At 46.6% G+C, this 72089-nt stretch overlaps 1 protein-coding gene and 1 long non-coding RNA gene across 3 annotated transcripts; one reads left to right on the forward strand and one right to left on the reverse strand.

Moving 5' to 3' along the window:
* Positions 1 to 5916: 5916 nt before the first annotated feature.
* LOC122539681 (uncharacterized) lies at positions 5917 to 52791 on the reverse strand. Of its 2 annotated transcripts, none has more exons than XR_015752452.1 (3): positions 52734 to 52791; positions 10202 to 10280; positions 5917 to 7086 (listed from the first exon to the last, which is right to left on the reverse strand). It is a non-coding gene; the product is annotated as an uncharacterized LOC122539681 (long non-coding RNA). The 2 variants fall into 2 exon arrangements; XR_006309151.2 differs by lacking the exon at positions 52734 to 52791 and adding an exon at positions 17562 to 18062.
* Positions 11729 to 17541, forward strand: LOC148141815 (endogenous retrovirus group 3 member 1 Env polyprotein-like). Its single transcript, XM_087977598.1, has 3 exons — positions 11729 to 12032; positions 14899 to 16841; positions 17537 to 17541. The coding sequence occupies exons 2-3, from the start codon at positions 15140 to 15142 to the stop codon at positions 17539 to 17541; spliced, it is 1707 nt and encodes a 568-aa protein (XP_087833724.1). The 5' UTR covers positions 11729 to 12032; positions 14899 to 15139.
* Positions 52792 to 72089: the final 19298 nt, after the last annotated feature.

Genomic DNA, 72089 nt, shown 5'->3' on the forward strand with positions numbered 1-72089 from the left:
GGGCCTCTTGCTGAGATACTTATATCATCAATAGTCACAGGTGAGGTGCTGGAAGACTGGAGGTTGACTAATGCGCTGCCACTGTGTAAGAAGGGTGGTAAGGACAAGCCAGGGAACTATAGACCAGTGAGCCTGACATTGGTGGTGGGCAAGTTTAGATTAGATTACATTACAGTGTGGAAACAGGCCCTTCGGCCCAACAAGTCCACACCGACCCGCCGAAGCGCAACCCACCCATACCCCTACGTTTACCCCTTACCTAACACTACGGGTAATTTTAGCATGGCCAATTCACCTGACCTGCACATCTTTGGACTGTGGGAGGAAACCGGAGCACCCGGAGGAAACCCACGCAGACACGGGGAGAATGTGCAAACTCCACACAGTCAGTCGCCTGAGGCGGGAATTGAACCCGGGCCTCTGGTGCTGTGAGGCAACAGTGCTAACCACTGTGCCACCGTGCCGCCCAACAAGTTGTTGGAGGGAATCCTGAGGGACAGGATGTACATGTATTTGGAAAGGCAAGGACTGATTAGAGATAGGCAACATGGTTTTGTGCGTGGGAAATCATGTCTCACAAACTTGATTGAGTTTTTTGAGGAAGTAACAAAGAAGATTGATCAGTGCAGAGCGGTAGATGTGATCAGTAAAGCGTTCAACAAGGTTCCCCTTGGGAGACTGATTAGCAAGGTTAGATCTCACGGAATACATGGATAGCCATTTGGATACAGAACTGACTCAAAAGATAGAAGACAGAGGGTGGTGGTGGAGGGTTGTTTTTCACACTGGAGGTCTGTGACCAGTGGAGTGCCACAAGGATCGGTGCTGGGTCCTCTACCGTTTGTCATTTACATAAATGGTTTGGATGTGAGCATAAGAGGTACAATTGGTAAGTTTGCAGATGACACCAAAATTGGAGGTGTAGTGGACAGCGAAGAAAGTTACCTCAGATTACAACAGGATCTTGACCAGATGGGCCAATGGGCTGAGAAGTGGCTGATGGAGTTTAATTCAGATAAATGCGAGGTGCTGCATTTTGGGAAAGCAAATCTTAGCAGGACTTATACACTTAATGGTAAGGTATTCTTTGGAGTGTTGCTGAACAAAGACCTTGGAGTGCAGGTTCATAGCTCCTTGGAAGTGGGGTCGCAGGTAGATAGTATAGTGAAGAAGGCATTTGGTATGCTTTCCTTTATTGGTCAGAGTATTGAGTACAGGAGTTGGGAGGTCATGTTGCAGCTATACAGGACATTGGTTGGAATATTGCGTGCAATTCTGGTCTCCTTCCTATCGGAAGGGTGTTGTGAAACTTGAAAGGGTTCAGAAAAGATTCCAAGGATGTTGCCAGGGTTGGAGACTGATCTATAGGGAGAGGCTGAACAGGCTGGGGCTGTTTTCTCTGGAGACTCGGGGTGACCTTGCAGAGATTTACAAAATTATGAGGGACATGGATAGGGTAAATAGGCAAAGTCTTTTCCCTGGGGTCGGGGAGCCCAGAACTAGAGGGCATAGCTTTAGGGTGAGAGGGGAAGGATATAAAAGAGACCTACGGGGCAACGTTTTCACACAGAGTGGTACGTATATGGAATGAGCTGCCAGAGGAAGTGGTGGAGGCTGGTACAGTTGCAACATTTAAGAGGCATTTGGATGGTTATATGAATAGGAAGGGTTTGGAGGGATATGGGCCGGGTGCTGGCAGGTAGGACTATTTTGGGTTGGAATATCTGGTCGGCATGGACGGGTTGGACCGAAGGGTCTGTTTCCACACTGTACATCTCTATGACTCTATAATGTCCAGACTGCCTTGCTTCAATTGTTAAGATATACATAGTTTCCTGTTAACAGTGAGTCAATCTGCTAAGGTGTAGCACAATCAAACACCAGGCTCACAAAACCTGCAAGTCTAAATTCTCTTCAGAACCTGGATTCTGGAAGAGAATTTTTATATACTATGAAAAAATGAACCAAGTCGGTGTACCAACATCATCTTCCTGCACCTTCATCAATTCCACAAGGAATTCCGGAAGTTCAGCCAACTGTGTCTATATTAATGTGAACTCTTATGAAAAGGAACCATCGCTGAACACCAACCTGGACTCAGACAAAAATCCATGAATACCTATATCATCATAATTGTAGGTTCTTTCCTTCTTCCTCCTTTGTATGCTGTGTGTGTACATATGTTGTGTGGATCATCCCTCATACATTCCTGGCTACTAAATGCATGAATAAGCCACACTTCTGTTTTAACCCAAAGGAGTTTGGTACAGGTCATTACATTTTTTTTGAAAATTGGAGTTTACAAACTGAATGGGGAAAATGCAACAGCCTATTTCAAAAGGAAGGAAAGTTTTGTTTTTAAAATCATCTCAGCTAAAAAGATGAGAGACTTAACAAACAATCCAGCTCATTTTCAATATATAATTTCAGTTACATCATATTTAAACTTTTGCTATGAATTCTGTGTCTTATGATCTTATACTCCAGAATGATGAAGGAGCAGCACTCTGAAAGCTCGTGCTTCCAAATAAGCCTGTTGGACTATAACCTGGCAGTGATTTTTAACTCTGCTAATGGACAGAGGCATAGGGCAATTCAAATCACCTCTCCCTCTTATTCACAATGAAAGTAACTGAAGAACAGTGGAGGAAGGACAGTCATTCCAGCAGAAACCAACAGAATAGAGAAAGTTTGACTTACTTCACAGAATAACAGCAGGCTGCCATTCATGAGTGAGGCCCTGTATCTGCAGAATAGGTAGGAATATATATTGCACAAAAGGAAGCTAAGAGCTGGAGATTACTAATATCATTATACTTTGTTTACAACTGGAAACTCGTCTTAAAATCCAACAAATGCTGAAATGTTAACCCTAAAAAAGCAGAATTTAAAAATCCTATAAATATATATTTTCTTTAATTCTATAGTCTGCAGGCAATCTGTGTATGATTTACACCTACATAAAAGGAGGAAATGATTTATTGCATCTGTATATTTAGGCTGATAACCACAGCTATATCACTGCATTGTGTGAAATGCAAAAGTATTCCACTTCTTCAGAGATTCAAGGGTGTATGACTGATTTCCATTTTGAAGTTAAAGTACGACGATGTGTAACCTCAATGATATCATATCCACCATGGTACATGCAGGGTTCTCTCATATAATCACCCACTTTTTGCTCATTTTGAATGGAAACAGGTTCTAGGGCAACATAAATGGTGAATCATGTGCGAACAGCAGCATTTACTAAATGTTGTGCTACTAACATTTCACAGGAGGCTCCCAAGCACTGAGGATGAAACCTAGACAGGGGATGAAATGTCTGCAACACAAATTCCCAGCTCGGCGAACAGAACCACAACGTTGTGGTACCATATTTGAAGGCCACCCAGGCATCCCTACATTCAGTGCAAGTGTGAAGCATCACCAGATCTGTGGTCAGAGTCACAAAGATGTATAGCATGGAAACAGATTCATCCATGCCCACCAGATATCCTATCCTAACATACTCCCATTTGCCAGCACTTGGCCCATATCCCTCTAAGCCCTTTCTATTCATATACCCATCCAGAAGCCTTGTAAATGTTGTACTAGCCTCCACCACTTCATTGGCAGCTCATTCCATACATGCACCACCCTCTGTGAAAATGTTGCCCTTTAGGTCCCCTCACCTGTCCCTGGCAATGTCTACCAAACATCAGAAGAGGTCATCCTTTACCTTAAAGATGCCCAACTGGAGCATTTGCTCCAGGGCATTCAAGGCCAGAAAGAAGGCACTGTTCTCCTTAGGCGTAGAGAAGCCCTCTTATCAGGATCAGATCACCCACAAGGCATCTGAAAAGGAACAAGATAATTATCTCCTGTGCCTCACAAAGGTGTGGGGCCACCATCTTCTGACTGCTACCTCACACCCAAGGGGTCATTTCTCAGTCCAACTCTGCCACAGCTCAGCAATGTCAAATAGGTCTGGCAACCTCACCCTCACAAGCATGATGTGTGCTTGAGGATCTAAAATTTGAATTTAGGCAACAAACTATGTAGATTTTTATTACAAACAAAATGGTTTCTCGTAATGGCCTGTGAACCATACTGCTGATTTGCAGAATGAAGTTGCAGTTCAAAGATAGAGGACAATAGAGTTTTCAAAAGCTGAATACTGACACGTTAATTGACCATTTGAACGAATCTTGAGCCAGTACATGGCATGACAATTTACGTAAATAAGATATCTTTTAGCATAGAATACCATTGGGTTAGCCTGTCTTCAATCATGTCATCTTATTACGGTTGATTGGACCTATCTTGTAATTAAGAACCCTTTCCCAGGAAATATCATTGGAATAACTTGCTGTAAATCATGTCAACTTATTATATGTGATAAGTTACAAGACCAGTCAACAATAAGTTACAAGACCAGTCAACTTATTATATGTGATTGGTCTTGTAATTACGGCTGTACTATTTCTTAAAAAACATATAAATAATGTGTAATTTTCAAATGTAATTGCGCAACTTCATCACAGAACACAGAAACTTCAATCTCTGTGTTGCTGGATAGAATTGCGTCAAGGTACCTTAATTCAATAAACTAATGAACCTTGCTTTTTGAATAGACCGTATCTGTCGATTCCTTCGACCGATCTTGAACCAAGAGGCCCCTCTTGAGGGGACGTAGATCTTCATTTTTGTGCCGTGACACACTTCGGCTCTGACAGATTGTGAACAGCGGTGTAGGAGTTAAATGTCCTTCACTATTGAGTGTTGAGGAATTCGGCCAGCCAGACGTGAGTATTTTAAGAACGTTTGGTTTTCCTCTCATTCAGGTGGTGTCTGACGTGACCCCTCGCTGTTTGTTTTTCAGTCCAGCCCGAAAGGATCAGTCTTAGCAAGGGTTGAGTCTGGGGGACTTGTTAAATGTTTAAAAAGGGGGGAAGAGATTAATTGAAGTTGAGGGTGCTTTGGTACTTACAGACAGTGGTTTTCGAAAATTGCTGAACTTTGAGAGGAGAGTTGAAATCTGAATTCCCAAGCTTTGCTAATTTTTGGTTTTTAAAAAATTCTTTCTCCCGAGCTTCGTTGATTTCAGAAATAAAAAACAATCGATCTCCCGAGATTTGTTATTTTCCCGTGTTTTCTTTTTAAAAAAATCTTCGATCGCTTAAACTTCATTTATTTTCGGGTTCGGGTTGTGTTAACTTTGTTACTTTTCGGTTTAAACAAAAACTCCGATTGCCTTAACTTTGTTTATTTTCGGGTTCGTGTCATTTAAACTTTGTGACTTTTCGGGTTTAAAAAAACTCCGATTACCTTAACTTCATTTATTTTCGGGTTCATTCAGCTTTTGAAAACTCTATTGTCCTCCATCTTTGAACTGCAACTTAATTCTGCAAATCAGCAGTATGGTTCACAGGCTATTTTATAGTATTATTTTAAATCAAGAAACCATTTTGTTATAATAAAAATCTACATAGCTTGTTGCCTAAATCAAATTTTAGTTCCTCATGCTGAAAGGCACTATGTTGACAATTTTCTAAAACTTCCCAGACACTTCATTTCCTACCCACTGGGGCTCACCACTGCATTCATCCCTGCTTTGTCTCTTATTGCAGGACAGGAACCCAAAGTTAACTGTTTTTCTCTATCTCTGCAGACCCTGTCAAACCTGCTCCAGCACTGTCTATTTTTATTTCATATCACCAGTATCCACAGTATTTTGTTTTTATATTAATGGAGTGAATAACTAACATTTCAAATGTCCCTCCTGACACATCCAAAAAAAAACTACAAATATCACTAGAGTCTTATTTCCAAGGTCTTTTAGAAATAATATCAAAAAACTGTTATGTTACAAAACTAAACCATTTAAAAATATAGCTGTGTTTTTAAGGAAAAGCTGCACCCACTTCATAAAACCATAAAAACTTTATTATTTGTCCTGGCTACATGACCTTCTTCCTGACAGAAAAGGCATGATTATGGGTGGCACAGTGGTTGGCACTGCTACCTCACAGCGCCAGAGACCGGGGTTCAATTCCCACCTCAGGCGACTCTGTGTGGAGTTTGCACATTCTCCCCGTGTCTACGTGGGTTTCCTCCGGGTGCTCCAGTTTCCTCCCACAATCCAAAAATGTGCAGGTTAGGTGAATTGGCCATGCTAAATTGCCTGTAGTGTTAGGTGAAGGGGTAAATGTAGGAGGATGGGTCTGGGTGGGTTACGCTTCGGCGGGTCAGTGTGGACTTGTTGGGCCGAAGGGCCTGTTTCCACACTGTAAGTAATCTAATCTAATAAAATTAAACAAAATATAATTTAACCCCTCACTTGCTTAATCAAAGTGAAAATGATTAATTATTGGAAGATCTTATAATCTTGGAGATCCAGGCCCAGCAGAGTTCCCAGTAGCTGCTCAATGTGGATGTGGATTCCATTACCCAGCCATGGGGGCTCAGTATTAATGGCACGGCAAGAGAAGGATAGTATCTCTACAATGCAGAAAAAGGCCATTTGGATCATTGAGTCTGCAACAATCCTCCGAAGAGCATCCCACCCAGACTCAGCCCCTTACCCTATTCCTGTCACCTTGCATTTACCATGATTAATCCACCTAATCTGCACATCTTTGGACTGTGGGAGGAAACCAAAGCACCCGGAAAAACTCCGCACAGAAACAGAGAGAACATGCAAACTCTACAGTCACCCAAGGCTGGAATCAAACCTGGATCCCTGGCACTGCGACGCAGCAATGCTAACCACTGAGCCATTGTGCTGCCCTCGTTGTGAAGAAAGCATTGGATGGGGCATCTCAACTCCACCTCAATTTCTTCTTCTTCTCAAGATGACTGAGTGATACCAGTGGCAGGCAGGCTGACACCACGGAGCTTCACCTCAGGGGCTCGAGAGGTTCCCTTCCTATCTCTCTCTCTTCTGGCAGCGACTTCAATACCTGCAGCACATCAGGGGAAAGCGACACCCCCTCTTCTCAAGGCCACACAGAACACTGTTCAAAGTCTTCAATTCTCCTGGACTTAGCAATCAGCAGACTTCCTCCTTGGTAGCTGCAGCTGTCAGGCCTACACTGGACATAGCTGTAGACAAAAGGAAGAAGAAATGTCTTTTGAGTGCAACTTGGTGGCACCAGCATTTTAACTGATTTAAATAAATATAACACATCTAAATATTAGGCTTAGAAGGATTAACTTTAAGTGTTCTCATACAGTCATACAGCATGGAAACAGACCCTTCAGTCCAATTAGTTCACGCTGACCATGTTCCCAAACTAAACTAGTCTCATCTGCTTGCATTTGGCCCACATCCCTTCAAACCTTTCCTACTCATGTACTTATCCAAATGTTTTTTAAACATTGCAACTATACCTATATCCACCACTTCCTCTGGCAATTCATTCCACACAAACTACTCTGTGAAAAGTTTGCCTCTCATGTCCTTTCTGAATTTTTCTCTTCCTTAAAAATGTCATCTAGTTTTCAACTCCCCCACCCGAGGAAAAATATCTTTGTCATTCACCTTTTTTATGACTCTCATGATTTTATAAACCTCAATCTCCTGTGCTCCAGTGAAAAATGCCTCAGTCTTTCCATTCTACTTTTACAACACAGTGTAATGTGTTTTTCTGTACTCCCTCTTGTGACCTAGCCAACCATGGACCTTGCCTTTGTGCAGTGCAGTAAAAACTCCACTGTTCAGCGACACACACCTTGTGCCACCAGATCAATGGCAGGATATCAGACCTGGGACAGTCACATAACTGGCCCGGCACTGGCAATTCACGGAAGTCAAGCCTACAGTGTACAAGAGCCAAAGATCTTCCCTGTTCTTGGGATCTTCATATTCAAGCTAAGGATTCTCAGTATGTGAGGCAAGCAAAGCCTTCCTAAGGGGTGACTCTCACTATTTCTTGCAGGACTAATAAGGTGTTAGCATTTGTCCATTTCATTACCTTGGAAGCTCACTCACAAAGTCAGCCATTGCAATGATACAGTGTCAAACTATAGAGAGAGGAGGCAGGTGGGACTAATACCATCAGGCAGGATGTGACAGACCTAAAGGGCCTTCTTTAGTTGAGAGCTGTCTAATCTTCTTTCATGGAGGGCTAGAATATTGCAGCCCTCCGACTTTGTGGGAGTACCTACTGTCTTACAGCTACAAGTGCTCACAGTTATCGTTGGATGTTGATCCAGCACTGAAGATTTCAACTTGTATTAGTCTGAGTAATTTGCACGCTCTGTTCTGACCTATGGATTACCTTTAATCCTTCATGCTGCCTTTTCTATTACAAACACATAAGAATACAAAATAGGATCAATTCATTGGAGGGAATGTAGACAAGAATGTAGACACTGCTGGTATGAGCCTTGTCTCAGTGGTAGCACTTTGGTTCCAAGGACAAGGGCTCAAATTACACTTCAGTTGCTTAAACACAAAAGCTAGGCTGACAGTCTAATGCAGTATTGAGTGAGGGCTGTGGAGGAAGTATGGGATGGGAAGATTTGTCTGTTTTGTGTCTGGGATGGAGCTTTTGCATTTGATTGGAATTGGGCATTGTGGAATTCAGGCATGATGAGAAGGTGTTGTGGGATGTGTAGGTGCGTTCATGGTAGGGAGAAAATTCTGTCCAATATTTACAGGCTGCAGCCTACTGAGATGAGAGTCAGATGCTTCTAGCCATCCGGCAGAGAAATGCGGTACAACTCAGACAGAGAACATTGCTGTTTGCTGCACCATTCACAATCTTACTGAAAAAAGGGCATTGTCTTGGGAGAGAAAAAGATGGAGAAATAGAGGCCTCCTGTGATGAGGAAGAAGATGCTAAAGATACTGGGATAGTCCAGGAGGGGTCTCGGAGAAGCTAAGAACCTATGGTCTCATTGGCCAGACAGGCCTGGAAGAACCTCATTGGCCCCATGGTTTCCAGGGGAACTGAGATACATATTTGTTTTGCTGGTCAGTTTGCTATGTTGGGAAGCCACTGCATCCAGGATTCAATAAACATCATTGACTGATAAGAGTTTCATTTTGCATTATTGATTGAAAAAAACAAAGTTCTTTATCCTGCCTGCTTATTATGTGATAACTTTGAGGCAGGACACTGAGGTGCTGTAGGCTCAGAAATAACTGTGAGCACTTGAAGCTGGGTGTGCTGGGGTCAGTTACTGTTTGTTCTTCAGACCTGGAAGTAAAAACCATCTTGGAACTGAAGGGATTAGTTCTGCACCCTCTTTTGTTTGTCATTTATATAAATGATTTGGATGAGAATATAGAGGCATGGTTAGTAAGTTTGCAGATGATATCAAAATTGTTGGCACAATAGGCAATGGAGAAAATTTTCTGAGATTACAGAGCGATCTTGATCAAGTGGGTCAATGGATTGAAAAATGGCAAATGGAGCTCAATCTGGATAAATGAAAGGTATTGCAATTTGGTGCCACAGACAGGGCACGGTGTATACAATTAATGGTAGGGCCTTAGGTAGTATTGTAGAACAGAGGGAACTAGGGGTTCAGGTACATAATTCTTTGAAGTTTGTATAACATACAGACAGGGTGATTAAAAAGACATTTAGCATGCTGGCCTTTATTGCTCAGTCCTTTGAGTATTGAAGTTGGGAAGTCATGTTGAGGTCATACAGGACATTGGTGAAGCCTCTTCTGTGTCCAGTCCTGGTCACCCAGTTATAGGAAGATATTATTAAGCTGGATGGAGAGGGTTCAGAAGAGATTTACCAGATGTTGCTGGGTTTGGAAGTCTTGATAGCCTACAACTTTTATCACAGGAGCATAGGAGATTGCATGGTGACCTTAATAGAAGTTTTAAAATCATGAGTGGTATAGACAGGGTTAGTGGTAGGATCCCCTAAGATGGGAGATTCCAAGACAATGAGACATATTTTTAAGGAGAGAGATTTAAAAAAGACATGAGGAACAATTTTTTTTTACACAGAGGGTAAGTCACGTGTGGAATGAACTTCCTGAGGAAATGGTGGATGTGGCACAATTAAAATGTTTAAAAGACATTTGGATAAACACATGAATAGGAAAGTTTTGGAGGAATATGCACCAGGAGGGAAGCAAGCAGGACTAGTTTATCTTAGGATTATGTTCAGTATAACTGGTTGGACCAAAGAGTTTGCTTCTGTGGTGTGTGACTCTATGAATGCTTAACCCTAGGCTAAGGCAAACAAACCTGATTCACTAATACACCTTCTCTTCCCAGCACATGCAGACCAGGGTTGCCAGCAGTTTTTAATTCTTTTTATACATTCCTGTATGGACAAAAACAAAGAAAAAGTCAGCACAGGATGGCTTTTTGCTAATAATGGGCAGATAGTGAACCTCCTCACTGTGTCCTACTGTTATCTCCCCACTCCTGATACTCTACAGGTACAAAATTCTGTGGGCCCACACAGGACTTTGCCAGAAGTCACTGAACTTACATGATAGTGTTTGTCTGATGATAGCAGTCCTGTTTTAAAAACACAATTTGGAATTTAGTTAAAAAATCCAAGTCCATTGCACTTGGTGCTTTGATCTGTCATTGTGACAGGCTATTTTATTAGCACCATCCACAAAGTGTTATCTCTGGGAATGCAGCACTCTCCCACTACTGCAGCAGGAGTATTGTGCTCCAGTGTCTGTGTGGGGCATGATCCCCAGCAATAAGTGATTCATTGATAATTCCTCCGGTACCAATCAACCTCATCTCCAAAAAAAACAAATCAAGAACACAGCACCTCAGGTCCTCCAAGTGATTTTTTTCCCTGTTTTGTATATAAAGTCAGGTTGGATGGACTTGTACTCAGCACTTGTTAATTTTATCCAAATCACTTCATGTCACAGTCCAAAACAAAGTGTGCCTCAACTTAATGTAAAATTTGGCAAGAGTAAGTACATCTGTCAGGATTGAGATGAAAAATGTTCAGTCAAGTATAGGTGATATTTGCTGAAAAGTTCAGGGTGAAGTTATAAAATATTGTACAAAGACAGGATTTATCCTAATATGCAAAATGGACAATTACAATTAGGCAGTCTATCTTACAGCATGCCTGGCCTTTATTGATCACTGACTCCAAACTAAATGAAATAGGAGAGATGGTAATGGGGCGGCTAATTAGTTACTACTACCTGGCGTTGTGTGATTTTTAACTTTGTACACCCTAGTCCAGCACCGGCATGTTCAAATCTCAAAAATCACCATCAACCTCAAAGTGTCAATCAGAGTGGTGCAGGTGACCTCTATCGTGTTTTTAAGGTTCATCCAAGTGTGGTTCAAATGTTGGGAAAGCTGCTTTCACAGTTCAAACAAGCATGGTGGAAAATATTTCAGACAATGCGTTAATCTGCTGAATAAGTTTAGTTAACTGTGAGAGACGATTTTGGTACAAATAGTTAAGATGTGCATGACCTCAGAGTCTAAGGGGAATAGAGCCGTGGGGGTAGGATAAAACATGCTTCTCTATAATAAAGGACGAGACATCTGCTGCTACAGAGTAGAAAAACAAGTCCTTGATTGATAAGACCACTAACTCTGACAGAGAAGAATAAGTCCTTGACTGATAAGACTACAGGGTAGAAAAACAACTCGGGAAACTGTTGCAGACTTTGTGAGAATGTGAACCTTGTGACTCTTTAGAGCTATAGAGGGAGGGACTTGTACTGTATTTAATCAGAAACATTGTTAGCCTGGCGCGCCTTTTTTTTTTCAAGGGTGCCCAACTCTGCAGACTTGTTAATAAAACTTTGTTTTCCTGAATTTGTCTAGAGCGATTATTGAGAAGCGATTTTCGTTTCTAACAAACTTGGGGGCTCGTCCGATCAACACTCCGGCCGCGAGGGGGGCTGAGGAAGGACATCGGAGAAGGTGCACCCTGCCGAGTTCGGCAGTCCCTGATTCCTTGCTTGTCGCCCCGCGCGGCTTGAGCGAGTGATATCCGGAAGGCTCAGGAGAACAAAGGAGGGGTGTGGCCGAGGCAGTGGGGACGGTTAACGATCGAGTAATTTCGGTGCACCGAACCCAGGTAAGAACAGACTTGCGGGGACCGTCTTTCCGGAGGACTGGGGACCTGCGGAGTGCCTGTAGATTTTTCTACAGAGACGTGGGACTCAGGAATCTAGAGACCGGGGCTCGTCTGTGCGAGACTTTGCAGAGACCGTGTTTGCGGAGGAACGTGGACCTACGGGGTGCCTGTAGATTTTTCTACAGAGACGTGGGACACAGGAATCCAAAGACCGGGGGTGCCTGCAAAGGGACCTGGGCGATCACGGGACTGAAGGTCCGGGAATTGGCTAAATAGTGATAGATTATCACGGGATAATACAGGAATCTCCGATTTTACAAAGTCCTCGGCAATGGGAAATAAGGGATCCAAGGCGAATAAGGGAAAGGTAGGCTTGAGCGTAGACAATGGAAAATACCCCGGGGTACCTGACGATAGTCCGTTAGGAATAATGTTAAATAATTGGGATCAGGGTAGGAGAAAAGGAAAATCTAGAAAGAAGATGGTGAGATACTGTCAAACGTGGTCCCAAACACCTATTCAGGGAGACTCAGTGTGGTGGCCTAAATTCGGCACTGATGAAGACTGGGTCCGGCAAGCTCTAATTTTATATGTCAATTCGAAACCTAATGTTACTCGGGGGGAAGTGATTACGCCCTTTGTTGGCTGCCAGTCACACTATCTTGCAAAATGAAGGTAACCAATGAAGACTCGAAAGGGCAGAAAGAATGGGAACCTTTAGATCACTTACCGCCGCCCTACGTGACCCCGTCGGCTCCGCACAATGGTCCTTCGGGTGGCGACGATTCAGGGGAAGGGGAAGAAAGCGGGGAGGAACCACCAGGTGCCTCAGGAGTACAGACTAGATCTCAAGCTGAAAAGAGTCACAGACGGAACTCTGTCCCGATTGCAAGAATGAATCCACTCCGGGAAGTGCCCATGGGAGGCGCGGAAGGAGGGACGGGATATGTGAACGTCCCCTTAACGAGTACTGAAGTACGGAATTACAAGAAGGAGATGAAGGGCCTACTGGAGGACCCCATGGGCCTGGCTGAACAATTAGATCAGTTCCTGGGGCCAAATACTTATACGTGGGTTGAGATGTATTCCATCATGGGAACATTGTTCTCTAGCCAGGAGCGACAGATGATACGTCAAGCTGCGCTGTTGGTCTGGGAGAGAGAGGGAGGAGCAGGAGGGGAGCAGAAATTTCCCCTCACCGACCCCGAGTGGGATAAGCAAACGGAAGAAGGAAGACGCAACATGAGGGATATGCGGGAATATTGGATAAAAGGAATAAGGCAGGCAGCCCCGAAGGGGCACAATTTTACCAAGGCCTTTGGGAATCATCAAAACCCGGAAGAAACCCCTACAGACTTCCTAGACAGGATTAGGAAGAACTTGCAGCAGTTCGCTGGGGTGGACCCTGAGACGGAAGTGGGACAGCAACTCATACGGGTAGAGTTTGTATCAAAAGCCTGGCCAGACATACAAAAGAAGTTAGAGAAAATGGATGATTGGGATAGTAAACCTCTGAGTGAACTACTACGGGAGGCGCAAAAGGTGTTTGTGAGAAGGGACGATGAGAAGCAAAAGAAGGCGACAAAGATAATGATGCAGACGGTGCAACAAGTGACAGCTGGAAGGAGGGAAAAGGGGGAGCCGTGGCAGGAATAGGAAAGGGGAGAGTCGTGGCAAGAGCAGAGGAAAGTGGGGACCATATATACTGACTCAAAGTATGCATACGGAATCGTTCATACTTTCGGGAAAATCTGGAAAGAGCGAGGATTGATAACTTCCCGGGGAAAAGAATTAGCTCACGAACAAATGATCAGCCTAACGTTGGAAGCCCTGGCGTTGCCTACAGAACTCGCAGTAGTCCATGTACCCGGTCACCAGAAGGGGTCGACACCGGAAGCGGTGGGAAACCGGCTGGCAGATGAGGAAGCCAAGCGGGCAGCGGTCGAAAAATCCGCCCAATTATTAACATTAATACCGTTGAGGGAAGGGCTCGCTAAACAACCCGTCTTCACCCAGGGGGAGATTGATAAAATGGATCAATTGGGTGCCCGGCTAGAAACTAACGGGAAGTGGACGGTTCCTGATGGGAGACAAGTACTAAACAAACAGATCACCCGGAGTATTCTGCACCGATTACACCATCAGACCCACTGGGGGGTGCAAGCCATGTGTGACACGATCCTGAGAGACTATGTATGTAGGGGGATATACCCGTTAGCCCAACAAGAAATAGTCGGATGCCCCACTTGCCAGCGAATTAACAAGAAAACCATGTGTTCTATGCCAGCTGGTGGTCAGCCCCTCGCAATTAGGCCATTCCAGAGGATCCAAATTGACTTTACAGACTTACCCCCAGTACAGAGATGGAAGTATCTGCTTGTAATAGTAGACCGTTTCACTCACTGGGTAGAGGCTTTCCCAACCGCCAAAGCCGATGCACCAACCGTGGCCCGTCTATTGTTAGAGAACATAATCCCGAGATATGGCATGATGGAATCTATAGACTCAGACTGCGGGACACATTTTGTTTCTAGGCTACACCATTTGATCTGTACTGCCCTGGGTATCCAATGGAAATTCCATGCACCCTGGCATCCCCAGAGCTCGGGTCGAGTGGAGAGAATGAATGGCACACTCAAGACCCAATTGACTAAGCTGATGTTAGAAACTAAGTTACCATGGCCAAAGTGCCTTCCCATTGCCCTATTGAGAATACGTACAGCACCTCGCCGGGATATCGGGGTCTCCCCCTATGAGATGCTGTTCGGATTACCATATTGGAGTAAGGTTGATGGGTGTCCCACTCTACAAGGGGGAGATGTATTTGTCAGAGACTATTTACTGGCCTTATCCCGTTCTTTTGCAGAACTCCGGAGGAAGGGTATCCTGGCTCAGACTCCGCCGCTCGACTTCCTCTTGCATAAGGTGGAGCCCGGAGATTGGGTACTTGTAAAGACCTGGAGGGCCGAAAAGCTCCAGCCGCAGTGGGAAGGACCGTTCCTGGTCCTGTTAACAACTGAAGCCGCTGTTCGGACGAAAGAAAAAGGGTGGGCCCATGCATCGAGGATAAAGGGGCCTGTTCCGCCAGAAGGAGAGAGCACTTGGACATGCGGGCCAGGGGACAAGCCATTGGTGGTAAAGCTGAAAAGACAGCGACAATGAACTCTACCTGGACTGTATTGGTGGGGATATTGATCGGTTTACTCCTGTATGTGGGGGAGGGCGAGGGGAGATGTGACAAATGTCGGACTACGGTGAGACTTGGGAGTCAGATCTACTCGGGATCATTTGTGTCTCACTCCCATGTGAACGATCGGTGTTACGATGTGAATGCACGGCAAGAATGTTGGGAGGATGGAAAACCCTATTATCAAGTGTATAATAAAGGGTACAGTGGCAAAGTCCGTGGGTGCCCTAAAAATGACCGCTGGGTGTGTGTTAACAAAGATGGGTGGTGGGGCCTACCCTCCGTGTTGCTCAGAGAGCAGGTTGACAGAGTCAAGGAGACCAGAGTTCAGAACACTGAACGGGAGTTAGAGAAAGAGAACGACCGTCAGAGAACGGTTGTTGTCTCTAAAGTGCCATCTATATACAAAGAGGTAGAAGAGCAGATTGAGCTCCCTGATGTAACACAAAACCTGTTTATTGATCTCACCTCTAGGATTGCCACTGTTTTAAATGTTAGCAATTGCTGGGTTTGTGGGGGGCCACATATGTCAGAACAATGGCCGTGGACTGGGCAAAGCTTAGACATATGGGAATTGCTTCAATACAATTGGACACATGTCAACGAAAGGAAAAGCCAGGGGTGGAGACTGACAAATAGCCCTGAGGGCCAGTTATGTGTTGAAGGCAAGGGGACCGTGGAGGTAGGAATTAGTCCCTGTCAGAGTGTATTGAATGCCACCACACAAGTATGGTGGCCTGAGAATATTGCTTGGTACATTGCAAACCGAGATCATCAAAATTGCATTCGGTTACGTTCTGATTCCTCCTCTTACGAGCTAAGTGCTGACCCTTCCGATGGCATGAAAAGAGTGTGGAGCGGTGGTTGTCAGGGGAATCAATGCTGGAATAATCCTGTCCAGACTCTGCCACGGGGCCAACAATCCAAATACTGGAATTGCAGTGGTCCTGGTCCTTATGAGGGCGTCCCTGGGGTAAAGGAGTTGTGGGATGACGTTGTGAGGCAGGGAGGGCCTGCTCCAGATGGCCTATTTTGGATATGCGGTAATCAGGCATATTCCAAACTGCCCACGGGATGGGCTGGAGTATGCTTCCTGGGTCTAATAAGACCTGAATTCTTCCTATTACCCCGGGAGGAAGGCGATGATTTGGGAGTTAAACTCTTTGACTCCCTGCGTAGGTCGCCAAGGGATATCCAAGTCGGTGATTGGGGGGATGAGTGGCCACCGGCCCGTATTATTGAATACTACGGGCCTGCTACGTGGGCACAGGATGGATCATGGGGATACCGTACTCCTATCTATATGTTAAACCGAATTATCAGGCTCCAAGCAGTCGTAGAGGTCATTACTAATCAGACCGCCCTGGCCCTGGAGTTGCTGGCTAAGCAGCAGGATCAGATGAGGGCTGCTATATACCAAAACCGGCTTGCCTTGGATTATCTGTTGGCCTCGGAAGGGGGCGTGTGCGGGAAATTTAACCTGACTAACTGCTGTCTGAAAATTGACGATAATGGTAAAGCGGTTTTGAAGATTTCCGATGAAATTCGGAAACTGGCCCATGTGCCGGTTCAATCCTGGCGCCCTTTTGGTGGCATCGGATGGTGGGATGGTCTCCTAGGTGGTAGTTGGTGGCGCACGGCGTTACTGGTGGCTGGGGGGGGGCGTAATGCTTCTACTCATCTTACCCTGCCTGATCCCCTGTGTTCAATCTTTAATCCAGAAAAATATTTCCCAACTCCTGGCAGTGGCGGTACCCCAACATGGAACGCAGGAACTTAAGGTGCTGTTGCTGCGAAAGACCAAGGATTTCCCGGGCCCCTGATGGGAGGACGCTTATCTTTGTCATGCACATCTTAAAAACAGAAAGGGTGGAATTGTGAGAGACGATTTCGGTACAAATAGTTAAGATGTGCATGACCTCAGAGTCTAAGGGGAATAGAGCCGTGGGGGTAGGGTAAAACATGCTTCTCTATAATAAAGGACGAGACATCTGCTGCTACAGAGTAGAAAAACAAGTCCTTGATTGATAAGACCACTAACTCTGACAGAGAAGAATAAGTCCTTGACTGATAAGACTACAGGGTAGAAAAACAACTCGGGAAACTGTTGCAGACTTTGTGAGAATGTGAACCTCGTGACTCTTTAGAGCTATAGAGGGGAGGGACTTGTACTGTATTTAATCAGAAAAATTGTTAGCCTGGCGTGCCTTTTTTTTTCAAGGGTGCCCAACTCTGCAGACTTGTTAATAAAACTTTGTTTTCCTGAATTTGTCTAGAGCGATTATTGAGAAGCGATTTTCGTTTCTAACATTAACAGTATAATCTCTCCTTCTTTTACCTACTTCAGGCGTGCCACACGAATATTACCAGAAGCTCGATGGTCACGCACGCGATCACAGCATTCACTTCCGGTTCTAGACGTTTCTGTGCAGCCGGAAGGAAAATTAGTGGCAATTTTCGATATTAGCCCTTTTACAATCTTTGTGGGAGTTTGATGTGTGAAAATTAGTGCTGTGTTTGCCACATTAAAATGGTACAGCAAAGGTATCGAGTCTTGCGGGTGGGTATGACATTTTTTTCTCGTGTAGTTTGAATGATCAACTTTGTTTTGTCACGTTGAGACTCCTCTTTTGTTCATTTGTAGTTCAGTAGTCTTGTCCTATCGCTTTCGTTCCTTCACCTAAATTTTAAAACTTAAAGCTGGACTCAATCCTGCAGAGGTAAAGAGCGATGAGCATGGCATCTAGAGGGATAGACTTTCCGAGCAGTTTCAGTCTCAGAGTCTCTTCTTTCATCTGAAAAAGGAAAGCTTCGCATTTCTGAGAGGATATTCTAGTGAAGGCTCCCTGAGAGATCACAGAGCTGTATTTCCGTGCTGACAGTTTTTTTTTTGCAGGGTGGTATTGAATCTCTGCCTCAAATACAACGTGTCAAGAAAGAGGAAAGCAAGTACATTCTGTGCCAATGGAACAGGGTCAGGGTGGCATTGTGGCTCACTGTTTAGCACTGCTGCCTCACAGGGCCAGGCTCCCTGGTTCAATTCCACCCTCAGACAACTGGACAGTTTGCACATTCTCCCTGTGTCTGCGTGGGTTTCTTCTGGGTGCTATGCTTTCCCACAGGCCAAAGATGTGCAGCTTAAGTAGATTGGCCATGCTAAATTGCCCCATAGTATTCAGGGATGTGTAGGCGAGGTGGGTCAGCCATGGGAAATACAGAGTTACAAGCATGGGGGGGGGTGGGTCTGACTGGAATGCTGTTCAGAGGGTTGGTGCGGGTCCGGAGGGTCGCTGTGGATTTAATGGACCTGATTCCGTGCTGTCGGGATTTACGAAACGTTAACTATATTATCACCATGGGACTCTTGTTGATGCCAGTAAGATTCCAAATTGATTGGTTACCAGAATGATAAATTGTCTGTGCTCAAAATCAAAAGACCAATGAACAAGGGGCCTGAGCTAACTGCAGATTTACTTACATAAATGCATTCTTGCAATACAAGAATTCCCAGATTGCTAAACCCTGAGAATTTGCACAGCTACCACTACCACTGCCATCAGCATCACCCCAACTCATTACATGGTTTGGTCTCTTGGATGTTTGAATATTCCTGTATCACAGCAGGAACCTGAAGGCACTGGTATTGGAATCACTGGAAACACTCAACCCGCAGCTCTGACAACATCAGGGGAGAGGACAGGCTTATCGTGTGTACAATCTACTTCAGAAGTGAAAAATAAGAGATGGATAATGTCACAATGCTGGCCTTTTTACAAGGTTACTATGCCCTTGAGTTTTTTTCCAAAGGGCAGTAATTGGCTAGGTTCCAACTAGGCTGGGTTTGAAAGGTTTATTGGGGCCCTTTTTATTTAGGAGAAAGTGAGGACTGCAGATGCTGAAGTACCAGAGTTGAAAAATGTGGTGCTGGAAAAACACAGCAGGCCAGGCAGCATCCGAGAAGCATAAGCCCGAAGCGTCGATTCTCCTGCTGCTCGGATGCTGCCTGGCCTTCTGTGTTTTTCTAGCACATTTTTCAGCCCTTTTTATTTACCCCTAATAGATAATGCCTCTGGCCTAAAGCTTTCATGTCTTAAAAGAAACTGGTATAATAAAAGGGGATCAGCCAGCTAGCTGTGTAGCTAGCCTTCGTTTAGATTAGAGTTTTTGATTCAGTTCAGCAGTAGTGTGCGTAAAGAAAGGCTGCTAGGGCACGTCCAGCCAGGAACAGTAAGCCCTGGTTTATTTCATTTTTACTCTTTGTGTTAAGGGATATGTTTAGCAGAAGAGAAAGAAAGAAAAGGTTTGAACTTCAGAAACTGACAGCTAGAAAGGAAAGTCAGCTTAAAAGGATGGAGATGAAGGTTGAAGGTAGGCTTAGTGAGAAAGAGAGTAAGGATGAGCAAGTTCCTGGTAGTCAAAAGCCTGGTGAGAAACTGTTTAAGTATGTTCAAGCATTATCTAGATTTGATGAAAAGGATGTGGAAGCCTTTTTCATCTCATTTGAAAAAGTGGCTAAATAAGTGCAGTGGCAGGAGACCAAGTGGGTTTTGTTGATCCAAACCAAACGTGTAGGTAGAGCCAATGAGATATTCGTATCACTATCAGAGGAGGTATCTGGGGAGTATGAGGTGGTGAAAAAAGCTATCTTAAATGCATATGAGCTTGTACCAGAAGCCGAGAGACAACGTTTCAGGAATCTAAGGAAGGATCCTGGTGAAACCTGTATTGAATTTCAAAGAGCTGAAAATGTGTTGCTGGAAAAGCGCAGCAGGTCAGGCAGCATCCAGGGAACAGGAGAATCGACGTTTCTGGCATAAGCCCTTCTTCAAGAAGGGCTTATGCCCGAAACGTTGATTCTCCTGTTCCCTGGATGCTGCCTGACCTGCTGCGCTTTTCCAGCAACACATTTTCAGCTCTGATCTCCAGCATCTGCAGACCTCACTTTCTCCTCTTGAATTTCAAAGAATCAAACAAAGTAATTTTGCTAGGTGGATAAGAGCTTTAAAAATAGAGCAAATTTACAATGGTCTTAGACAATTATTTTGGAGGAGTTCAAAAATTCACTCCCTGACGTAGTGTGAACTCGTGCGGAAGAGCAGAGAGTTAAAACAGCAAGGTTAGCAGCTGAAGTCGCTAATGATTATGAATTGGTCCATAAAACACTGGTTTCCAGAATCAATTTCAGTCCATGAGGGATAGAAATTGGGGCAAAGAGAAAGCCTCACATGGAAAGGGATAGATAGATCTCGGTGAAGATCATAAGGATAGCTTACCACAGGGTAAAAAGGAAATCCTTGAAGGGGACAAAGAAGATAAAAAGCTCCAGTGTTTTCATTGCAATAAAGTAGGCCTCATGAAATCACAGTATTGGTGGGCTAGGAAAAAGCCAGATGTAGGAAAACAGGACAGGTCTGGGAGTTTTGTTGGAATGGTAACAGAAAGCACAGTGGAAGCTAGAAAGCTTTATCAGAGTGTACAAGCTGATATGAGGTTGGTTAAGGAGTAAGTGCCGGATCTGCTTAGAAAATATACCTGCAAAGGTAAAGTTTATTCACATAGGCCAGGAGTAGAGGTAAAGAGGTTACAATATGAAGGGACACAGGGTCTTCTCAGTCTGTGATGCTGAAGGGTGAGGAGATATGTACACCTGATGGATTATTGCCATAAAAGGTACTGGTAACGGGAATTCATGGTGAGACAAAAAGTGCTCATTTATGTAAAGTGAGGCTAGTGTGTCCAGAAAAGAGTGGAGAATTTGTGGTATGAGTACTGAACAGACTCTCAGCTCCAGAGCTGATTCAATGGTAGGCGTGCCGCCTACTGTGGTTGAAAAGCTAGTGGAGACTCAGGCAACTGAAGCAATGCAGGATTTTTACTCCCAAATCTTCCCTGATTGTGTCATAACAAGGTCACAGAGTCAGCAGTTGAAACAGGAGAGATCAAAGGGTATACATAAGGAAGTTGAAGTGGTATTAGCAGAGACTGATCAGACAGTTGAGACAAAACAGGAGCAAAAAAGGTAATTGTGCAAAGATCTTTGGCTCTGCAAAAATCATTGAGTTACAGCAGAAAGATGAAAATTTAAAGCAGTTGTATCAAAAGGCATATACAACAAAGGAATCTGAATGTATCCATGAGTGTTATTACCTGAAAAATGATGTCTCAATGACGAAATGGAGACCATCACATATTCAAGCAGATAAGAAATGGGAAGAAATTCATTAAATTGACTTGCCAGTGAGTTATAGAAGGGAGGTGTTGCAAGTGGTGTGTGAGGAAAACAGGCTAAATTACAAAGACATTTCTGTTGGCCTGGACTGCACAAGGATGTAGTTGAATTTTGCCAGACCTATTCCAGCATTTGAGGAACCTTCTACAAGAGTCTTAATTGATTACATAGGTCCCCTATCGCAAACAAAAAGTGGGAATCAGTATTTGTTAACAATAATGGATGAATGAACTAGATTTCCAGAGGGCATCCCAATAAGCAATATCACAACTAAAAGGATTGAACAGGAATTACTCAAATTATTTACTAGATACGCACTACCAACACAGTCTGGTTAAGGTCAAACTTCACATCCAACCTATTCAAGGAAGTTATGGACAGCTTAGGGATTGTTCAAATCCACTGTGTACCATCCAGAATCACAAGGAGTGCTAGAAAAGTGGCATTAAACACTAAAGACCGTGTTGAGGGCTTATAGTCAGGACTATCCAGATGATTGGGATAAAGGGATTCCATTTGTGTTTTTTGCGATCAGAGATGCATTTGAATTAGTTTTTGGACATGAAGTGAGGGGACCATTAAAATTGATTAAGGAGAGGTTAGTAAGTCAGAATTGAGAGATCACGCACTTGGACTATGTGTCAGATTTTAGAGAACAACTAGCGAGAACTGGGGAGTTGGCTAGACAGCATTTTAAAAATATTGCAGTATGCAATGAAACAGGAAGCAAACAAGAAATCAAAAATTCACAATTTTGCTATGGAGATAAGATATTAATGTTACTTCCAGTAATAGGTGAACCTCTTAAAGCAAGGTTTAGTGGATCTTATCAAATTAAAAGAAAATTCAGTGAGGTGAAGTACTTGATAGGGATTCTAGTCAGGAAGAAGTTGCAGTGTGTCATGTGAATTTGCTTAAAAGGTATTCTGACAGGGAAGGAAGGCAAGAGGAGAAAGTGTTAATGATTACAACACAGAGGGAAGAACCAAGTTCAGAGGATTCTGAGTTGGACATTCCTCAAATTAAATTGGACAATGAGGAGGTTGTCAAAAATTGGGATGAATTATTGAATTACTTTCCTGAGAAAAATCAAAATGACCTGTAAGAGTTATTACTGGGAAGTACTAACCTGATTGTGCATATGTAGATGTGGAGATGCTGTTCCGATTATGCAGCATTCTTAAAGGCATAACCCTCTAAAGTTGGCACAGGTTCCAACACGATGTAATCCATGAAGTGAGTTACAATGACTAGAGCTCACCTATAGTAATGGTGCCAAAGCAAGATGGTACCCAAAGGTTATTGCGTGAACTTTTGCAAAGTCAATGCAGTTACAAAGACTGATGCATATCCAATTCCGCGGTTGGAAGACTGCGTTGAATACTTACATTTCTAAGTTGGGCTTGCTCAGAGGCTACTGGCTGTTACCTTTGTCAGAAACAGCAAAGGCAATTTCGGCTTTCGTACTGCCAAATGGACTGTATCAGTTTAAAGTCATGCCATTTGGTATGAAAAACTCTCTGGCCACATTTTGGAGACTAAACAGTAAGATTATTGTAAGATTACCTAACTGTTGTTTACGTTGATGACCTAGTGATTTTCAGTTACATGTGGAAAGAACATGTGGGCGGCACGGTGGCACAGTGGGTTCAATTCCCCCTTCAAGCAACCAAGCAACTGTCTGTGTGGAGTTTGCACCTTCTCCTCAAGTCTGTGTAGGTTTCCTCCAGGTGCTCCGGTTTCCTCCCACAGTCCAAAAACAAATGTGCAGGTTAGGTGAATTGGCCATGCTAAATTGCCCATAGTGTTAGGTGAAGGGGTAAATGTAGGGGAATGGTCTGGGTGGGTTGCACTTTGGAGGGTCAGTGTGGACTTGTTGGGCTGAAGGGCCTGTTTCCACAGTGTAAGTAATCTTAAAAAAAAAAATTTACAACATTTATTATTCAACTTCGGAAGGTAGACTTGATGATCAACCTAGCTAAAAGTGAATTTGCCAAAGCCCAAGTCACCTTCTTGGTCCATGTTATTGGACATGGACAAATGGCCGCAGGGATGGGAAAACTAAAGTAATTGGTGAATTACCCATATCATTGACAAACAGAGCAGTACTATGGTTCCTGGGATTGAATGGATTTTATCAAAAGTTTGTGCTGAATTTTAGCAGTGTGGCTTTCCACTCACTGAATTGCTAAAAAAAAAGCAAGAAGTTTCAGTGGACAGCGGACTGTCAGAAGGCATTTGACACTGCCCCAGTATTAGCCACACCTGATTACACAAAGCCTTTCAAGGTGGTTGTCAATGCGAGCTGCAGGAAGACAACAAGAAGATAGAAAGACCTATTGGGTATTTCTCCATAGAAGTTGAACACTCATCAGCAGAACTATTCGACAGTTAAGATTGAGACTTTGAGCTTGGTGTTGGCACGGTATCATTTCGGTGTTTATATTACCAGCAATGCACCTGAGACAATCGCATACTCTGATCATAACCCATTGAAATTTGTGGAGAAATTTAAGGACAACAATGCCAAACTGTTTAGATGGAGCCTGTTGTTACAGCCATTCAATTTGAAAATTGTGCACGTGGCATGTCGAGAAAGTGTGATTGCCGATGCATCATAGAGACTCAAATGAGAGATGGAGGTGTTTGGTGGTGGGAGAACCACAGAGTGAATCCGAAAGTAGTTGTGCATGTTTGCATGTTTATAGTTAATGAATGTAGGTGTATGTTTTAGGGTACTAACCACTATTTTTTGGAGTTTTGAGAAATGAAGTTATCTTTAGATATTGATGGTTCATTTTTTTTAATGGGGGAGGTGTCACAATGCTGGTCTTTTTACAAGGTTACTGTGCCCTTGTTTTTTTCCAAAGAGGTGATAATTGGCCAGACTCCAACTAGGCTAGGTTTTAAAAGTTTATTGGGGCCCATTTGTGTTTACCCCCAACAGATAATGCCTCCGCTCTAAGGCTTTTATGTCCGAAAAAAAAGTATAATCAAAGTGAAGTGGCTAGCTTTCGTTTAGATTAGAGTTTTTGATTTTGTCCAGCAGCAGCAGCATATGTGAAAAAAGGCCGCTGGGTCAACTCTAGCCAGATACACTCACTCACTCTCTCTTTCTCTAACTTGAAGCCTGTAAACCCTGTTTATTTCATTTTTACTCTCTGTGCTAGAGTTTATTGGAACACGTATTTTCAGAACAACATCATTAAGTTGGGGTTGTCTGTCGGTTTATTTTTTGTAGGATAAGTTATCTGGTATTCTATTTTCTGTTCTTTTTTGCTTCATTCTGTAACTTTGAAAATAAATTCTGTTTGTTTAAAACTTCGCAGTCGGACCAGGTAATTCACTGGAAATATCTACATAACACTTACCTAAAAAAAGAGCAAAGGTACAGTCTGGTCTACCTGCTTAAAAATGTTTTGAGGGGCCTGTCCTGGTTCATAACAACAGAAAGAGGGAAGAGGAAAATAATAACAAATACAGAGCGAGATCATAACTGAGATGATTTGCTGGATCATCTCAATAAAGTAATAGATGGAAACAATGGATGTGAAATAATGGGGTGAGGAATGACTCCAATATCTCAGCTATCGAGAGTGTAGTGCTGGAAGAGCACAGCAGGTCAGGCAGCTTCCGAGGAGCAAGAGAATCAACATTTTAGGCATAAGCCCATTTTACAGCTTTCTAGACTTTACATACAAAGCATGTCTACAACCTGCACAAACAGAATTCATGGATGTAGCTATTAGCAGTCTCCTGCAAAAGCATTATTTCTCTGGCAGCAGGTAGTGATTGGAAGATAGGTATATGATACAACTCATGAATAAAATCAAACCCAGTCACATAACGCAGTGAAAGGGCAGTTAATGATGAATAGAGTTATAGAGTCATACAGCATGGAAACAGACCCTTTGTCCGACCAGTCCATGCTGAGCATAATCCCAAACTAAACTAGTCCTACTGGCCTGGTCCCAGCCCATATCCCTCCAAACCTTATCCATTCATGTACTTACCTAAGTGTCTTTTAAACGTTATAACTGTGCCTGAATTCACCACTTCATTTGACATGTGAGCCACCCTCTTTGTAAAAACATTGCTCCTCATGTCTTTTTTAAATCTCTCTTCTCACCTTAAAAATATGTCCCCAGTCTTGAAATACCCCATCTTAGGGAAAAGACACCTACTATTAACTCTATACTCCTCATGAATTTATAAACCTCTATAAGGTCACCTCTCAATCTCCTATGCTCCAGTGAAAAATGTTCCAGCCTATCCAGCCTTTTTTTATAACTCAAATCTTCCATACCCAGCAACATCTTGGTAAATTTCTTCTGAATCCTCTCTAGTTTAATATCTTTCCTGTACAGGGAGATCAGAACCAGATACAGTACTGCAGAAGAGACCGCACCAATGTCCTGTCAACGTGACTTCCCAATTCCTATTCTTGAAGGACTGAGCAACGAAGGCTCGTGTGCTAAATGCCTTTTTAACCATCCTGTCTATATATTTCACAAACTTCGAAGACTTATGTACCCAAACCCCTCAGTTCCTCTATTCTACGACACTACCCAAGACCCATTCATTAATTGTATAAGTCCTGCCCTTGTTTGTTGTACCAAGATGCAATACCTCACATTCATTTAATTTGAACTCCATCTTCCATTCTCCAGCCCATTGACCCCTTTGATTAAGATCCCTTTGTAATCCCTTCTTCACTGTCTACGATGCCACTAATTTTGGTGTCATCGGCAATCATCACCATTCTGTTCAGAAAGATCTGTAGCTAATGGTGTAAGCCTTATCAGCACAAGGACAAATAGTAATGGATAATAAATGTTAAATCTCATCAGTGACTCCCACATCCCAAGAATGAATGAATTAAAACCTCTATAGATTGATGTATGAATATTCGCCACTGGAGGAGTAGTAGAAAGCCAATCTTAGCAATGGAGCTGTGATCAAGAGAAGAAAATAGGAAATAGAAAATGCATAGATAATAGCTTAAAGATTCTGATAAATGTGAGTGACCACAAAATTAGTAACTAGGGTCAAACAGATTTCACAGTTTCAAATTGGCATATGGATTTCGCCCAGTACCAGCCTAGATCAGATGTAAATTCCTCTAACCTGTCAAGGAGGGAGTTGCAATTCTGATGAAGGCTGACAGATTTAAACATTAGGGCAGGATTTTCCAACTTTGCCCAGAGAATTTTGAAGGGTTGGTGGGGAACTTAATTCGGCTGGAGACAAAATTCAGTTTCTGGATGATGGGTTTAAATTTAACTATCAAGTTATCAATCTTTTTGGAAGTCAGGTTTTGCTTACCTTCATGATTGGAACCCCTTTTGCCTTCCTTTGTGTATCATAATTACTGATGAGTAGCCCAGGCCACTGGAGTAGAGTTCACTGGTGTAAGTTTGGGCATGATAAATGGGAAACAGATGTGATCACGAGCCCAACATTATGCAGTACATATGCACACAGACATATTGGCAAGATAGACTGCTTCCTCCAAGCTTCAATGAAGTATATACTTCTTCCATAGAATCCCTCCAGTGTGGAAACAGGCCCTTCATCCCAACAAGTCCACACCAACTCTCTGAAGAGAATCCCACCCAAACCCATTCCCCTACCTTATTACTTGACATTTACCCCTGACTAATGCACCTAACGCACACATCCCTGAACACTATGGGCAATTTAGCATAACCAATTCACCTAACCTGCACATCTTTGGATTGTGGGAGGAAACTCAAGCAGACACAAGGAGAATGTGCAAACTCCTCACAGACAGTCACCCAAGGCTGGAATTGAACCCAGGTCCCTGGCACTGTGAGGCAGCAGTGCTAATCCCTGAGCCAGCATGCCTCCCTATTCTAGTACTTGGTTGCTTCATAAAAAGCTTTCACTGTTTGGAGTGAAGCCTTTCTATATTGATCAGCCTATAAGTGTCTGTCATATGCAGACTGGCTTCTTGTTTAATACTTGCAGTGTTAGGGGTGATCCCTGACCAGGTCAAACAACCTGCCAGAGTGAGGCAGTCTCACAGCCAGTAAGTGCAATCAAACCTAAGAAGAATCACCACAGTGTGCAGCCATTTCTGTTCGCCAGTAAGTGTGTGCTGTTATTTCCCTATACCCTAGTAGTCAAGATGACCAAACTGCAAATATTTCTTCATTCCCTCTGCAAAGAATAAATCTTGCAGGAGTTGAGATAACACATCAATGCAAAGAGGTTAGGCCACCTGGCACCACAGCTGTGAGGTTATGCTGCAACTCTATAAAGCCTGGTTGGACCACACTTGGAATATTGTGTTCAGTTCTGGTTACGTCACTATAGGAAGGATGTGGAAGCTTTAAGAGAGGGTGTAGAGGAGATTTAGGAGAAAGTGAGGACTGCAGATGTTGGAGACCAGAGTTGAAAAATATGCTGGAAAACCACAGCAGGCCAGGCAGCATCTGAGGAGCAAGAGAATTGACGTTTCGGGCATAAGCCCTTCTTCAGGAATGAGGCTGGTGTGCCAAGCGGGCAGAGATAAAGGGTAGGGGTGAGGGAATTTGTGGGAGGGGCACTGGGAATACAATAGGTGGAAGGAGGTGAGGGTAATAGGCCAGAGAGGGGGTGGGGGCGGAGAGGTCGGGAAGAAGATTGCAGGTCAAGAGGGCGGTGCTGAATCCAGGGATTGGGACTGAGATAAGGTGGGGGGAGGGGAAATGAGGAATCTGGAGAAATCTACAATCACCCCGTGTGGTTGGAGGGTTCCTAGGCAGAAGATGAGGCGCTCTTCCTCCAGGTGTCGTATGGTCAGGGTCTGGCGATGGAGGAGGCCAAGGACCTGCGTGTCCTTGGCAGAGTGGGAGGGGGGAGTTAAAGTGTTCAGACATGGGGCGGTTGGGTTGGCTGGTGCAGGTGTCCCAGAGGTGTTCCCTGAAACGTTCCGCAAGTAGGTGGCCTGTCTCCCCAATGTAGAGGAGACCACATCAAATGCAACGGATACAGTAAATGATGTGTGTGGAGTTGCAGGTGAATTTGCGACGGATATGGAAGGATCCATTGGGGCCTTGGAGGGAGGTGAGGGGGGGAGGTGTGGGCGCAAGTTTTGCACTTCTTGCGGTTGCTGGGGAAGGTGCCGGGAGTGGAGGTTGGGTTGGTGGGGGTGTGGACCTGACGAGGGAGTCGCGGAGGGAGTGGTCTCTCCGGAACGCTGATCGGGGTGGGGAGGGAAATATATCCCTGGTGGTGGGGTCTGTTTGGAGGTGGCGGAAATGACGGAAATGATGTATCCGGAGGTTGGTGGGGTGGAAGGTGAGGACCAGTGGGGTTCTGTCCTGGTGGCGATTGGAGGGGTGGGGTTCAAGGGCGGAGGTGCGGGAAGTGGAGGAGATGCGGTGGAGAGCATCGTCGACCATGTCAGAGGGGAAATTGCGGTCTTTGAAGAAGGAGGCCATTTGGGTTATTCGGTAGTGGAATTGGTCCTCCTGGGAGCAGATGCGGCAGAAGCGAAGGAATTGGGAATACGGGATGGCGTTTTTACAGGGGGCAGGGTGGGAGGAGATGTAATCTAGGTAGCTGTGGGAGTCAGTTGGTTTGTAGTAAATGTCTGTGTTGAGTTGGCCGCCCGAGATAGAAAAGGAGAGGTCTAGGAAGGGGAGGGAGGAGTCTGAGACGGTCCAGGTAAATTTGAGGTCGGGGTGGAAGGTGTTAGTAAAGTGGATGAACTGTTCAACCTCCTCGTGGGAGCACGAGGTAGCGCCAATACAATCATCGATATAGCGGAGGAAAAGGTGGGGGGTGGTGCCAGTGTAGCTGTGGAAGATGGACTGTTTCACTATCCGACGAAGAGGCAGGCATAGCTGGGGCCCATGTGGGTGCCCATGACTACTCCATTGGTTTGGAGGAAGTGGGAGGATTGGAAGGAGAAGTTGTTAAGAGTGAGGACCAGTTCAGTCAGTCGAAGGAGGGTGTCAGTGGAAGGGTACTAGTTGGGTCGGCGGGAGAGGAAGAAGCGGAGGGCTTGGAGGCCTTCGTGATGGGGAATGGAAGTGTATAGGGACTGGATGTCCATCGTGAAGATAAGGTGTTGGGGGCCGGGGAAGCGAAAATCATGGAGGAGGTGAGGGCGTGGATGGTCTCCCGAATGTAGGTGGGGAGTTCTTGGACTAAGGGGACAGGACAGTGTCGAGGTATGCAGAGATGAGTTCGGTGGGGCAGGAGCAGGCTGAGACAACGTGGAGGAGATTTACCAGGATGCTGCCTTGACTGGAGGGCATGTGTTATGAAGAAAGTTGAGGGAGCTGGGGCTTTTCTCATTGGAGTAAAGAAGGATGAGAATTGACTTGATAAAGGTGTACAAGATGATGAGAAGCATAGACAGAGTGGATAGCCAGAGGCTATTTCCCAGGGTGGAAATGGCTATCACGAGGGGATACAATATTAAGATAATTGGAGGAAGGTTTAAGGGAGATGTCAGAAGTCAGTTCTTTACATAGAGGGTGGTGAATGCATGGAATGCACTGCCAGCAATGGTAGTAGAGTCAGAAACATGAGCGACATTTAAGCCACTCTTGGAGAGGCACATGGATGATAGTAAAATGAAAGATATGTAGGTTAGTTTGATCTTAGAGCAGGATAAAAGGTAGGCACAACATTGAGGGCCAAAGAACCCATACGTGCTGTACTGTTCTATGTTCTATATTCTATATCCTTAAAAGATAAGGCTGAAGTTTTTGCAGCTATCTTCATCCAGAAGTGCCATGTGGATGATCCATCTTGGCCTCTTGCAGTGGTTCCCAGCATTACAGATTCCGGTCTTCAGCCAATTCAATTCACTCCACATGATATCAAGGGTTGAATGCACTGGATATTGCAAAAGCAATGGGCCCTGACAACATTTCAGCAATGTTGTAAATGGCTTTGAGGAATCAGACTTGCCACTCTCCTAGCCAAGCTGCTCCTAGCCAACACTGGTATCTACACCACCATGTGGAAAATTACCCAGGTATACATAAAAAGCTGGACAAATCAAACCTGGCCAATTATCCCCTCCCCCATCAGTTTCCTCTCAATCATCACTCAAGTGATGGAAGGTGTCATCAAGGAGCCCTAGAAAACTGAAATCAATGGGTAGCAGGGAGCAAACTCTTCACTGGTTGGCATCATACCTGGCACATGGGAAGATGGTTGCGGCTGTTGGAGGTTAGACATCCTAGATCCAGGCCATCTCTACAGGTGTTCCTCAGGTTTGTGTCCGAGGCCAAACCATCTTCTGCTGCTTCATCAATCGCCTTCCCTCCATCACAAGTTCAGAAGTGGGGATGTTCGCTGATGATTGCACAATGTTCAGCACTATTTGTGACACCTCAGATACTGAAACAGTCCAAATGCAACAAGACCTGGACAATATGGAGGCTTGGGCTGACAAGTGGCAAGTAACATTCATGTCACACAAATGTCACGCTATGACCATCATCAATAAGAGACTATCCAAACATCACCACTTGACATTCAGTGATGTTTACATCACTGAATCTCCTGTTTTCAACATCCTAGGATATATCATTGACCAGAAACTCGACTGGACTCACTACATAAACACAGTGGCTACAAGAGCAGGTCACAGCTGGGAATACTGCGGCCAGTATTCTGACTCCTCAAAGCCATTTACAAGGTGTAAGACAGGAGTGTGATGGAATACTTCCCACTCATCTGAATGAATGTAGCTCAAAAATGAATAACATTTAAGAAGCTTGACATCATCCAGTACAATGCAGTCCACTTGATACATTCCTGATGAAGAGCTTATGCTTGAAGCTTTCCTGCTTGGCTGGCTGTGATTTTCCAGCACCACACTTTTTAACTACATCCACAAACATCCATTCTCTCTACCTCCGACATTCGGTAGCAGCAGTGTGTACTATCTACAAGATGCACTGCAGAAATTTACCAAAGATCCTTAGACAACACTTTATAAACCCACAACCACTTGCATCCAGAAGGACAAGAGCAGCAGATACATGGGAACACCACCACCTTCAAGTTCCCCTCCAAGCCACTCACCACCCTGACTTGGAAATATATCACCATTCCTTCACTGTCGCTGGGTCAAAATCCTGGAATTCCCTCATTAATGGCTTTGTGGGTCAACCTTCAGCAGGTGGACTGCAGTGATTCAATAAGACAACTCAGTACCACCTTCTCAAGAGCAACCAGCGATGGGCCAAAGATTCTGGCCAGCCAGCAACAGCCACATTCCACAAATGAATATTCAAAAATAAACAGTCTGTATTGATTGTTATGAGGTCAGCTAGTTGAGCCTCATAGAATATGAGTTCCCTGATTAGGGCTTTAATCTGGTCCTGTCCTGGCTGACAGATAAAAAGGGGAGTGTCAGAAATACTGACATTCTGGTACCTAACTCTGTGAGGTAGTACTATAGTCAACGTCTGTTCATTTGTAAATAAAAGGAGAATTGGTGACAGGATACCAGCCTCTGTGGAGTTATTTCACTGTGAAGCCAGCCCAGAGAAACATCTAGAGGGGCTAAACTCTGGCTTAGACAGCCACCACTGAATGGAGACAGCTGAAAATAAAGCAGAATCATCAGTCCACTGGGAATCTCATGATTAATATCCCAAACACTGCTATGAACATTCCTGAATAAAAATCACAAGGCAATTAAAAAAAAGCATTTCTAGTCTTTTAACACTTCTATTTATTGTTAGTCCTAAGAATATATCACTAATGAGGGAAAAAATTGTTTCATTGGTATTTCAATAATTTAAGGTGGATTCTAATGACATTCCCTTAGGCATGGGAAGATAGTGATTGATATCTGGAGGACTGAGAACAGGATAGTGGGGGCAGGGCAGTTGGACAACAGGAAGTGATGTAATTACAGTCTGCTATAAATAATACTGCTGAATTTGAAGCTGTCTCAGAAGCCATGAAAATGATTGGTTTCGCTGCTGAATAGATTCAGACTGTCTATTCAAATCTGTCTATTCTGCACCTAGTAGTCCTCTGTTTCTGCAGTGAATGAAAATATACCTTTTCAGTGAATGGAGGTATCCAGGTTAGCTGGATTTCTGTGATCAGTGCTGTGACAATCATATTCAAATATGTTCAAGCTGACTGCTGGCAGCATTGCATCATAATATAAACTAAAGCAGAATGTTTTCTGGGTGAAGGTAAGACATGATTTGAAAATGAGAATGAGCAACAGATGTGAGTTTGTGAAAATAGAAACTTTATTTCTCCACTTACTCTTTGAGAGGCATAGACAAGTAGGTTAAAGGATATCAATTTACAAATCCCTTCCGATCATGTGGTTTAACTCTGGATTTCACACGAGCTTTGCTGACTCTCTCCACCTTAAAAATCGGCTTAAAATGTTTCTCTTCAAACACTCTTTTGGTCATCTCAATTATGCCTGTAATAAAGTGGGGCAAAAGTAGTCCATTTGACCCTTTCACCTTATTATTTAATACCTTTATGGTTGATCCACGTTATCTGATAATTCCCTAGATATCCAGAAATGCATGGATTTCCATCTCTATGTACTCACCAACTGGACCATCCACTGCTCTCTGAAGGAGAGAATATCAAAGGCCAACAACCCTATCAGTGAAGAAATTCTCCTCATCTTAGGTCTAAGTGTTTGACCTCTTTCCCATGATTCGGACACCTTCGGACTTCCCGGTCTGGGATACTGACCTCCCAATAAAGTCAGTTATGAATTTGAGTTTCAGTGAGACCACATCGCATTTATTTAAAAATTCAGAGAATATAGGTGTCAACTACTCGAGCCCTCCACAAGAGAGCAATCCCCTCATTCTGTACATCCGTTGACTGAAACTTTATTCTGCTTCCTCTAAGACAAAGTCCTTAAGAGGAAATGTTTGAAAGGAGATTTGAGCAATGAAGGGTCTGGACAGAGGAGACATGGGAAAAAAGGTTTCATTGGTGAAAAGATTAAGGTGATAAAGTAGTTGTTAAAAGAAGCAACAATGATGTGAGGAATACAATGGGTTGTTGGGACCAGGAAAGCACTGTATGAGCGTGTAGATGGAGAGAGTTCAGTTGAGGCATTAAAAAGGGATTTTGGATTGATATCTCAAAAGGAAGAATCTTCAAAGCTATGAAGTGAAGGGCAGGGAGTGGTAAAAAGTAAATTACTTCATTGATTAGCCAGTATAGACATGACAAACTGAGTGGCCTCCTTCTGTACTTTTACATGATGAACGTCTTTAATTCAAATTCAAACCATTGGACATGATCTAGCCCAAGTTGTTAACTTAGTAAATGCCCATTCCAATCCAGTGAATCCCAACACATCAAAAACCTTAGGCCGCACAAATTTATCACCTTAACAAACCTGCTCCAGGTTTCCTGCCCTATGTATGATGTCTGAACCCTACAATTGAATTGAACCTAATGCCATGACTGTAAGAAAGAGAGAATAGGAAATTGCTTCAAGGAATGGATTAGTTTGCTAGTCTTTTTTTCTTCTTTTTGTTCAGATTTTTAGCAAGAGCAAATTGTTTTTGCTTTTTGTATCAATTTCCTGTCATTTTCTGCTTCTGCATAATTTTATTTTTGAAAATAAATGTGGTCATTTAAGCTTTCACATTTAAGCTTTCTTGTGTGTTGTTGACCATCTTTCAAAGCCAATTGCAAGGAATGGAGAGATCGTTTGGAATGGATTTCTGTAGAGACATAACTGTTAAAACCAACACTGCAGTTTCCAGTGCAATATTCTTTAGTTAAGGAATACTATCTTGTCCCAAAGTGTGCTGGTATGTTTATAGCAGGTTTAAGGGTGCTTATAAGAGGCTGATAATTTAGTTTATGTGTCATACTCTCAGTGCCCACATTGCAGGCACCCACACACAGAGTTCAGACAATTTTACAGCACAAAAGGGGTCCTCGTCGTCCATTATATCCTAAAAAGAACTTTTCAATTAGTCTCACCAAAACCGCCCAAATCTGCCCTTTCCCTAAGCCTTACAATTTTCTCCTTTTCAATTACTTTTCAGGTTTTCTTTAGAAGGTTACTATTAAATTAGTTTCCAACCGAGCGTTTCAAATTTTATATTCACTCATGGGAGTGTATTACTTGCATTTTTTACCCATCTCTAAATGCCCTTGAGAAGGTGGTGGTGAGCTGCCTTCTCATACTGCCAGTCAATAAATCTGCTGCCCTTGTCCTTACAGATAGTAGATGTCACTGGTTAGAAGGTTCTGTCAAAGAAAGTTTCTGCAAATGTAGCTGTGACTGTGCATGGTGGTAGATAGAATGAATGCTGAAGTTAGTTGATATGGAGTCAAACAGGCTGCTCTGTCCTGGATGGTATTGAATTCTCTGTCAACTGGCCCCAGACATTCAATGATATCACCATCAGTAAATCCCTCACTCACTCTGGCAGCTACCTTTAACCAAAACGGAAATAGACCAGCCACATAAATACAGGTCAGAGGCTTGTGATTTTATGGTAGTGAATTTACCTCCTGACTCCCCAAAGACTGTCCACCATTTACAAAGCACAAGTCAGGAGTGTGCTGGAATATTCACTACTTGCCTGGATGGGTACAAATCCAACAACAGTCAAAAAGCCTGGCACCATGCAATTCCAAGCAGCCCACATAATTAGCTCTCTATCCATGATCTTCAATATTCACTTCTTCCACAATCCTGCACAGTAGCAGCAGTATTTGAACGGAAAGTCACCAAAGCTCCTACAACAAATCAGGACAACCAGTGACCTCTACCATCTAGAAGGAGAAGGGCAGAGATTAATGTGAACACCACCGCCTGCAAGTTGCCCTCCAAGCCACACACCATCTTGATTTGGAAGCATATTGTTGTTCCTTCACTTTCATGAGCTAGAAACTTGAGGTGCTGGTGCTTCCATGTATCTGCTGCCCTTGGCCTTCTAGATGGAAATGGTCATATGTTTGGAAGTGGCTTTCTAAGGATATTTAGTAAATCTCTGCAGTGTATCTTGTAGATAGTATGCACTTCTGCTACTGAGCACCAGTGGTAGAGGGAGTGGATGTTTGTGGATGTGATGCCAATCAAGTGGGCAGTTACGTCTTTGATAGTGCCAAGCTTCTTGAGTGTTGTTGGATCTGCACCCATCCAGGCAAGTGGGGAATATTCCATCACACTTCTGACTTGTGCCTTGTAGAATGTGGACAGGCTTTGGGGAATTAGACTCTCTGTTGGTCATTGTCTAGCATTTATATAGCATGGATGTTATTTCCACTTGTCAGTCCAGGCCTTGATATTGTCCAGGTCTTGGTGCATTTGTACACTGATTGATTCAGCATCTGAGGAGTTGGAAATGGTGCTGAACACCATGTTCAATTATCAGTGAACATCCATATTTCTGACCTTAGGAAAGAGTTCAGGTCATTGATTTAGCAGCTGAAGATGGCCAGGACATTATGCTGAGGAATCAAGAATGTTGTGGCACAGTTGTAGTGTCCCTACATCTAAGTCAGGAAACCTGGATTCAAGTCCCACTTGCTCCAGAGGTGTGCCACAACATCTCTGAACAGATTGATTACGTGTACCAGCCTGAAGAACTCTTATGAGGCTCTTGTGGCAAGAGGTAGTGTCCCTAAGTCTTAATAAAAGGTCTGGATCTGAATCCTGCCTGTGTTGGAAATGCCTCACAACATGCCTGAATTGCTTGATTCTAAATATCCTGAGGAATGGTTGCAGTGATGACCTAGAGCTGAGAAGACTGACCTCCAACCATTATGAAATTTAAATTCAGTAAAATCTGGAAGTAAAAGTTAACATCTCTAATCAAACAAGTCAATTGACATAAAAACCCAACTACTTATATGACAGTAAAAGTTTCTTGCAATACATAAGAAACAAACAAGAGACAAAAGTAGAAATCGGGCCACTCCAAATTGATGCAGGAAGGCTAGTGATGGGAGATAAAGAAATAGCTGAAGAACTTGATAAATACTTTGTGTCAGTCTTCACAGTGGAAGACATGAGTAATATCCCATCAATTAAGGAGAGTCAAGGGGCAGAGTTGAGATATTACAGAAGAGAAAGTGCTAGAAAAGCTAAAAGTTCTAAAAATTGATAAATCCCGTGGCCTGGATGGGCTACATCCTAGAGGGAGGTGGCTGAAGAAATAGCAGAGACATTGGTTGTAATCTTTCAAAAATCACTGGAGTCAGGGAAAGTCCCAGATGATTGGAAATTGCTGTTGTATCCCCCTTGTTAAAGAAATGATCAAGACAAAAGATGGAAAATTATAGGCCTATTAGCCTAACCTCCGTTGAAGGTAAAATTCTAGAATCCATCATTAAGGATGAGATTTCTAAATTCTTGGAAGTGCAGGGTCAGATTCGAACAAGTCAGCATGGATTTAGTAAGGGGAGGTCGTGCCTGACAAACCTGTTAGAATTCTTTGAAGAGATAACAGGTAGGTTAGACCAGGGGAACCCAGTGAATGTTATCTACCTAGACTTCCAAAACGCCTTTGTTAAGGTGCCTCACAGGAGGCTGCTGAATAAAGTGAGGGCCCATGGTGTTCGAGGTGAGCTACTGGCATGGATTGAGGATTGGCTGTCTGACAGAAGGCAGAGATTGGGATAAAAGGTTCCTTTTCGGAATGGCAGTTCAAGTAGTTCACTTTATATATTAATGATCTGGATGAAGGAACTGGGGGCATTCTGGCGAAGTTTGCTGATAATACGAAGTTAAGCTGACAGGCAGGTAGTTCTGAGGAGGTGGGGAGGCTGCAGAAAGATTTAGACAGTTTAGGAGAGTGGTCCAAGAAATGGCTGATGAAATTCAATGTGTGCAAATGTGAGGTCTTCCACTTTGGAAAAAAGAATACAGGCATGGACTATTTTCTAAACAGTGAGAAAATTCATCAAGCCAAAGTACAAAGGGATCTGGGAGTGCTAGTCCAGGATTCTCTAAAGGTTGACTTGTAGGTTGAGTCCGTGCTTAAGAAAGCAAATGTAATGTGTCATTTACCTCAGGAGGGTTGGACTGTAAAAGCAGCGATGTGCTACTAAAAGTTTATAAAGCTTTGGTTAGGCTCCATTTAGAATACTGTGTCCAGTTTTGGACCCACACCTCAGGAAGGACATACAGGCATTGGAGCGTGTCTAGTGGAGATTCACACGGATGATCCCTGGAATGGTAGGCCTAACATACGATGAACGGCGGAGCATCCTGGGATTGTATTCATTACAGTTTAGGAGGTTGATAGGAGATCTAATAGAAACTTACAAGATAATGCATGGCTTAGAAAGGTTGGATGCTGGGAATTTGTTTCCATCAGGCGGGGATACTAGGACCCGTGAGCACAGCCTTAGAATTAGAGGGGGTCAATTTACAATGGAAATGAGGAAACATTTCTTCAGCCAGAGAGTGGTGGGCCTATGGAATTCATTGCCAGGGAACGCAGTAGAGGCCGGGATATTAAATGTCTTCAAGGAAGAGATTGATAAATTCTTAATCTCGCAAGGAATTAAGAGATACGGGGAGAGTGTGGATAAGTGGTGTGATTGAATGTAAGAGTGCACTCAATGGGCCAAATGGCCTTACTTCCACTCCTATGTCTTATGGTCTTATGGCCCTACTTCATTTGTGTCCTGCAGGGAAAGAAATCTCATGTACATACATGATTTGGCCTACATGTAAATCACAACAATGTGGTTAAATCTTAACTACCCTCTGAAATGGCCATGACAGCCAATCCATTCAAGGCTAACTAGATTTGGGTGACAAATACTAGCCTTGCCAGTGATGTCGACAATCCCTTATAAACATTTTTTTAAAACTGTTCAATGGCTCTTTAAGTAGCCCAGAACAGAGGCCATGGGCTTACTAACACTGAAGAGCAACCCACCCAGACTCATGCTCACCCAACCCATCCCCCTAACCATAGGTTTACCATGGCTAACCCATCTAACCTGCACATCTCGGGTCACTAAGGGGCAATTTAGCATGGGTGATCCACCTGCACATCTTTGGACTGTGGGAGGAAACCGGAGCACCCAGAGGAAACCCACATATACACGGGAAATGAATAATGAATGTGTTGCTGCATCTTTGCCAGTTTTTGTATTAATGCTCTGAATTGCCCATTGACAACAGTGATATAGTGGCCATGTATGCTCAGTGACTTTGGGCTTCTCCAGAGGGACACAACTGCACAAAACAGTGCTATGTAAATGAATTTCAGCCTCACTAATTATTTCCAGCCTCTCTGATGCTCCTCCTTGTCACAACAGTGTCCTGGAATATAATGTTCATATCCCAAGTATTGGGACAGTTAACAACCCAACACCTGCTGCATTCTTACAGGCAGGCTGTAGGCCCTCGTCCTTCACATCTGAGGGTCTTTATAGAGAGCAGCCACTCATTAGTCTCTCCACACGGAAGAAATTGAAGCTTTCTGTTAGGGACAACAAAAGGAAAGGAGCTGGAAGCTTAACACGTGATCTAAAATGATCTCTTTCCTTTGTTCTCAGCATACCAACCACAGGAACAGTTCTTTGCACTGTAAATAATTTAGTCATCCTAATGAGATTGGTCCTTGTATCATTAACAAATACCTACTTCCTCACTTAGCATTCAGGTCTGGCTTTAATCTTCTGCTGCAGAAAATTGTGACATACTCTCACTTGATATATTTCTATTTTCATGTGTGAAGAAATTTATGTGCGCTGAATTTCTCAGACTATCTCTAGGGTTGTCCACCATATCATTTTTCATCATTGTGTCATCTATTTTGTCTGAGACTGACTCCTGAATATTCATGCACTGGAAACTCTATAGACCAGTGCAGGAGGGACTGGCTCTTTCAGAATGGTGTTCTTGTTAGAATGCTCAGCTTCCCCCTTGGTGATGGAGATCACTGCTCTCCATCTCCCCTCTGCCATTATAAATAACCTTTTGATTGGAATGACAGGTCTTTTATATTAAAAAAAAGGGGAAAATTTAGTCTTAAATTCTGGGTTAGTACATTACATTGTTCAATGAGATCTGGACATCAAGTTCGTGGGGGGGAATTGCAGACAATATACCAAGGATTCTTCAAATCTGCTCCTAGTTCCAAAAATTAAGCTTACATTTCTGGAATACATTTTATTTGTGCAGAGGATGGTGGTGTAACTTGAATTTAAATTTTTCATCACCCTTTTTCACTGTCTTTCAGTCAGAGCAAAGCAAAACAGCGAAAGAAGATTTCTCAACGCAACCTCTTTGTTGCAATAAGTTAAGGTAATGCTGCCTTGCAGTATTTGCACAGTCGCATTCCAAAGCTAAATGCTTTGCAGCTTGGAGGATTGCTGAAGCATTCAATAAGCCCATCGCAGATTCTTACACCAGGCCTAGCTCCCTTTACACTTACTGTCTGCTGTGACGCTGTACTTCATGCAGGCTTCAGGCCACCATGTCTGAATTTCCTGAAAGAAGGCACTTTCTCTCAGAGGGTAGTGAATGTCTGGAATTATCTCTCTGAGAAAGTTATGGAGGCTAGATCACTGAAAGTATTTAATGGCGAAGTAGATAGATCTCTGAAATGTCAAGGAGTTGAAGCCTATGAGGAGCTGGCTTGAAAGAGGAATTTAAGCCATAGAACATAGAACAATACAGCATAGGACAGGCCCTTCGGCCCACGATGTTGTGCCGGACATTTGTCCTAGCTTAAGCACCCATCCATGTACCTATCCAATTGCCGCTTAAAGGTCACCAAAGATTCTGACTCTACCACTCCCACAGGCAGCGCATTCCATGCCCTCACTACTCCCACCCCTGACATCTCCCCTATACCTTCCACTCTTCACCTTAAATTTATGTCCCCATGAGACAGATCAGCCATGATCTCATTGAATGGTAGGCAGGCTCGAGAGGGTGGATATCCTACGTCAGCTCCTGTTTCTTGTTTTCTGATTAGAATTTACAATTATATTCCTGAGCTCTTGTACACTGATCATTGAGCTGTGAACACAAATGGAAAATGTTCAATACCTTAAAAGAATAACAGATGAGTTTGTGAGATGGACGTGACATGATGACAGCTTTGGTATCTTTTGATCAAAATTTTGAAACCTCAGTTACAAATGACTCTGCAATGGGTTCTCTTCAGTTTATTCAAAATGGAGGTGAAAGAAAGGAGAAATGGCCAAAGAAACAGTTTTTCTCTAGTCTTTGGCAATATTACCATAAAACATTAATGTCCAAATCTCCATATTTGGACTTGACCCACTCACTCAGGCATGAACATGAACATTCCTTAAACTTGCTTGGCTTTTCTTTCAGAGAGAGATATTCCAGTGAGACAGAATCAGCTGGGATATTGTCAATTCTGGGAGGCCATCTGCAAAAATCAGTGAAAAGCCAAACATTTTATCCTTGTTTATTTTACTTTTGCCAAGAATTTGATAACTGGTGGGTACCCAATTTGGATCTGGTTTCTTTCTTCAACAGTCTCTGTTGAGAAAAGAAATAAAAATGTGGCGTTGGTACCTGCTCACCACAGAGAGAATGTAATGATTTTATTCCAGATTATCTAATGAGAATGGGGTGGGATTGGATATCCTTCAGGTGCGATGAGGTGTTGTACCCCACCTCATCAGAAGTCATAGAGTTATAGGGTCATAACAGCATAGAAGCTGGCCAACAAATACCAAACTACATTAATTCCATATAATCACAGTTAGACCATAACCTACTATGCCCTGGCATTTTAGTTGCTTGTCTACTTCTTACATGTTGTGAGAATACCTATCTCCACCACCCTGTCAGGCAGCATGTTTCATATTTGTACCATACTCTTGATGAAAAATTGTTTTCCTCAAATCCCCTCTTATTCTTACTCTTTACCTTAAATTTATGTCCTCTGATCTTAGCCATATATGCTGTGGGGAAAAGATTCTCATGATCTACTCTATCTATGCCTCTCATAATTTTGTATACCTCAATCTGATCCTCCCTCAGCCTCCTCTGCTCCAGGGAAAACAAACCCAATCTATCAATTCTCTCCTTATAACTGAGACCTTTAATCTCAGGCAACATCCTAGTAAATCTCATCTGCACTCTTTCCAGTGCATTAAAATCCTTCTGATAATGCGGGGACCAGAACTGCACACAGCATTCCATCTGTGGCCCAACCAATGTTTTATAAAGTTGTAACAAGACTTCCTTGCTCCTATATTCTATGCCCTGGCTAATGAAAACAAGCATCCTGCAGCCTCCTTCACCATCCTGCCCACCTGTGCTGACATCTTCAGGGATCAATGGACTTATAAACGAAGGTCCCTTTGTTCCTCAGTACTCCATAGGCATCTACCATTCCTTATAGTGGTGTTTCACAGGGATCCACTGTTGTTTGTCATTTACATAAATGATTTGGATGAGAATTTAGGATATATGGTTAGTACATTCGCCATGACACCGCAATCGATGGTGTAGTCCACAGCAATGAAGGTTATCTAAGATTGCATAGGAATCTTGATCAATTAGGCCATTGGGCTGAGGAGTGGCAGTTGGAGTTAACTTTGGATAAATGCAACGTGTTGAATTTTTGTAAAATGAACAAGGGCAGGACTTATACAGTTAACGGTGGGGCCCTGGGTTGTGTTGTTGTACAGAGTGACCTAAGGGTTCAGGTAAATAGTTCTTTGAAAATTGTGGTACAGGTAGACAGGGTGATAAAGAAAACATTTGGCATGCTTGCCTTCATTGCTGAGACTACTGAGTATAGGATTTGGGACATCATGTTGAGGTTGTACAGGATGTTGGTGAGGTCACTTTTGGAGTTCTGGGTACAGTTCAGGTTGCCCTGCTATAGGAAGTGTATTATTAAATTAGATATGGTTCGGAAAACATTTACCAGGATGCTGCCAGGACTAAAGGGTTTGAGTTATAAGGAGAGGCTGGATAGACTGGAACTTTTTTCACTGAGGCCTAGGGGTTTGAGGGGTGACCTTATAAGATCATGAGGGATATGAATAAAGTGAAGAGTTAAGGTGTTTTCCTTAGAGTGGGGGAGTTCAAAACAAGGGGGCATACTTTTCAGGTGAGAGGGGAAAGATTTAAAAGGGGCAACATTTTCACACAGAAGGTAGTTCATATATGGAATAAACTGCCAGACGAAGTGGTAGAGGTGTGTACAGTTACAATTTTTAAAAACCATTTGCTCAGGTTCATGAATAGGAACGGTTTAGAGGGATATGGGAGGGGTGGGCTGGGGGAAGGTAGATGGGAATGTGATAGGTAGACGAAGGTGAGGGTGAAAGTGATAAGTCAGAGAGGAGGGTAGATCAGATCGGACAGTTTAAGAGAGTGGTGCCAAATTGGGAGGTTGGGACTGGGATAAGGTGGGGGCAGGGGAAATGGGGAAATTGGTGAAATCCACATTGATCTGTGTGGTTGAAGTGTACCAAGATGGAAGATGAGACATTCTTCCTCCTGGCATCAGGTGGTTAGGTTTGGCAATGGAGGAGGCCTAGGACCTGCATGTCCTTGGAGGAGTGGGAGGGGGAGTTAAAGTGTTCAGCTACAGGATGGTGGAGTTGGTTGGTGCGGATATCCCGGAGATGTTCTCTGAAATGATCAGCAAGTTGGTGTCCTGTCTCCCCAATGTAGAGGAGACCATATCGGGTGAAACGCATGCAGTGAATGATGTGTACAGGCAAATTGCTGTTGAATGTGGAAGGATCCTTTGAGGCCTTGAACAGAAGTGAGAGGACAGGTGCGAGCGCAGGTTTTGCACTTCCTTAGATGGCAAGGGAAGGTGGGGGGAGGGAAGGGTGGGTTGGTGGGGATCGTGGAGCTGACAAGGGAGTTGCAGAGGGAATGGTCTCTCCGAAATGGTGTACCCGGATGTTCATAGAGACATAGAGATGTACTGCATGGAAACAGATCCTTCGGTCCAACCTGTCCACACCGACCAGATATCCCAACCCAATCTAGTCCCACCTGCCAGCACCTGGCCCATATCCCTCCAAACCCTTCCTATTCATATACCCATCCAAATGCCTCTTAAATGTTGCAATTGTACCAGCCTCCACCACTTCCTCTGGCAGCTCATTCCATACACGTACCACCCTCTGCGTGAAAAAGTTGCCCTTAGGTCTCTTTTATATCTTTCCCCTCTCACCCTAAACCTATGCCCTCTAGTTCTGGATTCCCCGACCACAGGGAAAAGACTTTGTCTATTTATCCTATCCATGCCCCTCATGATTTTATAAACTTCTATAAGGTCACCCCTCAGCCTCCAATGCTCCAGGGAAAACAGCCCCAGACTGTTCAGCCTCTTCCTATAGCTCAAATCCTCCAACCCTGGCAACATCCTTGTAAATCTTTTCTGAACCCTTTCAAATTTTACAACATCTTTCCGATAGGAAGGAGACCAGAATTGCACGCAATATTCCAACAGTGGCCTAACCAAAGTCTTGTACAGCCGCAACATGACCTCCCAACTCCTGTACTCAATACTCTGACCAATAAAGGAAAGCATACCAAACGCCTTCTTCACTATCTTATCTACCTGCGAATCCACTTTCAAGGAGCTATGAACCTGCACTCCAAGGTCTCTTTGTTCAGCAACACTCCCTAGGACCTTACCATTAAGTGTATAAGTCCTGCTAAGATTTGCTTTCCCAAAATGCAGCACCTCGCATTTATCTGAATTAAACTCCATCTGCCACTTCTCAGCCCATTGGCCCATCTGGTCCAGATCCTGTTGTAATCCGAGGTATTCACTGTCCACTATACCTCCAATTTTGGTATCATCTGCAAACTTACTAACTGTACCTCTTATGCTCACGTCCAAATCATTTATGTAAATGACAAAAAGTAGAGGACCCAGCACTGATCCTTGTGGCACTCCACTGGTCACAGGCCTCCATTGTGAAAAATAATCCTCCACCACCACCTCTGTCTTCTACCTTTGAGCCAGTTCTGTATCCAAATGGCTAGTTCTCCCTTTATTCCATGAGATCTAACCATGCTAACCAGTCTCCCATGGGGAACCTTGTTGAATGCCTTACTGAAGGCGGGGGCAGGGGAAATGGGGAAACTGGTGAAATCCACATTGATCCTGTGTGGTTGAAGTGTACCAAGACGGAAGATGAGACGTTCTTCCTCCTGGCATTCGGGTGGTTAGGGTTTGGCAATGGGGGAGGTCCAGGATCTGCATGTCCTTGGAGGAGTGGTTGGGGGGAGTTAAAGTGTTCAGCTACAGGGTGGTGGAGTTGGTTGATGTGGACATCCCAGAGATGGTCTCTGAAACGATCAGCAAGTTGGTGTCCTGTCTCCCCAACGTAGAGGAGACCACACTGGGTGCAACGAGGGTTAGCGGGGTGGAAGCTGAGTATCAAAGGGGTTCTGTCCTTGTAGCAGTTGGAGGGGTGGGGTTCAAGGGCGGAGGTGCAGGAAATGAAGGACGTGCACTAGAGTCCATCTTTGACCACGTGGGAGGGGAAATTGCAGTTTTTGAAGAAGGAGGCCATCTGGGATGTTCTACGGTGGAATTCGTCCTCCTGGGAACAGATGCAGTGGAGGCAGAGGAATTGGGAATAGTGAATGGCATTTTTACAGGAGACAAAGTGAAAGGAGGTGTAGTCCAGGTGGCTGTGGGAATCGTTGAGTTTGTAGTGGATGTCCGTGTTGAGTCGGTTGCAGGGAATGGAGATGGAGAAGTCCAGGAAGGGAGGGAGGTATCAGAGATGGCCCAAGTGAACTTGAGGTCAGGGAGGAAGATGTTGGTGAAGTAGATGAACTGGTCAACCTCCTCGTGGGAGCACGAGGTAGCGCTGATACAATCATCAATGTAGCGGACACGTTATGACCTATTGTTGTGCTTAAATACAGTGACCAAATGTTTTAAAAGTGAGAAACGGCTTTGTCTCTTTTTAATGAGTTTCCTCTTTTGTATCTGTAAGGTCATTATTTCTGTGCAACAACTAAAGCATACAGCTTGGGAGAGTTAATTCAACCCCCACAAACGCAGTTCGACTATAGCAGCCTGGAACTAATTCCAACATTTGGGTAGTTAACTTGCAAAAGGAGTCATTCACTGTTACCTAACCCAATGATACAGGTGCCACAGTGTGGGCAATTTGTCTGGCCAATCTCTACGCCAAGCATTGAAAATGTAACTCACCCACTGTCCAATGACAAGGAGACAATTAATTCTCCAGTGCATGTGGCTGCAGTACTCTTTTAATTAAATCAAGAAAAGCTCCAGAACTATTTCTAACATTACGTTCTGTGTGACAAGAACGTTCTGAGTTGCCTTTTAATGTGGTTGGTCACATCAGGGAGAGGTGATATGTCCAAGAGAAAGGGGGAATCCAAGGCAAGGCCCTCCAGAGTCTTATTTCCAACTCTCCAGAAAAAGCCAGAAAGCACTATTCCTTCTTGGCTGTTTGGGAAGCAATGTCATCCAGGAGGAAAGGTACATTAAGCTATTAATTAGTTCACCAAAGTTTGCCAACTGCAGGAAACCATGATGTGGAGAATGGTGTGATGGCCTCGTGATATTGTCATTGTACAATTAATCCAGAAAACCAGGTAATGTGATGTGAACCTGGGTTTAAATCCTGACATGGCAGGTAGTGGAATTTGGAGTCAATAAAAATCTGGAATTACATGTACAATGGTGACCATGAAACCAATGCTAATTGTCAGGGGAAAAACCTAGCTGATTCACTAATGTCCTTTAGGGAAGGAAACGGCCATCTGTGGGGCGGCATAGTGGTGAGCACTGTTGCCTCACAGCACCAGCGACCCGGGTTCAATTCCAGCCTTGGGTGATGGTCAGCATGGAGTTTGCACATTCTCCCAGTGTCTGTGTGGGTTTCTTCCGAGTGCTCTGGTTTCCTCCCACAGTCCAAAGATGTGCAGGTTAAGTGAATTGGGCAAGCTAAATTGATAGTGTTCAGGGGTGTGTAGGTTGGGTGCATTAGTCATGGGAATTGTAGAGTAATAGGGTAAGGGAAGGGGTCTGGGTGGGATATACTTCGGAGGGTCGGTGTGGACATGTTGGGGCTAATGACCTGTTTCCACACTCTAGGGATTCTTATTTGGTCTGGTCCACAAGTGACTCCAGACCTACAGCAACATGATTGATTCTTAACTGGGCAGCTAGCCTGACCAGTTTCACCCACGTTGTGTGAATTAATTTTTAAAAGCTGTATATTAGGTAGATGGAATTTCCAATGCAAATTACATGGACAAAGTACATCTGCAATAATGTATCCGTTGTTGGCATTCTCTAATTGCTCATGAGATTTTTCACTCTCCATGACTGAGCTGAACGAACCTCAAACATTAGTGAAGTTGCTATTACAAATCTTCCAGGAAACTCTCAGTTGAATTCCTGAGGAAACTCTCAGTGGAGTGGATCCTGTCACAGACTATCTTTGTTACTGTCAGTTTGACCTCATTGCCATGGTCACCAGGCTGCAGCAAGCACATCCCATCACTGGGGAAATCAATAGTAGCTTGTCCCAGGTTAGTTTCTTCTTAGCTACTGACACAAGTACAACTGAACATTTCCCTTTCCGAAAGATCCAACTCCATAGCAACATGGAAGGAAAACTGTTATTCATTGTCACAGAGAGCTTCAGCATGTATTTTGGTTCCTGTGGTAACAGAAATATGCTAACTATCTTGATAAACAAAGGAATTAAAGCTGAAACTATTATTGGGATGGAGTAAGAGGGCAATGTATTGATTAAACATGAATCAAACAAGCAAATATCTGTTAACCTCTAAGCTTTACAAAAAATATGTTATTTTCCCCTGATCTTTAGCTTAGTTTTATTTCAATTCCTTTGCTGGTGCCAGTGGGATCTTAGTTTTGTCTTTCTCATCTCTGAAGCTCCAGATTCGGGGAGAAGAATTCAAAACAGGCAGGCCCTCTAGTCTTGTTATATGTGCACGTCATGTTGTCTGATCAATTTTCAGAAAGATGAAGAGGCTTGGAGGATGTCAGAGAGGAATCATAGTGCTAAGGCTTGAGATTTCTGTCTGAGAATAGCTTGACAGGTATGCTGGTCTTCAATGATTTCTAGTGATTTTTGCAATACATTCAGAACCTCATTCACAATCTTGTTCAGCACTTGGGCAAGTGTCATCACATTGCAATGGTAAAAACAAGAAAAAAAGAGAAATACCATACTTCATTGCTTACAACTATAGGAGTCTCAAAATGCTTTGCAACAATAACTTATATTTATATACCATGTTTAACGTAATGAAACTTTCCAAAGATGCTTCATGGCAGCATTATAAAACAAAGCATGACACTGAGCGACACAAGGTTCAGGTATTAGGTCAGATGCAGTAAGTTTTAAAGAGGAAGTGAGGAAGCAAGACAAAGGGGTGTAGGGCAAGAATTCCAAAACTTAGGGTGTGGACAGAACTAATGGTACAGCAACAGTGACTGGGGATGCATAAGAGGCTAGAATTAGAGGAGCACAGCTATCTCAGAGATTGCATGGGTGGAGATTACACAGACAGAGAGAAATAAGATCATGGAGTGATTTGGAGACAATGTGATGTAAAATATATTATTTACATATGTTTCAATATCAGTTGTTTATGAGTTTGGATTTTAGATTTTGAATTAGTGGCATATGAGCTTTTTTGTATCTGAAGGGATTTAATGTTTAACCTGTTAATATTTCTGTTGTCATAGTTTAATTTAAAGCATTTTGAAAGCCTCCAAAAATGCATAACTATTGATTTATTTTGGAGAATTTATGAGTGAGCAAAGTATATATTAGACTTTGAAGGGTTTGAATTCTGGATACCCACAATTTGGAAAGAAACCTTTCAGCTTGGGGGAGTTTTGCAGAAGTCTTAATTAAAGAAAGCAGTTGCACCTGAGAAAGGGAGGAGAGTTTAGATTTACTTTAAAAAGATGTTTATCTCAGAGTAAGAAGTTTAATTAATAGTTCTAGGCAAAGAATATTTAGGTAAAACCCCTGCAATTGTTGTTTGAAACTGAGTAAGCTAAACTCAGGTGAATGAAGGCTCTAGGCTATTAGATTTTCCTGACTAGGAGGTAAAGTCCCAGTTAAACTAAGCCTACCAAAGTGTTAAAGAAAGATTTTTTTTCTCTCTGGTGTGAGTACTATACAAGGAGTTATTTTGGGTATTGTATAGATTTGACTTTGGAATCTGTAAACAAGTGTTTTGAGGATTAATGGGATTACTGTATTTTTCTGAAAAACTGTGTTTTTCAATATCTCTAAACTTGTGCCACGTGTAAGTAGTTTGGGTTTATTCATTTTTATCTTCATTTCTTTTCTGAAATAAAGTTCTGTTTTACTGTTAAAACCAAATCTGCAACATTGTGTGACTATGTTTCATTAAAAGCAAACAGAAATATGATCTACCAAGTTAGATTTCAGATCTAACATGTCCAGTTGTCAGCTGTGATTATGATACTAACACTAACTGGCACAACTGAAAATATTTGACTAACCTGTTTACACATGATGCCATACTTTCAGCAGATGCATAGCCAAAATAACAGAGAGAATCTGACTTTTGAAGCCTTGGCCAGTGAAGTCATCATACTCAAGGAAGGGAAAATCATGCCCTTTGCCTTTCTTAGCTCAGGAACAATTAGATACAATAATATTTTTTTCATTTAAACTGAGGAAATCTATCTGTGTAAATCCTTCATAGTCTCAAAGTCAAAGAACAGTACAGCACAGTAACAGGCCCTTCGGCCCACAAATACTGCACCAACACATCTTTCTAAACTAAAACCTTTTCCCTCTATGTGGTCTACATTTCTCTATTCTCTGCCCATTTAGGTATCGGTCAAGATGTCTCTTAAATGTTGCTGTTGTATCCACCTCCACTACCATCTCTGACAGAGCACTTACCACCCTCTTTGTAAAAACATGCCTTTCACAGCTTTAAACTTTCCTCTTTTACCTTAAACCTATGTCCCCAGTAATTGACATTTCCGCCCTGGGTAAAAGACTCTGACAATCCATTCTATCCATAACTCTCATAAATTTGTAAACTTCTCTCAGGTTGAATATTGAATCCTTTGATATTCAAGTAAAAACAAACCAAGTTTATCCAATCTGTCCTCTTTGGTAATATCTTCCAAACCAGGCAACTACCTGGTAAACCATTTCTGTACCCTTTTCAAAGCCTCCACATCCTTCTGGTCGTGTGATTAGATTAGATTAGATTACTTACAGCGTGGAAACAGGCCCTTCGGCCCAACAAGTCCATACCGCCCGGCCGAAGCGCAACCCACCCATACCCCTACCCCTACATTTACCCCTTACCTAACACTACGGGTGATTTAGCATGGCCAATTCACATGACCTGCACATCTTTGGATTGTGGGAGGAAACCGGAGCACCCGGAGGAAACCCACCCAGAAACGGGGAGAACGTGCAAACTCCACACAGTCAGTCGCCTGAGGCGGGAATTGAACCCGGGTCTCTGGCGCTGTGAGGCAGCAGTGCTAACTGCTGTGCCACCGTGCCGCCCACATCTGTACCAGATCTGTACATAATATTCCAAATTTGGCCTGATGTTCCATACAACTGCAACTTGGCTTGCTAATTTTTATATTTTATGCCCCAAACAATGAAGGCAAACATGCCATATGCCTTTCTTGGAGAAAGTGAGGTCTGCAGATGCTGGAGATCAAAGTTGAAACTTTATTGCTGGAACAGCACAGCAGGTCAGGCAGCATCCAGGGAACAGGAGAAGGGCCTGTGCCCGAAACGTCGAATCTCCTGTTCCCTGGATGCTGCCTGACCTGCTGTGCTGTTCCAGCAATAAAGTTTCAACCATATGCCTTTCTTGACCAAGTTAAACTGGAGATAATAGGACATTTATAGAATTAACAAGATGCATCCTCTCTAGATTAAAATGCAAAAGCCTGACATTGACAAACAAGGAGTGAGAGAATGAGAGGAATCATTTAGAGTCATATGGCATGGAATAGACCCTTCGGTCCAACCAGTCCATGCAGACCATAATCCCAAATGAAACTAGTCCCACCTGCCTGCACCTGGCACATATCCCTCCAAACATTTCCTATTCATGTACTTATCTAAATGTCGTTTAAACATTGTAACTGTACCTGTATCCACTACGTTCTCTGGAAGTTCATTCCATACATGAACCAGTCTCAGTGTATAATATTTGCCCCTTGTCTTTTTTAAATCTTTCTCCTCTCACCTTAAAAATGTGCCCCCCTAGTCTTGAAATGCCCCACCCTCGGGAAAAGACATCTGTCATTCACTAATCTATATTCATGATTTTATAATCCTCCGTAAAATCACACCTCAACCTCCTATGTTCCAGTCAAAAATGTCTCAGCCTATACAGCCTCCCCTTCTAACTCGAACCCTCCATTCCCTCCTCATATTAATTTTAAAAGAAGACTGCTGCAAATAAAAATTGCTATGGTTGTAGACTTAGTTTGTGCTGGCAAAGTGTGAAATTTGGAATGTTATACATGTAGAGTATCAGAGAAATATGTGGGCGGCACGGTAGCACAGTGGTTAGCACTGCTGCCTCACAGCGCCGGAGACCCGGGTTCAATTCCCGCCTCAGGCGACTGACTGTGTGGAGTTTGCACATTCTCCCCGTGTCTGCGTGAGCACCCTCTGGGTGCTCCAGTTTCCTCCCACAATCCAAAGATGTGTAGGTCAGGTGAATTGGCCATGCTAAATTGCCTGCAGTGTTAGGTAAGGGGTAAATGTAGGTAAGGGGTAAAAGCACTGTAATGTAATCTAATCTAATGTAGCAGGAAGAGATAATAAAGGTAGCTGAATATCTTCCACCTCTCAGTAGAAAGCCACCTTCTGAGAATTTCTTTTGTGTTATGTTCTTTCAGGAATCTACAAAAAGGGGTCAGAAAACGTATGTGCAACCCTGATTTGTATGCATGAAACTGCACCAAAGCTGGTACCCGTCACCAAGTCACTCTTTATTTACTTGTGCGCAATACACTCACGGTGGCCAGCCAGCTCGGAGTCAGCCACCTGAACTGAGGAGATCTAATCTCCAGATTATATTTTTTCCTTTGTGCAGGACACAGTGAAGCAACATTGATTGCAGAAAACTTTATTCATATTCCAGCACCAGGAAGAAAAGAAACACCCGAGTAGCCAGTGATAAGCAGTGCCTTTTCTCAAAAAAGGAAAATGGTAAGTGATCAAAAAAGTGAAGGGAAGGGCAGGGATTAAATCAAAATAAAGTCGGAGGGGCAAATAAAGCACTCCACACCCCACGGTGCCCACATCCCCTTGAAAGTTTCGAGCGTGTTAGTGGACACTAGTGTTCCCTCTCCAGGGACACCCAGGCCCAAATGTAACGACGAAAGAGGGGCAGGTAATCGGCCTTAATGACCCCCTCTACGGCTGCTGCCTGGACCTGTTTATGGCAAGCCTGGCCAGGCCCAGAAGCAGACCCAAGAGAAGATCCTCTGACCTACCCTCCCCCTTCTGCACCGGCTGCCCAAAGATCAAGAGCGTGGGATTGAAGTGCAACCAAAAACATAGAATAAGATCTTTGAGAAAACCAAAAAGGGAGTGCACCCCATATATACATGATCCAAGGACTCCACAGCACTACAGAAAAAGCAGTTGGGCTGGGACTCCATGAACCACTGCAATCTGTGATTGCAGGGGACTGCTGTGTAGCACCCTCAACCCCAGATCCCAGAGAGAAAAGGGGAAGACTCCTGCATGGAGAGCCCTCCATTGGGGACCTCCACCGCCTGGCAGTAAGTGAGCATGCCAAGGCGTGTCTGTGCAGTAGATGAAGGAGAAGAGATGGATGATGTGCAGCTACAATCTGTACAGGGCTCGCCATTTCACATCTTTAAAGGACACATAACAAAAGTTAAAGAGGTGGCTCAGGTTGTGGGCCACAGGCTCCCGGGGGAATGGTGGGACCTTGGGGCCAATGTGACATTCTGTCTGATGATGGGGTAGTGTAGGGGGATGATCTTAGAGTAGTTCACAGGTTGGCACAACATTGAGGGCTGAAGGGCCTGTTCTGCGCTGTATTGTTCTATGTTCTATGTTCTGTCCGGGTGACTGGCATCGGGGTGGCCTATCCACCTTCCAGCCTTTTGGGGTGACAGCTTTCGGGACGATCTATGAGCCTCCCAGCTCACAGTGAGGCCTGCCAGACTCAGGGACACACAAGACAGTGCAGGTGATAAACCCAACAAGCAACAAGACAGAGTCAATTATCAACAAACAGAGTCCCTTCTGGTACAGACTTCCTTACCGTAAACAGTTCTCTTCAAAATGCAGAGTCCATTCCCAGGAACAGAGTCCACTCCAGAATCCACAAAGTGCATTGTCAGAAATAGAGTCCACTCAAAACTGCAGAGTCCATTGCTAAAAACAGAGTCAACAACCGAGGGCAGAGTCCACTCCTGAAGGCAGCAATTGCACACAAATGTTCAGTTTCTATAGAGTTCTGGCCCATCCATAGAGAACCAAGCCCACTCACAGGAATACAGTACATTCGTAAAGATGCAGTTAACTCACAGGAGTTTGGTCTTCTCCCAAAATCCAGGATGCAGCAAATGCTCACACACAGATGTTCAGTCTTTACAGAGGCCTAGTTCACCCACAAAGGACCAGGCCTACTCACAGGAACAGCCCATCTGGAAAATGTATTTTCTCACAAGCTCAGTCCAAACACCAAAATAGTGAAAACACGTTCAAAAGAAAGAAAACCAGAGTGCAAGGGCTAGGCCCTGCCACTCAATCAGCATAGCCCTCTTCTCAAAGTAAAAGAGGAAAGAGTAACACATAGGCTGTAACCAGCCAGAGAAACAACAGTTCCCTAATGAGAATGGAGTTACACCTGAAACACATTGACTGTGTGGATCAGCAGTTTAGAAAACAGTCCTCACTAAGAAAGGAATACCGAAATTGAATAAAGATTCGTGCACTTTGTGTCTTTCACTGTGTCTCACACCTGCACACACACACCATGGGTGCTGGGGGAAAAAAATAAGCACTACCGCACTTAGGTGGTAGTGTGGGGGTTAATTTTAAAAAAAAAAGATAAACAGGAGATTCACACAAAAAAAAAGAAAGGAATACCAGTTAACAAACTGGTTATATAATTCAGCCACTTCAAGAATCAGGCTCACCCCAAAAAAAGCAGGAACCAGTTGCAGCAGTAACACACTGATTGTGACCCAGCCAGCACAGAGTCAGTTCTCAAAACTGAGGAGACTCTAAATTTCCTGGATATATATTTTTTCTTCTTTCTTTTCCCCAACACTACTGCCTAACAGCTGGTTTTTCCCCACCATCCAGGTCGTGTGTGTGCAAGTGTAGGACGCAATGAAGGACAAGTGTGTAAATATTTAATTTTTTTTCTTTCATGATGTGTGTGTGATGTGTGAGAACAGTGAAAGACAACAGGTGTACAAATCTTTATTTGTATTCCGCCACCAGGAAGAAAGGAAACATCCGAGTGACCAATGACAAGCAGTGCCCTTCTCGACAAAAGGCAATGCTAAGTGATCAAAAAAGTGGACAGGAGGGCAGGGATTAAATCAAGATAGAGTTGGATGGGGAAATAAAGCACTCCACTCCCTGCAGTGCCCACCTCTCCCTGAAAGCCTCGAGGGTGTTAGTATACATTGTGTGTTCCTCCTTCAGGGAGACCCGGGCTCAAACATAACCACAGAAGAGGGGCAGGCAATTGGCTATAATGACCCCCTCCACTGCCCGCTGCCTGGACCTTTTTATGGCCAGTTTGGCCAGGCCCAGGAGCAGACCCACGAGGAGATCCTCTGACCTACCCTCCCCGCTCTGCACCGGGTGCACAAAGATCAGGAGCATGGGGCTGAAATGGAACCAAAAGCAGAGGAGAAGGTTTTTAAGAAACTCAAAAAGGGAATGCAAATGCCCACACCCCATACATGGTCCGTGGACTCTGCAGCACCACAGAACAAGCAGTTGGGCTGGGAGTCCATGAACCACCGCAATCTGCGATTGCAGGGGACTGCTGCATGCAGCACCCTCAATCCCAGATCCCTGAGGGAAAGGGGGATAACTCCCATGCAGAGAGTGGGATCCCCACCGCCCAGTGGTAAATGGGCACGCCAGGACATGTCTGGGCGATGTTTGAGGGAAAAGAGATAGATGGTGTGCAGCAGATGTCTGTACAGGGCAGCTCATGTTGTGGGGCCAATGTGAAAGTCCGTCCGGATAGGGTTGCATGCAGACCGGATTCCATCGCACACCTGAGCATCCTCCAACTGGTATACTATGTCAGGTCCAAGCACCTCCGTTTTAGGCGTCGAATGGCAGTGGCCACGAACCGGAGATCTACCAGTGCCCTACTCGCTATATCTTGCGGCATTATCCAGGCCAGGCCCCCGCCACCCAGCACATCCCCAACCCTGGTCATCCTCGTCACCACAGTCCTCCCCTCTGACAGCCACTCGAGCCTGTGGTGAGTATGGAGTTGCGGATTCCTGAGCAACGGAACATTCCTTTTTGGTTCAGCTACCTGGTTGATCCTGCCAGTAGCATATGCTTGTCTCAAAGATTAAGCCATGCATGTCTAAGTACTCACGGAAGGTACAGTGAAAATGCGAATGGCTCATTAAATGCGGTAGTAGTGGTCTGACAACCACTACTCCTGCCGGAGGATAGGTACAACGCAATTCGACCATGTTCCAGACAATGATCAGGACCTGGTAAAAGACAGGCAGCGTCCTGAAAGCATCCTCCAGATGGTCACGATTGGTGAATAGAAGCTGCGTGTTGTAGTTGAGGTTACACACCTAGTGGAAAAAATACGTTGCCAGGGCACACCACCTAGGAGGAGGCTCAATGTAAAGGTATCGCTGCAAGGCCTGAAGGTGGAAAGTCGTCACCTGAGTGAGCACACACACCAGCGACTGACCGCCTCCTCAATAAGGAGATTCAGGACCTGCGCAGCATTGCAGAGCATCTTTTTGTCCCAGAAGAAGTAAACCAATGTTCTCTGGAGGTCAGCGCAAAAACCAGGAGGAGGGACAAAAGGGACCAGCCAGTACCACAGTATGGCCGCTACCAGCTGGTTTATGACCAGCCCCCAACTCCTGTAAGATAGCACTCGGAGCAGTCCTGTCCAGCGGCCTAGGTGAACTGAGACTTTGGCCTCTAGCTCCTGCCAGTTTGCTGGCCTGGATTCCTCAGCTGGGCTGAGGTAGACCCCAGGTAGAGGAGATGGGTGGTACTCCAGCTGAACCCCCGTAACTTCTCTGGCAGAGAGTCCACCCACTATGGACCGACCAGTAGTCCGGAACATTTGGCCCAGTTGATCCTGCTGGAAGATGCTGCCGAGCACACCGTCTGGCCCTCGCACATCCTCCCCAGGTCAGTGAAAGTGAGGAGCTTTCCGAGAGAATGGGATCTGGTCCTGCATCGCCAGCTGGCCTCAACAACCTCCTCAGTACACCCCTTCTTGGAGTGCTCCGAGGTCAAGTCTTTGGGCGGCAGAGTCTCAGGGCCCCACTCCTCTCCTGACACCGGGACGCCCAGCTCCTCAGGGAAAAAGTCCTCCCCAAGGGCCAAGGCACCCAGAAAAAGTCTGGGAGGGGGGAATGAGGATAACACCTTCGTCCCTCCACCGGCAGTATCAAGAACATTACAGCCCGCATCGTGGCCCAGATTGGTTCCCAGTTCATCTACGGGGCTGATGGAACAATAGCAGCAGAAGGAACTGCTGCAGCTCCTGGAGCTTCAGGCAGATTAGGCCGTGGTACGGGACAGGCAGATGACGAGGGCTCATCCCGTGGGGAGGGGCAATGCTGCCAGCGTGACACTGGGAAATCCCTTCCCACCAGGGGGCGGCACCTTTTTCCCAGCGAGAGGTGGGGTACTGTCTAGGCCCTCCATTCCCCGCCCATTTTGGTGGTCGTGTGGCCTGAGACTTTTCCCCCCAGCCTCTCCAGAAATGCTATTGTCTGGTAGAAAGCAGGGAGTGTGGCAAAGCAGGGAGAGCCAGTTGTGTCACTTCCTGTCCTATGCTTGGGATGTCAGGTGGTGGAGGGTGGGGCAGGATCCAGAGAGCCATCAGCAGCAGTGGCAGTGGTGGCAGAGTCCCCAAGGTCAGAGCCTGGTTCTGGCTGAGTGGAGCAGGGCTTGAGAATCTCAGGTCCAGGTGTTTTAGAGCGGGCCTCAGGCACAGGTTGACAGGAGTTGTTGCAACGGGGCAGGTTTCAGTCACAGGGTCGGGGGCAGAGATCCCTCAGGGAACTACGCCATGAGGCGGGGTTCAGGGATCGGTTTAGGTGGTACAATAGTCCAGTGGGGGTAGGGGATGTCAACGGGGCAAGGTACAGGCACAGGTAGAGGTCACGGTTCCCATGCAGGGGCATTGCTGGCGTTTTCACACCATGGTAGGGCAGGGTGAGGGTCCAGTCCTGAGGGTGGGGGGGGAAGGGTTTCCAAAAACAGGGCGGGATCTGTGTGGCGAGTCTTCCTCCACGTCTTCTGACCAGCTGAACGCTCACCTCCCTCTCTGCCAGAGGCTGAAGCACTGGTAGCCCCTAGCTTATACCCTGCTGACAGGGCCTTCGATGTTGTCTTTGGTGGAGTTGGAGTGGGTGCAGCGGCACCACCCATGGCTGCTGGTGTGGGCTAGGCAGCCTTCTGGGTGGGGCAGTTCTTTCTTATGTGCCCCACTTCGCGGCACAGGTAGTACCACACGCCATCCATAATCAAAAAGATACGGTAGGCCACCTCATCATGGAGGAGGGTGAAAGAGCCCTCGGTGACTTCCTTCCGCCGGAAGGAGTAGATCTGTCTGAGGGCAGGGTCCTTCAGACCGAGCAGGAGTAGTTCGATAATCAACCAGATCTCCCCCAATGTCTGAAGGTGGTAGAGAAGGAGCTCGCTGGCAATAAAGGGCAGGATGTTGGAAATCATGGCCGTGACCTCCAAAGGGTCGACAGGTACATTTGTCCTGCCCACAGTGAGCCCCTTCTCCACGGCCAGGTGGACTGCCTGCTCGGTCTTCAGGAAAAATACCTCCTTCCCGTACATTCAGGCAACAGCAACAATGGCTAGTGGGCCGACCACACTAGCCAACGCCTTATTGCAAGCCTCAATGGTCATGTTCAGGTGCGGTTAGGCCTTGATCCCCAGGCATTTAGTCAGGTGCCTGAAAGGGTTTGGGGTTGTAACTGGTGCTGGAGCAGCTAAGCCTAAGGCGGTGGTACCCCGGCATAGGTGCGGCTGGGGCCTGCTGTCTTGGGGCCTGCTGTCTTGGGGCTCGCTATGTTGCGCTGCTGAGCGGCCTCAGAAGATTTCTCCCAGACAGGTCTTGGGCAAATAGCAGTGATCCCTGCACTGGAAGATTGACAGCAGCAGCAGTCCCAGATGTTACTGGGGCCCAGGCAGCAACAGCAGCAGCAACAGTCTTGGGTGTTGGCAGAGCCCAGGCAGCAGCAGTGAGGGCAGGCTCCAGGCAGCAACACTAGTCCTTTAATCTGGCTGAGGCCCAGGCAGCAGCAGTGGAGGCAGGCCCCAGGCAGCAACAGCAACAGTCCCAGGTGTAGATGGGGCCCAAGCGGCAGCCGTGGAGGCAGGACCCAGGCAGCAGCAACAGGTTCTGGTCCAGGTGAGGCCCTCGGTAGTAGCAGCGGAGGCAGGCCCCAGGCAGCAGCAGCAGTCTTAAATCCAGTGGACCCTAAGCAAATCCCAGCCAGCAGCAGTGGGAGTTTATCCCAGGCAGGAACACCAGTCCTTTAATCTGGCTGAGGCCCAAGTAATGGCAATGGAGGCAGATGCCAGGCAGCAACAGCATCAGTCCCAGGTTTAGATGGGGCCCAAGTGGCAGCAGTGGAGGCAGGCTCCAGACACCAGCAACAGTGTTCAGTCATAGGCAAGCAAATACAACAACAAAAAAAACCAAAACAACACATGCCTTCCCTAAACAAAAGGAAAGAAAAAGAAAACTCTCTTCCTCCAAATCCAGGAACCAAGTCGCAGGAGCACACTGACTGTGGCCCAGCCAGCACAGAGTCAGAGCACTAGACTAAGAGGATTCCAAATCTCCTAGTTATATTACTTTTAACTAGAAAAAAAAATTATTGGAACAATCTATTTTTATATTATATTGTGACAGATTAATTTCTATGTTCAGTTAGACTTTTACAGGCTACATGAAATACTTCTCAGTATATCTGGAAAAAAGTAACATCATATAGTAAATGCCTAACCGTTATACCGTTCTGGATACTTTTGGGGGAGATGGCTCACTAGGGGAGGGCAGCAGTTGCCTGGATCGTGGCGGGCACAGCTGTTTAGAAGGGCAGGAAAAAGACTCATAGGACCATAGTCATCGGGAATTCTATTGTGAGGGGAGTAGATAGACTGTTCTGTGGCTGAAAAAGGGACTCCCGGATGGTGTGTTGCCTCCCAGGTGCTCGGGTCAGGGATGTCACCGATCGGCTGCAGAGCATTCTAAAAGGAGAGGGAGAACAGCCAGTTTATTGGTGCATATAGACACCAACAATATAAGTGGGAAATGAGATGAGGTCCTGAAAGAAGAATTCAGGGTGCTAGGAGAGAAGTTAAAGAGAAGGACCTCAAAGGTAGTGATCTCGGGATTACTACCAGTGCCATGTGCTAGCCAGCGTAGAAATGAAAAAATAGGCAGGATGGACACATGGCTTGAGGATGGTGTAGGAGGGAGGGTTCAGAGTTGTTGGACATTGGGACCGGTTCTGGGGAAGGTGGAACTATTACAAAATGGATGGTATACATCTGAACCAGACCAGAGCCAATGTCCTTGAGGGAGTTTTTGCTACTGCTGTTGGGGAGTTTTTAAACTAGTGTGGCAGGGGGCTGGGAACCAGAAGAGAAGACAAGTAGGCAGTACGGTGGGGACTGGAGACTGTAAGAATTATGAAGAAAGCATTAATAAAGGGAAGAGTAGGCAGAGAGCAGATGAGTGCAAAAATACTGGTGGCATGAAATGCATCTACTTTAATGCAAGAATTATAGTGTGTAAGGCAGATGAACTTCGGGCTTGGATTGGTGCCTGGGAGTATGATGTTATTGCAATCACAGAGACTTGGTTGAAGGAAAGGCATGATGATTGGCAATTAAATGTTCCAGGACATAGACGCTTCAGACAGGACAGGGAGGGAAGTAAAATGGGGGTGGTGGTGGGGGGGGGGTAGGGGGGGCTGGAATTGCATTGCTGGTCAAGGACGATATCACAGCTGTGCTAAAGGAGCACACTATGGAGGTCTTGGGTAGTGAGGCATTATGGGTGGAGCTGAGAAGTACAAAGGGTGCAGTCACACTGTTGGGGCTGTATTACAGGCCTCCCAACAGTGAGCATGAGGTAGAAGAACAAATAGATAAACAGATTATGGAAAGATGTAGAGGCAATAGGGTAGTGGTGATGGGAAATTTTCATTTTCCCAACATTGACTGGGATACATTTAATGTCAGAGGTCTGGATTGGGTAGAATTTGTAAGAAGCATCCAGGAGAGTTTTCTAGAGCAATATGTCAATCATGTGACGAGGGAAGGGGCCATATTGGACCTGGTACTGGGGAACGAGCCAGGACAGTTGGTCGGAGTTGCGGTGGGGGATTTCTTTGAGTACAGTGACCACAATTCTCTAAGTTTTAGAATACTCGTAGACAAAGAAGAGAGTGGTCCTCAGGGAAGAGTACTAAACTGGGCCAAGGCCAATTATATCAAAAATAGGCAGGAGCTCGGAAATGTGGATTGGACATTTGAAGGGAAGTCCACATTTGAGATGTGGGAGGCTTTCAAAGATAGGTTAAAGATAATGCAGGATAGGCATGTCCCATTAAAGGCAAAGGATAGGAAGGGCAAGATTCGTGAACCATGGATGTCAGGAGAAATTGTACAACTAGCCAAGAGGAAAAGGGAAGCATACATAAGGTCTAGGCAGCTAAGTACAGAATGGGTCCTGGAAGAATATCAGAAGAGTAGGTTAAGTCTTAAAAGAGGAATCAAGCAGCCTAAAAGGGGTCATGAAATAGTTTTAGCGAGCAGAATTAAGGAGAATCCCAAAGCATTTTATTCTTATAAAGAAGCAAGAAGGTAACTAGAGAAAGGATTGGTCCACTAAAAGATAACGAAGGAAGGCTGTGTGTCGAACCTGAGAGAATGAGTGAGATTCTGAATGATTACTTTGCATCAGTGTTCACTGAGGAGAGGAACATGATGAATGTTGAGATTAGAGATAGGAGTTTGATTAGTCTGGATCACTTTGATCTAAGTAGGGAAGATATGTTGGGTAGGCTAGAGGTTATTAAGGTGGACAAACCCCAGGACTGAATGAGATCTATCCCAGGTTGCTGAGGGAGGCGAGATAGGAAATAGCTGGGGCCCTGACAGATATCTTTGTAGCATCCTTAAAAACAGGTGAGGTGCCGGAGGACTGGAGGGTTGCTCATGTTGTCCCCCTGTACAAGAAGGGTAGTAGGGATATTCCGGGTAACTACAAACCAGTGAGCCTGACGTCAGTGGTAAGAAAGTTGCAGGAGATGGTTCTGAGGGATAGGATCTATTTATATTTAGAAAAGAATGGGCTTATCAGTGATAAGCAACATGGTTTTGTGCGGGGGAGATCGTGCCTTACCAACTTAATAGAGTTCTTCGAGGAAGTGGCCAAGTTGATAGATGAAGGAAGGGCTGTTGATGTCATATACATGGACTTTAGTAAGGCGTTTGATAAAGTTCCCCATGGTAGACAATGGAGAAAGTGAAATCATATGATGTGCAGGGTGTTCTAGTTAGGTGGATAAAGAACTGGTTGATCAACAGGAGACAGAGAGTAGTAATTGAAGGGAGTTTCTCAAAATGGGGAAATGTGACCAGTGGTGTTGCACAGGGGTCAGTGTTGGGGCCACCGTTGTTTGTAATATACATAAATGATCTGGAAGAGGGCACTGTTTGTATGATCAGCAAGTTTGCAGATGACACGAAGATTGGTGGAGTAGCAGAAAGCATAAGGGACTATCAGAGAATACAGGAGGATATAGATAGACTGGAGAGTTGGGCGCAAAAGTGGCAGAGGGATTTCAATCCAGACAAATGTGAGGTGATGCATTTAGGGAAGACTAATTCTTGAGCAAATTATACAATGAATGGAAGAGCCTTGGGAAAGGTTGATGGGCAGAGAGATCTGGGAGCGCAGGTCCATTGTACCCCAAAGGTTGCTGCACAGGTGGATAGAATGGTCAAGAAGGCATATAGTATGCTTGCCTTCATTGACGGGGTATTGAATATAAGAGCTGGTAAGTCATGTTAACATTGTACAAAACATTGGTTTAGCCGCATTTAGAATACTGTGTACAGTTCTGGTCGTCACATTACCAAAAGGATGTGGATGGTTTGGAGAGGGTGCAGAGAAGGTTTACGAGGATGTTGCCTGGTATGGAAGGTGCTAGCTATGAAGAAAGGTTGAGTAGGTTAGGTTTGTTTTCATTAGAAAAAAGGAGATTGAGGGGGCACCTGATTGAGGTTTATAAAATCATGAAGGGTATAGACAGGGTGGATAGAGACAAGCTTTTTCCCAGGGTGAAGGATTCAATAACGAGAGGTCTCACTTTCAAGGAGAGAGGTGGATAGTTTAAGGGGGATACATGCGACAAGTACTTCACACAGAGGGTGCTGGGCATTTGGAACGCGTTACCAGCAGAGGTAGTAGAGGCAGGCACAGTAGATTCATTTAAGATGCATCTGGATAAATGCATGAGTAGGTGGGAAGTAGAGTGATACAGATGCTTAGGAATTGACCGACAGGTTTAGACAGTACATTTGGATCGGCTCAAGCTTGGATGGCCGAAGGGCCTGTTCCTGGGCTATAAATTTTCTTTGTTCTTTGTTCTTTTTTATCAAAAATTAGTTTGATTTTGAGTGCCCTTCACATCAAAGAGTAATGCTGCAAAATCAAACAGAGCAGGGGAGGGCAGGGATTAAATCAAAATAGAGTTGGAGGGGGAAATAATGCACTCCACTCCCTGAACAGCTCAAGTGTGTTGGTGGACACCGTGTGCTCCTTATCAAGAAACACCCGGGCTCTAATATAACCGCTGAAGAGGAGCAGGCAGTCAGCCCTAATGACCCCTTCCACGGCCTGCTGCCTGGACCTGTTTATGGCCAATTTGGCCAGGCCCAGGAGAACAGTTGAATTTTTTTTTATTACAAGCAGTGCCCTTCTCAGAGGACAATGCTATGTGATCAAACTGTGAAGGGAAGGGCAGGGATTAAATCAAAATAGAGTTGGAGGGGGAAATAATACACTCCACTCCCTTCGACGCCCACCTCTTCCTGAAAATGAGATTATGATTTTTTTTTAAACCCCCAACCCGCCTAACTGCGGTAGTGCTTATATTTTCCCCAGCAACCATGTTGTGTGTGTGCAGGTGTGAGACTCTGTTAAATTATTTTTTTTAACAAGATATCTGAATCTCCTATTCTTTTTTCTTTTTTTTTCTTTTTTTCACCCATGCAGGTGTAAGACACAGCGAAAGACACAAGGTGCACGAATCTTTATTCAGTTTTCACCACCAGGAAGAAAGGAAACACCAAGTAGCCAGTGACAAGCACTGCCCTTCACATCAAAGGGCAAGTCTGTGCAATCAAACAGTGAAGGGGAGGGCAGGGATTAAATCAAAACGGAGTTGGAGGGGGAAATAATGCACTCCACTCCCTGCAGTGCCCACCTCTCCATGAAAATGAGATTGTGATTTTTTTTCTTTTTTGTGAAACCCCTTAACCCACCTAACTGCGGTAGTGCTTATATTTTCCCCAGCATCCATGTTGTGTGTGTGCAGGTGTGAAATGCTGTTAAATTTTTTTTTCTCTCTTTTTTTTGAGAGTCCTTGACACTGGTCCAGCTCCCTCAAAGCCAGCTCTCAGAGTGAACAGAACCCCTGACACTCCTGTTTATTTATTTTTATTACCCCCACACTGCCGCCTAACTGCAGTAGTGCTTATATTTTCCCCAAAATCCATGTTGTGTGTATGCAGGTGTGAGACACCGTTAAATTATATATTTTTTCTTTTTTTCTCCCTCAGAGCCAGCTCTTAGAGTGAGCAGAAACCTGACACTCCTGTTAATTTTTTAAATATCTTTTTTTTCTTTCATTACCCCCACACTACCGCCTAAGGTAGTGCTTATTTTTCCCCCACACCCATGTTTGTGTGTGCAAGTGTGAGACACAGTGAAAGACACAAGGTGCATGAACCTTTATTCAATTTCCACCACCAGGAAGAAAATACCCAAGTGGTCAGTGACAAGCAGTGCCCTTCACATCAAAGGACAATGCTGGGTGATCAAACAGTGAAGGGGAGGGCAGGGTTAAAATCAAAATAGAATTGGAGAGGGAAATAATGCACTCCACGCCCTGCGGAGACCATTTCTCTCTGAAAATGAGATTGTGATTTTTTTTCCTTTTTGTTGAAACCACCTAACCCACCTAACTGCAGTAGTATTTATATTTTTCCCAGCATCCATTTTGTGTGTACACAGGTGTGAGACACCATTAAATTATATATTTTTTTCACACACTGGTCCAGCTCCCTCAAGAGCTAGCTCTGTGTGAACAGAATGTCTGACAGTCCTGTTCCTTTTGTTTCACCCCCACACTACCACCTAACTGCTGTCGCTTATTTATTCCCCAGCACCCATGTGTGTGTGCGCAGGTGTGAGACACCGTTAAATTATTTTTTTCTCTCTTTTCCATGGTGTGTGTGTGTGTATAGGTGTGAGACACAGTGAGAGACACAAGGTGCACAAATCTTTATTCAATTTCCACCACCAGGAAGATAAGAAAACACCCGAGTGGCCAGTGACAAGCAGTGCCCTTCACAAAAGGCAATGCTATATGATCAAACAGTGAAGGGGAGGGCAGGGATTAAATAACCCTCTGTTTATTTCTTTTTTAAATTCTTTAAACCCCCACACTACCGCCTAACTGTGGTGGTGCTTATTTTTCCCCAGCACCCATGGTGTGTGTGTGTGTGTGTGTGTGTGTGTGTGTGCGCGCACAGGTGTGAGACACAGTGAAAGACACAAAGTGCACGAATCTTTATTCAATTTCCACCACCAGGAAGATAGGAAAACACCCGGGTGGCCAGTGACAAACACTGCCCTTCACATCAAAGGGCAGTGCTGTGTGATCAAAACAGTGAAGGGGAGGGTAGGACTAAATCAAAATAGAGTTGGAGGGAGAAATGATGCACTCCACTCCCTGCGGCGCCCACCTCTCCCTGAACTCCAGGGTGTTGGTGGACACCGCGTGCTCCTTCTCCAAGGACACCCGGGCTCTAACGTAACCGCGGAAGAGGGGCAGGCAGTCAGCCCCAACGACCCCCTCCACGGCCCGCTGCCTGGACCTGTTGATGGCCAGTTTGGCCAGGCCCAGGAGCAGACCCACGAGGAGATCTTCAGACCTGCCCTCCTTCCTCCGTACCGGGTGCCCAAAGATCAGGAGCGTGGGACTGAAGTGCAGCCAAAAACAGAGGAGAAGGTTTTTAAGGAAATCAAAAAGGGAGTGCAAACGCCCACACCCCATGTACACATGGTCCACGGACTCCACAGCACCACAGAACAAGCAGTTGGGCTGGGAGTCCGTGAACCACCGCAATCTGCGGTTGCATGGGACTGCTGCGTGCAGCACCCTCCACCCCAGATCCCCGAGAGAAAGGGGGAGGACTCCCGCGTAGAGAGCCCTCCACTGGGGATCCCCACCGCCCGGTGGCAAATGGGCACGCCAAGGCGTGTCCGGACGGTGGATGAGGGAGAAGAGGTGGATGGTGTGCAGCAGCAGTCGATACAGGGCTCTTCTTTTTATTTCCTTAAACAAAACGAAATTAAAATTTCGGAGGCGGCTCAGGTTGTGGGGCACAGGCTCCCGCGGGAAGTACGGGACCTTGGGGCCAATGTGAAATTCCGTCCGGGCTGGGGTGAGCGCGGACGGGATCCCACCGCACACCTGAGCATCCTCCAACTGGTGCACTACGTCGGGTCCGAGCACCGCCGTTTTAAGGCGTCGGATGGCGGTGGCCATGTACTGGACGTCTACCGCTGCCCTGCCTGCTATGTCCTGCGGCAGCGTCCAGCCCAGGCCCCCGGCACCCAGCACGTCCCCGACCCTGGTCACCCTCGCCGCCGCGGCCCTCCCCTCCGACAGCCACTCGAACCCGCGAGTACGGAGGTGCGGATTCCTGAGCAACGGCTCCCTGACGACAGCCGCTACTCCAGCCGGAGGGTAGGCGCGACGCGATTCGACCATGTTCCAGACAGTGATCAGGTCCTGGTAAAAGACAGGCAGCGTCTTGAGGGCGACCTCCAAACCGTCACGGTCGACGAACAGGAGCTGCGTGTCGTAGTTGAGGTTACGCACCTGGCGGAAAAAATACGTCGCCAGGGCGCACCACCTAGGAGGAGGCTCGACGTAAAGGTATCGCCGCAAGGTCTGAAGGCGGAAGGTCGCGACCTGGGTGCGGACGCACACCAGCGACTGACCGCCCTCCTCAATAGGGAGACTCAGAACCTGCGCGGCGACCCAGTGCATCTTTTTGTCCCAGAAGAAATCGACCAACGTTCTCTGGATGTCAGCGACAAAGCCAGGAGGAGGGACCAAAGTGACCAGCCGGTACCACAGCATGGCGGCCACCAGCTGGTTTATGACCAGCACTCGACTCCTGTAAGATAGCACTCGGAGCAGTCCTGTCCAGCGGCCTAGGCGAGTCGAGACTTTGGCCTCCAGCTCCTGCCAGTTGGCCGGCCAGGATTCCTCGGCCGGGCCGAGGTAGACCCCCAGGTAGAGGAGATGGGTGGTACTCCAGCTGAACCCCCGTAACTCCTCCGGCAGAGAGTCCACCCGCCACGGGCCGACCAGTAGTCCGGAACATTTGGCCCAGTTGATCCTGGCGGAAGACGCCGCCGAGTACACGGCCTGGCACTCGCGCATCCTCCCCAGGTCAGCCGGGTCGGTGAAAGTGAGGAGCACGTCGTCGGCGTAGGCCGAGAGGACTACCCCCGTGCCCGCGCCGCGCAGAACCAGCCCCGACAACCTCCTCCGCAAGAGGCGCAGGAAAGGCTCCACGCACAGGGAATACAGCTGGCCGGACAGGGGGCAGCCTTGACGCACTCCTCTCCCGAAGCGAAGGGGCGCCGTCAGGGACCCGTTAACTTTAACCAGACACTCTGCGGCGGCGTACAAAAGTCGGATCCGGGCGACGAACTGCGTCCCGAACCCGAATGCCCGCAGAGTCCCGAGCAGGTACTCGTGATCGACCCTGTCGAACGCCTTCTCCTGGTCGAGAGACAGGAAGGCGCTCGGCAGACCAGCCCGTCGACAGAAATGGATCAGGTCCCGGACCAGGTGGACGTTATCGTGTATCCTCCGGCCCGGGACCGTGTAGGACTGGTCCGGGTGAATCATGTGCGCCAGCACGGAGGCCAGGCGAGAAGACAACACCCTGGCGAAGATTTTGTAATCCGTGCTGAGGAGGGAGACCGGACGCCAGTTCTTCAAAGAACGAAGGTCCCCCTTCTTTGGCAGCAGGACGATGACCGCCCTGCGCCAAGAAAGGGGCAGCAGTCCGGCATTTAGGCACTCCCCCAGGACCTGTGCGTAGTCGCTCCCCAGGACGTCCCAGAACGCCCTGAAGAACTCCACAGTCAGCCCGTCCAGCCCCGGGGTTTTGCCCCTCGAGAGCCGGTCGAGGGCGCCGGTCAGCTCCTCTAAGGTGACGGGAGCATCGAGCCTTCCGGCGTCCTCCGGGCTGAGCTGCGGCAGGTCCTCCCACAGAACTCTGCGAGCATCCTCGCTGGACGGATCCGGAGAGAACAGAGCCGTGTAGTAGTTCCGGACGTGGGCCCTGACTCCCTCCGGATCCGAGACGAGGGACCCGTCGTCGGCCAGCAGCACAAGGAGCTGCTGACGGGTGCCACGCCTTTTTTCCAGCGAGTAGAAGAAGGGGGAGCCGCGGTCCAGGTCCTGGAGGAGCTGGATCCGCGACCTCACGTACGCGCCCCGAGCCCCGACGAGCTGCAGGTCCCGGAGCGCGGCCTTCTTCTCTTCGTACGCCCCGCGCAGGGCCGGGTCCGCGTCGGGCTGACCGAGGCGTGACTCCAGGTCGAGCAACTCCCTCTCCAACTCCCGGATCCTGGATTTCCGCCTCTTCGTCGACCCCCTCGCGTACTCCTGACAGAAGACGCGGACGTGAGCCTTGCCCACGTCCCACCATAGCCTCAGGGAGGGGAAGCTTCCCCGCTTCCTTCTCCAGCCGGCCCAGAAACGACGAAACGAGTCCCGGAACCGCTCGTCCTCCAGCAGCAGGTTGTTAAAGTGCCAGTACGCGGAGCCCAGCCTGGCGCCGAACGGAAGGAGTTCCGCCCACACCAGGTGGTGGTCCGTGCACGACACCTGCCGCGTGGAGGCCTTCGGAAAACAGGAGGCGTACGCCCGCGAAACGTACAGGCGGTCGATTCTGGACGCTCCGACCCCAGGCCTCACGAAGGTGAAGGCGATGGAGTCGGGATGGAGATTCCGCCAGACGTCCACCAGGTCAAAGGACTTGACCAAGTCCCCCAACCTCTTCCCCGACGCGCAGCCAGTGCGGGCACCGCCATGGTCCCTGCCCTCGAGGACGCAGTTAAAATCTCCCCCGAGGACGATGCACTGGTTCTCGTCGATGGAAGCGAGATGAGCGGACACTTCTTCGAAGAAGCTCGTTTGCCTCGGCCCGGCCAGGGGAGCGTAGACGTTCACCAAGTGAAGCACCGCGCCCCCCAGCCGAACCGTCAGGTGAAGCAAACGGCCTGGCACCGGCTCCCTGACCCCCAAGATCTCTGACTGAAAATGCGGGGCCAACAGGATAGCCACCCCGCCAGATCTGCGGGTGAGGTGACTCATGTAGACCCCCCCTCGCCACTCCAGGAGCCAGGTGGCTTCGTCTCCCGGGGTAGTGTGGGTTTCTTGCAGGAAGCACACCGCATACCTCCCGTCCCGAAGGACCGAGAGGGTCTGGAATCTGCACTGCGACTCCCTGCTGCCGTTGATGTTGAGGCTGGCTATAGTAGTCTCCATGTCGGAAGCTTTGTGCAACCACCACCGGTACAATTAACAAACCCGTGTATATATTTACAGGGAGGACGAGGGAGGGGCACTGAAGTCCCTCGCCCTCACCAGGAGTGCCCCCAGGAAGTTCCTGACTCGCTTTCGCTCGTTAATGTCGAGCCCAGGCGCCTGGCGAGCAGCGAGGGTCGACCAGTAAACTTTTTCAAAGGAGCTCCAGCGGTCGAGCGCCAGTTGGGCTCTATCCCGGCGACTCCGAGTTTCCTCGACAAATTCCCGGAGTTCCTCGAGGGGGATGAGGGGGAGATCGGTGGGGGGCACCCGGGACTCAAAAAAGTCACTGCAGACGGAGTCCGCGTCGTCCCCGGTGTCCGCCACCGATCCCGAACCCTCCTCCGGGTGGTCGCCCTCGGTCACCGACCCCTCCCTCACCGAGAGGATGGGGGCTGGTCCGGCGCCGCCAACCGGCCTCAAACCCCCGGCGACCCCTTCCTCGGCGCACCCCTTCCCGGAACGCCCCGAGTTCGGGTCGTCGGGCGGCAGAGGCTCGGGGCCCCGCTCCTCTCCCGACACCGGGACGCCTGGCTCCTCGGGGAAAAGGTCATCCCCCAGGAAAAGGTCGTCCCCCAGGGCCAAGGCCCCCGGAAAAACAGTCTGGGAGGGAGGAGCGAGGATAACACCCTCCTCCCCTCCACCGCTCGACGACCCAGCAGAGGGTCCTCCGTCGTCGCCCGCACCACGGCCCTCGTGGTCATCGAGGTCCTCCCCAGGGGCCGGAGGAGTCGAGGCAGCAGGAGGCCCTGCTGTAGCCCCCGGGGGTTTGGGCGAGTCGGGCCGCGGTGCGGGACAGTCGAGGGGCACCGTTGGTTCGTCCCCCGGAGAGGGGCAGCACCGCCGGCGCGCTGCAGGAGAGTCCCTCCCCTCCGAGGGCCGGTGCCTCTTCCCCAGAGAGACCGGGGGGGATTTATGGGCCTTCCCCTCCCCGCCCGCCTCGGTGGTCACGGGGCCCGGGGTCCCTCCCCCCAGCCTTTCCAGGAATACGAACGGCTGGGGGAAGACAGGGGGCGTGGCCAAGGTGGGGAGGGCCAGCCGTGTCACTTCCTGCCCCGCCCTGGGTTTATCAGGTGAGGGCGGGCGGGGCAGGGGCCCGGTGCCCTCTCCGGGGCCCGGAGACACGGTCGCTGTAGGAGGCGGACCAGCGGTGTCCTCCCCCAGGTTAGTGCCAGGGCGTGGCTGGGTTGGGCAGGGCTCGGGCTCAGGGGCCCCTGGGCCTGGTGTCACGGCGCCAAGGTCGGGCGTCAAAACCCGAGGGGTTTCTCCATCGGGGTGGGGGGTGGATGTGGGGTCAGCTGGGTTAGGATCAGGTAAGGGTTCGGGAGTGTGGGGGTCAGGGTTCCCGCGCCGGGGCGACGCTGGCACGGCCGCAGGGGCATTGTCGTGCCGGGGCGGGGTAGGTCGTGGGCTAGGTGTCGGGGAAGGGGATAGGGTGGTCTCCCCGTGGGCGGGCCTGACGCGCCGCGTCTTCTTCAGCGCCTTCTGGCCTGCCGGACGCTCACCCCCCTCCCTGCCAGAGGCTGGAGCATTGGGAGCCTCTGGCTTAGCCTCCGGTGCCGGGGCCTGTGGTGTTGACTTCGGGGGAGGGGGTGCGGCGGCACCACCATCAGCCGTCGGTGTGGGCTGGGCGGCTTTCTGGGTGGGGCAGTTTTTTCTAATGTGCCCCACCTCGCGGCACAGGTGGCACCGCACGCCGTCCAGAAGGCGCGATAGGCCGCACCCTCATGGAGGACAGTGAAATTGCCCTCGGTGACCTCCTCCCGGGCCAGGCAAATGAACACCTGGCGCCGGAAGGAGTAAACGTGTCGGAGGGCGGGGTCCTTCAGACCGAGCAGGAGCGGCTGGACACCCGACCGGATTTCCCCCAGGGTGGTGAGGTGGGGGAGAAGGAGCTCGCTGGCAATGAAGGGCGGGACGTTAGAGATCACGACCCTCTGGGCCGTAACCTCCAGAGGGTCGACGGGCAAATGTGTCCCGCCCACAGCGAGCCCCCTCTCCACGGCCAGGTGGACCGCCTGCTCGGTCCTCAGGAAAAATACGGCCTTCCCGTACATGCGGGCCGCAGCGACGATGGCCAGTGGGCCGACCACACTAGCCATGGCCTTGCTGCAGGCCTCGATGGTCATGTTGGGGTGGGGATAGGCCTTGACCCCCAGGCGTTTGGTCAGGTGCCTGAAGGGGGTCGACGTCGCAGCCGGGGTTGTGGGAGCCGAGCCCAAGGCAGCGGCTACCCCGGCGTAGGTGCGGCTGGGCCCGGCGACTTTGGGGCTCGCCATATTCTGCCGCTTTGTACTTCGGCCCCAGGCAGCGGTGGAGGTGGGCCCCTGGTAGCAGCAGTGGTGGAGGGGCCCGAGGCGAGTCGCCAGAGGCAAGTCCCAGGCAGCGACAGCGGTGGCAGAAGCGGACCTCGGGCAAGTCCAAGGTAAGCCCTCGGTCGCAGTGGTGGGGGCAGACCTGTTGGGGAGAGTCCCCGAGGCAAGTCCCAGGCAGCCCCAAAGTCGAGTCCCAGGCAGTAGTGGTGGAGATGGGCCCAAGGCGAGTCCCAGGCAGCAGCGGTGGAGGCAGGCCTCTGGCGAGTCCTGGGAAGTCCCCTCGGTTGCAGTGGTGGGGGCAGACCTGTTGGGGAGGGTCCCCAAGGCAAGTCCCAGGCAGCCCCAAGCCGAGTCCCAGGCAGCAGTTGCGGAGGCAGGCCTCAGACCACAGCAGCAGCGGTGGAGGTCCCGCGAGGGGCCCCAAGGCAAGTCCCAGGCTGTATTTGAGGCAGGCCCCAAGCAGCAACAGCCGAGACAGGTCCGGGCAGAGCCCCAGAGACCTGCAGTGGCGAGGCCTAGGCCGCAGCTCCAAGACCAGGAGCCAGACCAAAAAGGCTCCCACCTCCTGCCTTTCTTCTTCTTCTTCTTCTTCTTCTTCTTTTTTTTTCCTTCCTTCCTAAGGCGATAGCGGAGGAGAGTCCCAGCACACAGACAGTCACTCACTCCTGCCGGCGCGCTGCAGGAGAGTCCCTCCCCTCCGAGGGCCAGTGCCTCTTCCCCAGAGAGACAGGGGGGAGTTTATGGGCCTTCCCATCCCCGCCCTCCTTGGTGGTCATGGGGCCCAAGGTCCCGCCCACCAGCCTTTCCCGGAGTACGATTGGCTGGGGGATGACAGGGGGCGTGGCCAGGGTGGGGAGGGTCAGCCGTGTCATTTCCTGCCCTGCCCCTGGCTTATCAGGTGAGTGCGGGCAGGGTGGGGTAGGAGCCCAGTTCCTTTTCTGGGGCCCAGAGATACAGTTGCTGTAGGAGGTGGGGTAGCAGTGGTTCCCCCCTGTTAGTGCTCGGGCTCGGTGTTGCAGCCCCAGGGGTTTCTCTAATGGGGTGGGGGGTCAGTGGGGCCAGGGTCAGGTACGGGTTTGGGGGTCAGGGTTCCCGTGCCGGGGTGATGTTGGCACGGCCGCAGGGGCATTGTCGTGCTGGGGCGGGACAGGATGTGGGCTAGGTGTTGGG

The sequence above is a fragment of the Chiloscyllium plagiosum genome, unplaced genomic scaffold (assembly GCF_037043375.1).
Source record: "Chiloscyllium plagiosum isolate Xiang-an unplaced genomic scaffold, Cpla_swu_hap1 HiC_scaffold_32, whole genome shotgun sequence".
Classification (NCBI taxonomy): Eukaryota; Metazoa; Chordata; class Chondrichthyes; order Orectolobiformes; family Hemiscylliidae; genus Chiloscyllium; species Chiloscyllium plagiosum.

Excerpts from the sequence above, each read along its gene's own strand:
- LOC148141815 (XM_087977598.1), top strand. The coding sequence starts at position 15,140 with ATGCGGGCCAGGGGACAAGCCATTGGTGGTAAAGCTGAAAAGACAGCG.